This window comes from Centruroides sculpturatus, unplaced genomic scaffold (assembly GCF_000671375.1).
Source record: "Centruroides sculpturatus isolate CEXI.00-Female unplaced genomic scaffold, Cexi_2.0 scaffold227, whole genome shotgun sequence".
NCBI classification, from domain to species: domain Eukaryota; kingdom Metazoa; phylum Arthropoda; class Arachnida; order Scorpiones; family Buthidae; genus Centruroides; species Centruroides sculpturatus.
In genome coordinates, this window is record NW_019384481.1 from 470769 (window position 1) to 542857 (window position 72089).

General features: G+C 28.2%; 3 protein-coding genes and 2 non-coding genes across 6 annotated transcripts; 4 read left to right on the plus strand and 1 right to left on the minus strand.

The window, feature by feature from the left end:
- Positions 1-6422: 6422 nt before the first annotated feature.
- Positions 6423-9139, plus strand: LOC111621439 (protein kinase C iota type-like). 2 transcript variants are annotated; one of them, XM_023363584.1, is made up of 11 exons: positions 6423-6579; positions 6657-6711; positions 6855-7019; positions 7089-7292; positions 7530-7624; positions 7701-7837; positions 7917-8002; positions 8081-8156; positions 8228-8365; positions 8440-8519; positions 8918-9139. In XM_023363584.1, exons 3-11 carry the CDS (start codon positions 6993-6995, stop codon positions 9002-9004), a joined length of 930 nt encoding a protein of 309 aa, XP_023219352.1. In that variant the 5' UTR covers positions 6423-6579; positions 6657-6711; positions 6855-6992; the 3' UTR covers positions 9005-9139. The 2 variants fall into 2 exon arrangements, with proteins under 2 accessions (XP_023219352.1, XP_023219353.1); XM_023363585.1 differs by lacking the exon at positions 7089-7292.
- A 2153-nt stretch (positions 9140-11292) lies between these two features.
- Trnal-uag lies at positions 11293-11374 on the plus strand. Its single transcript has one exon. It is a non-coding gene; the product is annotated as a tRNA-Leu (tRNA).
- Positions 11375-11719: 345 nt separating this feature from the next.
- Trnal-aag lies at positions 11720-11801 on the minus strand. Its single transcript has one exon. It is a non-coding gene; the product is annotated as a tRNA-Leu (tRNA).
- Positions 11802-14584: 2783 nt separating this feature from the next.
- On the plus strand, positions 14585-43990 carry LOC111621447 (pentatricopeptide repeat-containing protein 2, mitochondrial-like). The gene is given in 8 exon segments (XM_023363599.1): positions 14585-14697; positions 18669-18761; positions 20870-21008; positions 28474-28591; positions 38092-38391; positions 39002-39076; positions 43268-43384; positions 43593-43990. Coding segments are annotated over 8 exon segments (960 nt in total). The 5' UTR covers positions 14585-14603; the 3' UTR covers positions 43617-43990.
- Positions 43991-49963: 5973 nt separating this feature from the next.
- LOC111621436 (pentatricopeptide repeat-containing protein 2, mitochondrial-like) lies at positions 49964-52910 on the plus strand (the record flags this gene model as incomplete). Its single annotated transcript, XM_023363580.1, has 3 exons — positions 49964-50155; positions 51368-51481; positions 52854-52910. Coding segments are annotated over 3 exons (363 nt in total), but the record flags the coding sequence as incomplete, so codon positions are not given.
- Between the last annotated feature and the right edge of the window lie 19179 nt (positions 52911-72089).

A 72089-nucleotide genomic window follows, 5' to 3' on the forward strand; every position in this document is an offset into this window, starting at 1 on the left:
GGAAAGTTCAGATGACAATATCATTCATCATCGTCATCACGAAGTGGGCCTATCGTTAAAGATTTGTTTAAAAAAAAAGAAAGAAAGAAAGAAAAAACAATAAAATTGAAAACAACGTAATTTTAATACAATATATAATAAAANATTTAAAAGTTATCGTGTGTATATATATATATATATGGAATCAGAACGACACAGAACTCACTAAGTTAACTAAATTTAATTATGCATCAGTAAAATACAATAAAAATAAGTAGTTGGCAAACGATTAACTAATTTCAAACACTTTTCCCAGAGTTGCTCCTTTCTCCTTCAACATTTCTTCTTTTGTCTTGCACTCAACTTTTTCTGCCATTTCCAGTCGTATATATAAATTTAATAAATTCCAGAAATAGCACTTTTAGATTTTTAGAATATATTAAATATACTAAATCTGCTTCCGATATGCCATTTATAGAATATTTATGAAACTTAAAATATACCGTATTTATGAAATATTTAATGTATTTATTACGTATTTTCAACACATGTCTAGAATAATTTCGTTAAAGGAAAGAAATAAAAATCTAAGTTTTTTAATTAGAATTTAAATCTTTTAACTTACATTTTCCATTTGTATTTATTAAATTTTATAAAAAATTACAAACAGAATTCAAATTCTGAAAATAAAATTTAAATATTTTTTAACTAAAATTGACATTTATTATTAGAATTTCTATTATGTCATATATGCTATTTTTAGAATTTCCGTTATATAATACAACAGAAACTCTAAAAATAATCGTAATATGATAAATTTTATCACTTTTTAAAACTTTTTCTAACCCGTGGGCGTTGAAAGCTTTTTAAGAAAGTTTATCAAAGGTTTGGTTAAACCCACACTGGGGTGGAAGGCCCGATATATCTAGATTGATCATCCACGAAATTTTTCTGGGCTTTTCGATTCATCGGGGTCGATCCTAGTATTCTCAATGTGGTAGGATGCCTCCCTAACCGCTCAGCCACCCGGTCATTATCAATTTTAGTTAATAAACAACAAAATTAAAATTTTAAAAAATTTCTATTCTCTTAGAATTTAAATATTTAGATTATGCGATTTACTATTAACTTTAAAATTATTATTAGACTGAATTGTACAGTTAATAGCTTAGGCTGATATTTCACAGTTATTTTTAACTTATTGGTTATTGTAATTATTAATGGACCACAGTCTTTTGTTGAAACGATAATGTGTATGTATATATATATACATATATATATATATAGCCTATATATATACAGTCGACCTATATATTTTCAAATTCTCATTGCAACTCTCCACTGACTATTATGTAGGCTATATATATACAAGGTGTTTCAGAAACTTTCGGAGAGTTATAAAAGTCACCAAAACAATCACTTTTTGTTAATAAACCTATATCCGCATTTGAGCTGTTTTGGTAAAAGAGCAAATTATTTGAATTTACATCAGGTGCTCAAAATGGCGACCATGTACTCTACTTCAATACAGAGACTGCATCCGTATTTCAAATATTCCGTAGGATCTGTGAATCCATGAATCTGTAGATTCATGGATTCACGGATCCTACGGAATATTCCTGGAATATGTTGCAAATGTGCGCAAACGGCCAAGACTCTTGCCAGATTATCTTCTTGACTGCTTCTCGGAATACCTCTCTTTGGACAAGCGTGCAGCTTCTCGTCTATTACAATTTATTTCACCATAAACAAGATACAACTCAGCCAGTTCTTCTAAAGAAAAATTATTGTCTATTTTGAAGAAGAAATTCTAATACGTATACGAAAAACAAACAAAACTAGGCCCACCAGTGGCCAAGCGTTTCCGTTCCCTGAACCCTAGGAGTTCGCGTCTCGCCTGGACGGGATGAACACATGAAGTTTTCCGGGTTTTTTCCACGTCTGTAACGACTGAATAGAGGCCAGTTACACTTAAAAGACCTCCCGGAAGGCATTATTCCACGCGTAACGACCATCATAAACGCATACAACTACTATTCCACGACAATTACGTCACACTTTACCACGGGGCGACATAGCCTAGAAGCTCATGCCCAACTAGCCGATACAAGACAAGACAAATGAAACTTGAAGGTACAGAGGTTACCAGTCGATAGTAAAAACTACTACCTTTTTGAAAATTTTCAATAAGATAAAGGTATTTTATAAATGTACTGTATATATCACAACATAATAACATATTTAAATATATATAACAGCACGGAATGTTAGACCTGTAAATATTAAAAACATAATATTTAATAACCTGTATCGATAAAAAAAAATTGTGATTATCAGGATCCTGTTTAACAAACTGTATCTCGTTTATTCAATTTCACTAATATAATTGTATAGGCCCCATATATAATATACAGTATAATAATATTTATGTTTAAAAATATTTTATTTGATTTAGACTACAATGTAAAAATGTAAAAATAAGATAAATGAAAAACATTTTATATGAACAACTATAATTAATAACTGAAAAAACAATTAAGCATATTGTAAAATAGGAAAAGATAAAATAAATGAAAACATGTGTCAATAATTAATTATTTTTATTTATTTATTTTTTTATTTATAAGAAATACTGTAATTCAAAAGCAGAAGTTAAATTAATACAAAAGACTATGCAATTAGCGAATTCACAAACGTTATGACTTATGGTCTACAGAGTAATTATATGAACTTCATAATTATTCTGTAGCACTTTAAATTGCTCTATAAGTACTCTATATACATTAGCGATTTCTAAATTATCAATGTTCATATTATTTTACATTATATTACAAATATACATGAAAATACATACATATAAACATATTCACACCGTTCTCTTCAACCTTTGCTATAACTATGAAAGAGAAACAATGAGGAAATACATCCCTGTATGAGGTATATATATATTTTATCATTTAATAAATCTTTCATTAATGTAGCGAAGGAATTCTAAGTTATTATACAACACTATTGCACAGATAATATTTAATATTTTTTTATTTTTACAAATTATTTAAAATAAACGGAGAAAACGGTTTGAATCGCGATTTATGAATGTAGAGGCACAATTAATAGAAATATCTAAATATTCAAGTTAATTGAAAAATTCTTGCATTAAAAATAGTTTATAAAAGTAATAAATTAAAGCCTAATTTAATTTTCATGCAATAATTGAGTAAGACATTAATATTTCAACTCTATTTATCTATACTAATATAATAAAGAGGTAATGTTTGTATGTTTGTATGTAAGTTTGGATGCAGCAGGTAATCTCCAAAACTACTCATCCGATTTCAAAAATTTTTTCACCAATATTTAGAATGGAACTTCAGGATGGACATAGGCTGTATATTATTCCGTTAAACATGGGGGATGGACAGTTCTTTACGGTAAGCCTTCTCCGTAAGGCTTACCGTAAAGAACTCTGCTTCTATTTATACTATTTTAAATGCGGTTTTTTGCGTTTTTGATTGCGTTTTAATAGAGTACGTCAACAGAATGTACACAAGAAGGGATTTTTCGATATTCCCCCCGGGGGGAGAGGGACAGGATTAAGGCTTACTGTGAAAAACTTGGCTTCTATTATACTATTTTAGATGCGGGTTTTTGCGCTTTTGATTGCGTTTTAATAGGGTACGTCAAGAGAATGTACACTAAGAAAAAATTTTTCGAAAAATTTTCCCCCACGGGGGAAGTGTTATACATTTATAATAGATACATTTTGAGCCACAACAAGGCGTGGCGGGGTCTGCTAGTTTATTAATAAAATCGTAAAATTGGAAGGTAAAAATCATGCTTATTCAAAAAAAAAAAAATTAAATGTTATTTATTTTTGTAAAAATTTGTTTTAATGTTTCATATGAAGCGCAATATGGAGCTTGTATTAATATCTCGATCTCTCCCAGTTCTATTTGAGTCTTTGATAATGAGTCTTTTACAACAAATTATAGCGTTAAAATGGTATTTATTTATTTACAAATAAACATTAAAAGTTCATAAAATAAAATTTAGTGAATAATCTTATAACAATTTTAGCATGTACCAACTAATTAAAATACATGAAACTTTTTTCATTTTAATTTACCGTTTAATTTCGTGATATTTTGATTTAAATATTTAGTTAATTAATTTTTATTTCGAATTTATCGTTTTTTTACTTACACTTTCAATTATAGCTCTACAAGTTTACAATGTAATTAGTATATAAGAATGTGTACAGTCCATTCCAAATATTCAAAAAAGATGCTCTATTTTCTCTGCAATTTTTAACCATATTTTTGTGTGATGAAAACTAAATGTATTGACGTCATAAAACGTCAGATTATTCACACGAATGACATCATAGAAAATACTGTGAAATTTAAAACAATGGAAATATACGTATGAAAACTGTCATTTCGCTACTGGATACATAGCTGTTGACTGAAAACTTCTTTAGTTATGAGAAACGGGCATATTCATGAATTTTAGATATTTTTAAAATATTTTAGAATATTTTTAAGCACAAAAACTTTATTGAAAGAGAGATTTAATGTGGTGCCATCTGTTAGACTGAAAGTTTAANTTATTTAATTTAAAATATATGCTCTCCATCTCAAATTAGTAGTGGCTTGCCCCTATATATCACACTTTTTCTTTAACAACAGAGTCGTACCGGTGATCTACAGGTATTAACTGCTTTCAGGGGAAAAGTTTTCAGTTGAAATATCATGACTTCCGATTTGTATCGGAAGTTCGTATATAGTAATCGGGCCTCCTGTCTCTAACGTTTCCATATCTGGTCTCGGATTTCATCTAACTCCGTTCTCCAGATTAAGGAAAGACAGGCGGACGGACGACAATGGGAATTTATAGGTCTACCATTTTTTCAGATTGCAACCCCGTGAGGTCACGAGTCGACGCGAACTAATGGATTGCAATGTTTAGAATGTCTATCGGAAAAACCCAGCTTTGACTCTGACTCTCGTAGACATGACAAAATGTGGAAATAAATGAAGCATTCCTTCGAAAGCAAAATCGTCGCGTTGTAAGTAATGAAGACATAAAGAAAAATTCTTAGCCGTCAGAAAAGAAAATATCATGGTGTGAGATACGAGCGAAAGTTTCAAAGTTCGATCAACACTTGCAGACGAAGTCGAACGGAGATGACAAATTTATTAACGAATCAAATTTAAAATTTAGGAAAGAAATCCTTTAAAAAAGCCAGAAATTCATGGACAAAGAATGGTCGCTTCTCCCTGGATCAATCTGTTTATCCTCTGTGTCGATTTCCCTGTTGTCTCGGACTTCATCTTCGTTCCGCCGAACTGTTTGACTTCCAGCCAGTCTGCCCGGGGCCATCGGATCGCCGTTGGATAACCAGTTTTGTTTCCGACCAAGAGAAGACGTTTTCTGGAATTATGTAAGCAATATTTCCCAAATAAACGGTTTGTTATGTAAAAGCGACCTGTCTCAGTGACGACAATCACACCCACAATACAAGAACAGGGATTAGTCTAACCTTCGCTTTTCTCTCCGTTGGCAATCTTACACAAAACAGTGTTGTGTGTGAGTAACGTTAAAGAGTACACTTTTGCTGTTACTATGACTGACATTTTCACATCCCACTTGCTTATCTGCAAGTGGGATGTGAAAATGACAACAGAGTTGTAATGATATTTGCATAACTATCACTAATACATGTTCCGACTTTTGCAAGAGAATAGATGTAAAGGGAAGAGGAAGAACAGTAGCGTGAAACTCTATATCATGTGAAATGGAGAATAGACTTTCTTCTTGTATATGACTTAAAGCCACTTACTCGATCAAATCCAAGAGAGTGGCAAATAATCTGTTTGCATTTAAGTATCGATATATATTTTAAAATTGATTAAGAGTAATTTTTTAAAACATAATCAACATTTACAATATTTCTATAAATTAAATTATTACAATAAAAATATTGTTTTTTTAATATTTCACGAATTTTTAAGTTATTATAAGTGCAAAGGAACTTTTTATTATCGCTCAATCGTGGCGATTAAAGTGATGAGATCGGCCCTCATCCTCTGTATCACTCACTCCCATTTCATTAACAACGGATGAATTCATTTCTTTACGACTATGATGCTTATTCGCGCTTCTTGGAGAGACAACCGCACTACTTCCGAAGATATCGGCTCCTATAGAGAACCTAAACCGATTTTTGAGTGCAGCCATCTGAGTGCAATATGTTTTAACAGAAGCTGAAGTCACAGAAAAATAAAAATTTCTAACTTTATTAATTCCGAGGAATTAAACTTTCCGTTTAATGGCAATGAAAGAGAAATGTACATTTAAAACAATGATAAGACTTTGTAAAGAATTCTCCAAAAGCTCATTTTAATACATAAATGAAATTTCATATATTTAATCACGTGATTTCACATTAAATGTACTTTCATAATAATGAATTACAACAATTTTTAATAATAAGCTGCATTTAACAATATTCTATTGTTACTATTGAGAAGCGAAAATGGTGCGCTGCCTAAAAAGGTTCTTTTTGCGAGTGTGGAGTAATAAGGAGAAGAAGAAAGGGTAAATTTTCTCATTAATTACATTTATAATTGCGATTTAATTAATATTAATTACGATATAATCGAATTTCCTTACAGGAGAGATGATGATGCTGAACCAAATGCTCAGCAAGTTACAGATTGTCCTACAAAGGTAAGATATTACTCTTTCTCTAGGAAAATCAGTGTTATTTATGACTAAGATTGAGTTACTATCTATTTTTCTAAAGAAGTTTTAAATACTTTTTTCCAATAATGTTGCAAGCGTAAATGACTTTTATTATTGATTTTTCTTAGTTGGACGAAAATTGTCTTGGAACAACGTGTCTCCATTCAAATAGAGAGGATTCGTAGTTCCCAGACAAGTATTCAAAGAGGAGAAAATTTATAGAATTCTGCAGGAATGCATTCTATAAATTCTGTTGTTGTTGTCGTATGTCGGGCGAGATTTCCGATTCACAGGTAAGTTCTCGTTCTTTATACAATCCTTTAATTAAAGAAGTTTATAATTAAAAGATTCTGCGATTTTAGAACTGCGAATTGGAAAATAATCTTGCGCATTCTCAAATTCGATTGGATTCATCAAAATATGATGAAAAAATTCGTAATGAAAATTACGAGATTAAAGAAATAGGAAAGGGAAATTTCGGTACAGTTTTTTTGGCTCGGTGTAAAAATTCAGACGAAAAAGTGGCTTTGAAAGCCGTCAAGATGAAGCGCTTTTGTCTCGCACAGGTACGCTTTAAGCTTTGTTTTTGATTGTAATACGGCGTCAAAAAACAGAACATGTTTATTAAATTATTCTTGACTTCAAAAATCATCAATTCACACATCATTTAATGTTATTACACGTTTATCAAAATTTATTTAATTATTGATGATGCACTAAGCCATGTTCTAAAAACATTAATTAGAAAAATCTACAGAGTATTCTTAGTTTAGTGTATATTAAGAAAATGTCTTTATTTATAGAGGCGCGAGATAAACAAAGAAAAAACTGCATGGACGTCCGCATCGAGCCATCCCCATATTGTGACGTTAATAAGTTATTTCAAAATGAATACAAGGTAAATTTTAACCTTTTTTCATTTGAGTTATTGGCAATACCTTACGCTTCTACGGACTAATAATTATTTTCTTCAGTTTCTGTTTCGTCTCCGACTACGTGGACGGACAGGACTTGACAACTTACTTACAGTACAGAGAATTCCTGGAGGAAGCCGAAGCCAAAATATTTGCTGCTCAAGTGGCTTCGGCCATCGTGTTTATTCATAACAAAGGTGATTTTCTAAATATATTTATTTATTCATTTCTTCACAAATGCAAATTGTATGACGAATTTGTTTCTGTCTTCGACAGGAATAATTCACAGGGACATTAGCTCCAGCAACATCATGTTAGATAAAACGAAAGGAGCACAGTTAATCGATTTCGGACTGTGCACAGTAAGTATTGTATACTGTAATATCCTAAGTTTCGTAGAGGTACATATTTCATACGACATTGTCGTTTCTTTCCGTCAGTATGAACGAAATCCCAAAGACTATTGCGGGAGTTTGTTCTATCTATGCCCAGAAATTCTTGAGAAGAAACCGTACGGTAAGGTGCTCTATTCGAATTTAATCGAATCATTTCGTTTAATTCTTGTAATTAATATGTATTACGTTTAGATGCTTACTGCGATTGGTGGGCGTTTGGAATCATATTACACCAAATGTTAATTGGACAGACTCCAATGGATATTTATCTGAAAAAAATTAACAATATTGGCAATATGGACTTGACATCTCTTATCGAGATAGCCAAAAGTAAGCCATCGTTATTTCTTAATTTGTTAACGATAAAGTGAAACGATGTGATTAATGTAAGCGTGTCTTTTCAGTGGCTCAAAATGTTCCGTTGCAGTATCCTATGCGACTGTCGATGAATGCCGTAGACATGATCGAGGATCTACTACAAAAGGTAAGATTATAATATTTACTGTATTTATATGACACATCCATTTGCATAATTGTATTTTGTTACATCTCGAAGTGTTAAATGTTAGTATTTATGTTGTTTTATACGAGAATCTCATATATTTTATGTAGTTAATAAGAAACGCGTTCATTTAATAACATAAATACATTTCAACACACTTTCTGAATAATTAGGTGAATATTTGAATAACTAATTCAGTTTGTTTAATCAACACTGTTGAATACTGAATTTCAATGTTTGTGATAATCAAATTTTAATGAGTAATCAGAAGCTGAATAACTTACTGTAATACGAGTTGACTTTGAAAGTTTACAGATAAAAATATAATTAAAACTGTATCAACTGTTGTAATTAATTTTTATGATTTCTTGTCTTTTCAGGATCCGAACAAACGTCTTCAAGAAGGAGACATCCAAATACACAGATTTTTTGATGATGTCCCTTGGCCTGAATCAGTTCGCACTTGACTGATTCAATATATAAATATTCAAAAAAATTATTTTCAAAATAATATTTATTATATGATTTTGTTAATTATAATTAATTAGACTTTAATTGTATTTTTAAATGATTTAACTAATCGTTCCGAATTAAACTTAATTGCGTTCAATCGTTTTTGGTAGTTTGTGTGTTGAATATTGTACGATAAGCATTCGTATTGTGTGGTGAATATTAAAAAGAATCGTATAGGATTTATACGGCGAATTGTCTGAACAACCGCGAGTAAAGACCAGAATAAAGAACACAAGAATAGTTAAATGCTGTACCAATAACGCATCTAATGCTAAAGATATATAAAAAATAAAATAAATACACATGTTATTCGGTCATTTATAAATTAAATAGTAGCAACTGTCGTCATATTGACAGAAATAGAAGAAATTGTCTTTAGAAAAGACTATTCATCACTCAAAATAGTCAGCTGCTGACAGACCTATTTACAATATTTACATATAAACACATTAAGAGTCTAGAAAGCTCAAATATCAAACTTAAGTCTTTCTGGTATGCTAATCAGAGCTTTTTATAACGAGTATACTACACGGCGTTCAGTAACATGATGATAATTTAAGATATGTTTGACATCAATTTATGTTTAGTGTTTTTCTGAAAAGATTCTTAAGCTTCTGGGCACGTAAAAATAAATTTAAAAAAGTGTTTGTTCTCTTATTGAAAAATTCTATTGGATGCTTTATTTGGACAAAAATCTTTTGTCTAATGCACCGTTGAAAGTATTGCTTGTATATGTTTTGGTCCTTTACGAATAATTAGAATAAATCCTAAGCCATACAGGTGATAGAGTGTCAACTTTGACTCTTAATATCTCAAAGAGCATCGAACCGATTTGGATGAAATTTAAAATGTTTAGTGTCCGAAATGAGTACTACAGACGACTTAAATTTTGAATAAATTCGTTGAATCATTTTGGATTTATGCTATTGGCATTTTGTCGCCCACGTTTACAACGAGAGATAACAGCAACACCGAGCTACCAAACAATGTAGGAGTCTGTATATGTTTAATGGTTTTTTTAAAACAGACCTCCTCCTAATGGCCCTTTTAATAATTTTGTTTAAAAATATCGATTAATTATAAAATAACAGCACATTTTTAAAATTTTAACATATTATTGGTCAATCGGGTATCACATGACATGATTTAATGTAGACTATCACCTGACTTCATTTTGCGATCATTTCAATCTATTACTTATTATCATGGTTACTAGATAAAGCAAAGCGGAATTTTCTGTCTATAGCCGCTTTTGCCCACAGTGCAAAGAGCTGCCCACTGATACAAAAGGTGAGGAATATGTTAATTGCTAAAACGGACTATGGCGAACAGTAACACATGAAGTTCTAAAGAGAATGTTAAGAACAGTTCAAATAAACGTTTAAAGATCTATTAGTGGTACTTTCGCACTGCGTAAAACACTACAGAAAGTAGACACAGAAAAATGCTAATTTAAATTAAACATTAAAATGCTAATAAGGAATGAAACAAGAAAGATGGTTGAACACTAATAAAGGACGATATACGTTCTTTCCTGCGGAGTATTGAAGAACGAATAAGAAATTTACTATGGCATTCAGTTGACTTTATAAGCAGCCAGTTATATACTGGACACTGCAACAGTAATGAGAACCTAAAAAGAATTGGCAGAAGACAGACTGAAGCTTGCGACTGCGGCGAAGAACAGAATTTAAATCACTTTGGCTGCCACAGATGACAGAGAAAGAACAGAACTTTTCTTACTATACCAGCAATTCTGTAATACACCCAACCCAGAATTATAAAACTTAATACGAAACAGAAATCTTACTCAGGAACTCAAGACCTTTCTGAAGAAAATTCTAACGTTAAGGCTTGATAGACAAGCAACCTTCCTTTGATAAATACCGATAGGTTGTCGGAATTGTAAAATATAAGGCAAAAATCTTGTATATATATGTTTAATTGTTTTCTATATTTTCAGTTATGTTTGTTAAAAAAGGAAATTTAATTTTCTGAAAGGTAAATAAAAGAAACGTTCTTCTTGTGGTGAGATAGCAGGACAAGGAAGACTCTGATTTTCGAATAGGAAAAATGATGACCATCTAATGAAAAACAAAAATGTCAGCTGAGGTTGTTGGCCTGTTTAGTCTCACGTTGGCTGTTGTCTGCTGCCGTAGGCAAGCACCGGGTTTTAAGAGAAAGGTCGAAACCTTCTTGCCTTCTTCTTAATTGATGCGGCATTTGTCGAACGCAATCGACTGGTAGGGTGGCCGAGAGGTCTAAGGCGCTGGTTTTAGGCACCAGTCTCTTCGGAGGCGCGGGTTCGAATCCCGCCCCTACCAACGAGATTTTTGCGCAATCTTGAAACGCAAAGCTTTCTTTTTACCCTCCACCTTATTTGTACTAGAACTTTTACTCTTTTTACGGTCATGTTTAACAAACGCTGATGCAAAGCGCGCAGAAACAGTTAGTCTGCAAACGATTCTGTTATTTCAGTTTTCCACCGTAATGTGCAAAACTCGCATTTGCTTCAGAAATCTCTTCGATAACCTTAAATTCTAAGCGCGAATCGATTACAATAAACGCATTGAGCAAACGTAGCAATGTCATTGTTTGTCCATTTTTGTACGAATCGACAAAAATCGACGATTTGATTTACATACATCGACGCAAAACAACGTATTAACTGGCAGGGGTGGGATTCGAACCCACGCCTCCGAAGAGACTGGTGCCTTAAACCAGCGCCTTAGACCGCTCGGCCACCCTACCAACTGCTTGCATCGTTATCAAAATTTTAACTGTGCATGCTGATTGACACTTCGAAAACACAACGGATAAAGTTCTCGTGTAGTAGCCAAGTCTTTGCCGCAGAGATTGACTACGAGTAATTAATTCCCTGCGACTATATGGCCTCGGCTTTGTTCCGTGCTACTCTTTAAACCAATACTTGTAATCGGAGGAGATGGATTGCGTTCGCAAACACCATCCGAAAAAGAGATAGGGTTTTCATCAGAAACGCGCCATCCATCGTTACATCTTCGTAAATCGTTATTTTTTAGATCTTCAATTTCGTAATTCGATTCTTGAACGGATGCCCAGCCAAAACGGTCTTGTATGATTTTGTGACCACATGTACCGTCTGGTATTGGATCGTAAACAACGCGCACAAAAGCAACCGAAACGCAGATTAGGAGTTGACAGAATGCGAAAGAAACTTTTAGTGGAAAGTTGCTTGAATTTTCGCGCGGATAGACGTTGTAGTCACGTATAAAATTTGGCGTGAAACCTTAGCAAGAAACGACGAAAGCTTTCATTGAAAACAAAACGATCGCACCCATGTGTAGTATATGGAATTTATCTCAAAGAAAGTCGCTATATTCAAAGTAGCGACAGACACATTGTAATTGAAGTCCAGAGAAAACGAACGATTAGTTGACTGCTCTAGTCGCTGCAAGCGAAAAGAAAAGTTGGACACAGACGAAAGATTATATCGGTGTACAGCAATAGGGTGGTCGAGTGGTCTAAGCCACTGGTTTCAGGTAGCAGTCTCCTCGGAGTTCTATGATGTATAAATGTTTTTAGCTGAAATCCTACTGAAGTCAGTACTTTACCTTACAAGTTGGTTATTGATAAGTCATGTGGTTTTCATAGCAGCACAAATTTTCATCGTTCTTCTGTATTTTATTTATTTATTTATTTTAAGTTAAAGTGTAACGACACTATGGCCATTGGCCTTTTCTAACTGTAAAAATACATATACAAAACACAAACAATCAACAAAAAAAGAACAAAAAAAAAACACAATTCAATTTTTAACAACTTTTTTAAATTGTTCCTAAGTTCTCATATCTTTGTAATATTTAACAACTGAAAATAAAGATGCAAATTTACACATACAGCAAGCAATTTTTACCATATCTTAAATTTATTTAATTTAAAATATATGCTCTCAATGTCAAATTAGTAATGTACTGCCTCGCCCCCGTACATCATACTTTTCCTGTTAGCAATAGATTCGGGCCTGTCCTCTATTTAACTCCTTTCAAGAAAATAGTTTTGAATTGAAATAAAGTGACTTCTGTCTTGCATTAGAAGTTCACGTAGAGTTAATCGGGACCTCCAGCCCCTAATTTTAATACTCTGGTGTCAAAATGGAAAAACGACTCGTAATTTAACGTCGACATCATCACTCAGTCGGGGATTTCTTGTAGGAGACAAAACATGTCATAACTTCTTTCGAAATTCCGTAAACTAAACAAAGCAATTGAATCATCGTTTAGTTAGTTAAACGTCGGCCTGTCATAAAACTGCTTGAACATAACGAGAAAGGAACATTAATGAGTTAAATAGGGCTGTTTTCCGAACGAAAATCGCCAAAGACGTGCTTTTTATTTCTCACTTTATTTCTTCTGTTTTATTACAAGATTGACTGTCATATACACAAATTTCGTGCGCCTTTTCTTTATTATATCATCTGTAGATTGAGTATCTCTAACCTCATGTTCTTTAGAATTTTCATCATTCAACGTCTTTTGTTTCTCCATATCGTTTAGTATTTTCTGTTCTTTTGTAACCATACCCCGTTCACTCTGGTAAGGGACGTACAGTTGAGGAAATAATCAGCGGAGTAGCGTGGGTGTCAGCCGCCCGGGGCGAAGAAAATTTTCGCTGTCCCGTTATTTAGGTATCTCAATTTAAAAGACTAAAATTCAGTTTCGTCACAGAATAAGCAATGAAAAATTCCGTGCTAGTGTAGCGACCTGTTTAAAATAGCTCTATTGGATATTGGAGGTGTATATTAATACGAATGAATCGTACAGGAAAAAAAAAGGTCAACAGGTCGCGCAGGATATCCCCAGATGTAATTACTAGTTCATCCGGACGGTGAGTCGATTTCCGGACTGTCCGGATGGTAGCACTATCGTAGGCGTGACGAAAATATAGAATAGAATAGTTCAAATTTTTACAAGATATTATTGTTATTTATATTTATTGTGAAATTTTGCCGCCCCCACTACGCTACGCCACTGGAAATAATTCACTTAGTTTCAAGGAAAGTTTCGACAATATTTTATTTTTTCAGTCTCTTTCTGCCTTTAAATTTAAAAACTGTGGTAAGAAAACTTGATCCTCTGCATTCGAGTTTTTGTTTTCTCTTAGTTGCTTGGATGGAATCAACAGTTTTTCATCCGCTGATTTATTTCATCCGCTAGGTAAAATTTTTTACGTCCAGTCTAGAATACAGTATTGCTTTTCCGTTAATTTCAATCGGAAAAAATATGAAAATAAGCATAAAATTCATAAAATTCATTATCATTTTCGTATGAATTGAGAAAATTCGCATTGAAATAGCTTCAATTTTAATTCATTTGTATATTTGTATATTGATGTAATTTTAATTCATTTATATATTTGTATATTGATGTAATTTTAATTCATTTTTATATTTATATTATCTATAATTTCGTTTTTATATACTGTATTATCAACTATAATAAATATTTTTCCATTTTATTATTATTTTTTTATGTGGCAACACTTGAAAATGCCAGCTACATTTGAAATGTTAAGATGGCGCTTACCATATATCGTCATGCCGTTGGTCCTATTTTCAGCTTTTCTCGAAAATGTCTGTTGAAACTTGAAAATCATCAAAGATGTTTTGGTTTGTAAAGAAGCATGGACTTTTCTTTTTTCATTATTAATGCAAGAACTTGAATTAAGAAAATACATTACTATTTCTTGATATATATATTATAGATTAAATTAAAGGAATAAATTCAGATTTCGTGCTAGATCCTTCATTAAAAAGTATACGACTAATCGGGTCAGTTAATATAATTGCAAATTGTAAGCTCTAACAAATTCCTGGATTGTTTCGTTTAACATGTAAATCACATTCAAATTACAGTTATTTCTAATTGGAATCATTAAGCTTGTGTTTCAAAGCACAGCTTAATCTGCTTACTGAGCATGATGAATATAATACTACATTCACACACAATCCATGACTCACTTTAATCTCAATTTAACCACAACTGTTGCCAGTCGAACGTCGAGCTGTTTGCACAGGCTTGAAAAGAACCCGGTTATTGCACACAATGATAAAACTGACAAAACTACGCGGTAAATCACGAAAATCAACAAACAAAATGGAAACTGGTAATAAAGTCATCTATTTTTTCTTGCCATATATCTAACAATAGCCAGATCTCATCATCTCTCCAAATGTCTTTTTTATTTTTTTGTTGATAGCCTGACACTTGTTTTGCAACCATCTTGTTTTTTCTTGCACACATGGGATTGTGGGAACTCTCTTATGACTGGATCTAGTTTCAAAAACTCGTGTTGATCGCGATTGAACCTTGTTTTAGACGAGATTTAAATGGTCGAGAGAGGTTGCATCATGGCACAGTCGCTGATCTTATCACAATCTAGATTGAAATGATCAGTGCAAACAGGGTATAACTCTACATCTCTGAACAAATAGTGAAATTAAATTTAAGGAATCAATAACACATTTAGGGAAATTTGTATAGAATCTGTTCAGAAATTTCAATTATTTGACAGCAGAATGACACTATTGGTATTTGGTAAGTCATTGACTGTGTTCAGCAGACTCAATGGTTCCGGATCTGTTGAGTATTTTTCTGCTGAACGCCCTCTACAGTAGCACTCTTTTGAAACATGTTTGGTGTTTTGATGTCACATTTGGTAGCGTCTCATTTACACTATCTATCACTACCTAAAACTGACCAATGAGGCTTTTTGTTCCGACGCAATGTCACTTGTTCAGCAGATCCAGGTTGCTATGTAACAGCTACCAATTTGCTCAGTTACAACTGTTGAGTCTGCTGAATGCAACCATTCTAACCCAGTCAAAGATTGATGAGTCTAGTAGCAACTGGTGAACTTTAGGTAACATTTTGATTGATGCTTGGTTACGGTAGGGAACTGGTAAATATTTCCAAACATACTTATGGTCATGGCATATCGTTCACCACTGCAAGTAATACAGTTTACCATTTAGTATTTAAAATGTCTACTCAGATTTATTTTATTAACAGGATTTATTATACCAGCATCTTTGTTTGGCAAAATTTAAGAAAGCCTATCAAATTTTGCTGAACAAAGACATTAGTATAATAAGTCCTGTTAATAAAATAAATGAGTAGACATTTTAAATACTAAACTATAAGATAAGGACACAGAGGCATATGATTTAATATGATTTATTGTTGACTTTCTGTAATGAATGGCCCAATACTTTTCTAATAAATTATTAATTCTGTCAAAATTGAAAACATATACCATTTAATTTACTTTTAATGTTTGTTTAAATTTCTAACAATCTGTAAAGTATTAAAAATAATGAAAAATATATGGATTGCAGATCAAAGTTGTTTTGGTACGGTATTGAATCTGTTTTGCCTGATTAACTAATGGCCATATGATAAATATTATTACATAGTTATTGATTAATCTGGTGAATTAATAAGCTAATAAGGCATAGGAACTGAAGAAGGCAAAACTTAGTGATTATTCTATGAAATTTTTTTTATGATTACATACCTCATTTATTCTGATATTAATTGAAAAAGTGTTTTAGTTTTTTGACTTAGGGTTAAAATTATGGTTCGGATATTTAAATTAAAGCTCTTATGCTGAAAATGATGCCAGTGAAAAAAGATTTGGGAAAGGTGCAATGGTTCACGTTTGGTGGAGTGGAAAAAATTCAATGCTAAGTCTATGGAAAGGCAAGCAACAAACATATTGGGAGCTTGCAAGCCATCTAGTGATTTAGTTTTTCTTAACAGTTTGAACAACCTGTTGCTCATTATTACTGTGATTTCTTGCTTTCTTTGCTAATTACACAATAATTTAAAAACATTTTACAAAATTTTTTCAATAAGTTAGTTTTGTCAATGTTTACCACACTGCCATCTACCAACTTATAGCATCAATCTCTGTTTGGGCTGCAATTTGAAAAAATTGTAGACCTATAAATTTCCACTGTTGTCCGTTTGTCTGTCTTTCCTTAATCTCGAGAACAGAGTTAGATGAAATCCGAGACAAGATAGGGAAACCTTAGGGGCAGGAGGGCCCCAATTAACTATACATGAACTTCTGATGCACACTGGAAATCACATTATTTCAATTCAAAACTTTTGTCCTGAAAGCGGTTAATAGATGATCAGCATGACTCAATTGTTAAAGGAAAGTATGATATACAGGGACACCACTACTAATAATTTGAGGTGGAGAGCATATATTTTAAATTAAATTAATTAAAAATATGATTAAAAGTTTATTCCACAAATAATTGTAAGTAAACAAAACAATTCACAATACTAAATTTGGTTTGATAATTAAAAGTTCACAATGAATAATTGCTAATTTTATTATACAATTACTTCACGATGAGGCCAAAACATGATTCTAACCATCCAATTCATTACTTAATGCCAATTGATGGCTTTCTTGACAAATCTACCAACTAAAAATTAAACTTGAATCTACGACTGTTGGTAGGTTAAGAATTTTATAACAGCCAATGAAATTGTCATGAGGTGGGTTGACACTTTCTTCACTGTTAATCCAAAACCCTACCAGTTGAAGTTGATCAGCATTAGGAATACTAAATTGCCATCCTGGGATCTGGATGCAAAATTGAAAGAAGTCATTGAGAGAAAGGACCAGTGGGAGAAGCCTCATGGTACCAGCGAACAAGTCAATGCAAATCACCTGCGAACAGCCCAGAGAACACTTGTACTGATGATTTTTGTGTAAAGTGCCAAATTTTAAATGAGTTCATTGTATTTTAATTGAATAAAACTATCAATTTCAATAGGTTTCTGCTAGTTTATTCTAATAAACAGTATATCTGCAGGTGAAAAAGTTATAGACAATTTGCTGTTTATTGTAATAAATACAGTATATAATTTTTTAATTTTTGATATATTTGTAATTGAAACAGAGAACTTTAATAAATATACAGTATTTAATCTGAAAGAAAATATATATTTATATATCTTACTATATTAATGTCACACAAACTGCCAGATTATTAATCAAGCTACAATAAAGCTAATTTAATGCTTAGATGTAAAGCAATATGGTTGTATATAGGTAGTTAGACCTACCTGTATGGTTATATCTAAATTAGTCAAGTATTTAATTATTATGGAAATGACGGACAATTTAAGCTATCATTGAAGTATTTTCAGCTTTCACAGTAACGAAATAATTCCCATTTCTAAGACTTAATCCTTTGTAATATGGTGTAACAAAGGATTATAAACATTGCTTGAAAAGTTTGATTATATAAATTTAAAGTAATTGTTTAGTAAATTTTGTTCAAGATGCATTAAATTTTCAAAACTTGAATTTCATAATTTCACTTCTAAAGTTATTTAACAATCTTAAGGCATTATAAGGTTTCTTGTGCACATTCTTTGTATACTCCTTATCTTTTGAATACATAAGGTATATGATGGAATTAAAATGTTTTTGGTGGATTTTTCGAAGATATAAATGATTGAAATATTTATATAAATGATATATCTTAAAGTTCTAGTTAATAATGTAGTAAGAACGTACATAAAAACTGACTAATGTTTTTTTTTGAATTTACAGGATTTCGCTATTTATATAGTGTTCAGTTTTTGGGTTTGGATAAATACAAAGAACAAAGGGAACGAATTGCAAATCAGTTTGGTCCAATGAAAGGTAAAAATATTTTTAGTATATTATTTTATACATTATAGTCTTTAATTGAATTGACTGTATATTATACTTTATTAAATCATTATTTACTTAAATTTTTAAAAACTTTATATTTTATTTGTCAATTAATGTTTTTGTTTACTTACAGTTTAGTAAAAACACCATATAAGCATTACATCTGTTTTAAGTTATTTACATTTTTTTATTTGTATAATACGTAATATGAATTTAGAAAGAAATTGTAACCACTGTTTTTGAATATTAAATTATCTTAATCTCAAAAAAGTAAAAATGAAAACTAAATGGCAAAATAAACTTTTCTTATTAGCAAATGTCTCATATGAGATAACCACACAGTCTAGATAGAGAGTGTTTATCTTGTTCTTTAATTGGAATATAAATATAATATACTAAAATCTCTACCTTACACAGCACAGTCAGTTTACACACTAAGTGATTTAATTATTGTACAATGAGAATAGATCAAGATCAGAAGGGATCACCAGGAACAAACATCTCATTTAACACACACAAACTTTGGAAATATGTAAATCAGTACGTCAAGCCTATCCATTAACTATAAAGACCACAACTTGCTACCAAGTGTTTGGAGGATGTGGTTTGAGATCAAAACCACACAATTTTCAAGAATGTTTTTATCATAGTTATTTCTTACATTTGTTTTTCATCACCCTTATTGATGACATTTATTATTTTTATCATGTTTATTTTTATTTATCCATTTTACGTATTTTTGGAATTTATGTTATTTTATTGTTTTTTATTTTTGTTTCAGTTTGAAATGAAACATTGGCATTCCCACAACTTATTAAATCTACAATGTTCAATAGAATTTTTGTAAACCTGAGAATGGTCTTTTAATAAGACTGAAAACATTAGTTATTAATTAAATAGATTTTTTGCTGCTTAAAAAGATTGTGAGTGTCTTAGTTACTATCTAGCAGTTATTGTTTTATTATTATACTAGCTGTTACCCGCGACTTTGCCCATGGTAGTTTTGCAAGAAAACCCCATTTATATTCAGTATTTCAACAACCATAGTAGTTGTTATATAACACCTACTGCTGAGAATGATGAGAATTGCTGAGAATCAAACAAACTATTTTCAATTTGATCAATTTTCTGGAATGTTTACAATCGTTCTATAATCAAACCAATATGCGATAACAAATTCGAATTTTAAACTGTTCAAACATTTGGTTAAAAATTCGAAAGATATAAAAATATTTATAACAATGTTATCAATTTAATACACCTAGGTACTCAATGAAGACTAAACATTGTTAAAAACAAAAAATCGCATCTAAAACAGTACAGTAGAAGCCGTTCTTCTGGTTAAGCCTTAATGCTTCCCCCCTTCCGCTAGGGAATTTTGAAAAATCCCTTCTTAGTGTGCATTTCCACGACTTACCCTAACTGTGTACCAAATTTCACCTTTTTAGGTGTGGCGGTTTGCTCTGGGTGATGATGAATCAGTGACTCAGTCAGTCAGGACAAGTAATTTTATATATTTAGATTGTTTTACTTCTATTGATATAAACTCTAGAATAATTACACTGTTGCAAGTATAAGAGAAATGAAGACACACTTAAGTGTTACAACAGTGATATTCAGATTATACTATCTGAAATCAATTTATATTTTGGACCAAAACACTCTAGCTAAATGTGTTACTGATGCTCTAAATTTGGTCCAGTAAAACAGTGTGAAATTAAGTCATGTATTTTTAAAAAATTGACTAAGTTTTTTATTCCCATCTGTGTGTTGAAACCATGCCCTCCTTTATTATATAGTTTTTTGAGATGCCATAAAGTGTTGACACTAGACACTGGACTTTTTCACGTCTACTTTATTCTCTTATGCACTTTACAGTCTTTAAACTAATTGTTCCAATTTTTTTCAATGTTACCAATAAATATTTTTTTTTTTTTTTTAGTTCCACCATCATAAAATTACATACATTTTATATATAAGTATTTGTTATTCAACTGTTAAAGTTTATTACTACTTTATGCTAAAAGCTATGTAATAGATAATTTTTTTATTTATTCAACTGTTTCTGAAATTTAATTAGAATTTTTGTTTTTCAGATAAATTTCGTGCTAGAATGTTACAATATCTTAGCAGTGAGGGAGATGCTATGGTATTTACTGAAGACTTAAAAAATATGGTATATTTAGCAGAAGATAATCCTGAAGATTTAGATATTTGTGTTAGAATGATGAAAAGGTAATTTTTATAATCAATTATTAAAATAATTGCTTTTTATGTTTCAGATGTAACTTTTTGTTATTTAACATTAACAATAATGATCTTTATTAAATATTTGGCATTTTATGAATAAGGAAATTTGAAAGTAAAAAGGTTGTTTGCATATTTGACTCTTTTCAATTTATATTTTAAAATTGATGTTTCTCTTAATTTAGTAATCCAATTCACATGAAGCAAATAATATCAATTACAGTAGAGCATCGATTATCCGACCCCTGATTAACCGTCACTTCGGTTAACCGACCGTTCTAGTCGGCAAATTTCAAATGTCCGCTAGTGATGTGGCACTACAATATTTGGCTATGTTTTGGCTATTTTAATATTATTTTTGTTAAATTTTTGCGTGTTTTAGCTGGCAAATGGTCGAGCCAGACCATTGAAGGGAGGCCAGTATTTAAACGAGACTTAATTTTCTAATTATGAATGGTTGTTTGTTTTGTGAGCAATAAAATAATTTAAAAATAATTTTTAACGATACAATAGCGACAATTATTATTTAAAACAAAATTTTGTTAGGCTTAACATCGATGAAAATTCAACGCAAAGTTGGTTAATAGCGATATACTAATATACTAATTACATGGGATATACTAATATACTATAGTAATAATGTATTTTTTTCATTCTTTTCGGTTATCCGACCAACCCGAGTCCCCAATTGAGTCGGATAATCGATGCTTTACTGTATTGGTCAAATTACGTCACATGTTAAGTATTTTTACACAAAATACTTAACATTACATTTCTGAAATTTTGAACTAAAATTTGAATTCAGATTTATTTCCTAATTCATTTATTTATAATTTAAAGTTATTAGATAAGCAAAAAAAAAAAAATATAACATTTATAAAAGTTATTTAAAGTAATTCTGGAAAAAGTTTTATTTACAATAATTAAAATAAATAGGAGCCATTTTATTACATTGGATTTTCCACATAAGGAGAAGATGAAATAAAGCATTGGAAAATTTGCAAGATGAACTATTAAACTTATAAAAGGTCTTAGACAATAAATTGAACAGAAACAAACAGCATTATCTTCAGTTATTCCAATATTTGAAGAAACAGTTGAATTTGCATGATTTCAATTATTTGGGGATTTACATTTTCTTCATAATTGTATAGTGTTTATAAATAAAAAAAGAAAATAGTTTGATTAACTTTAAATATGATTATGAGTTAGCCAGGGGTACAGATTTGAAGAATTTGGTACCACTTAATCGGCACAGATTAAGTGAAATCTGTTCTCTGGGTTTCGGATCGAGGGATCCGGTCTCTAGTCGAAGGATGGCCTTAAGGGCGTTTAAAATGGATCCAAATCTTGAGATTCAAATCCACCTCAGGATGATGACACCAGTTAATCAGATTTGTAATATGCAGATTAACACGTGTATGGAATAATTTAGGAGATGATAAGATGTTTTTGATTCAGATACTTGTGAGACCATATCTTTAACATAAAACAAATATTTAATAAACAAAAATAAAATTATACAAAATAGACCTTCGAATAAAGCTATTTATCACGGAGAGAGAGAGTTCGCAATTTCTGTAAAAACCATACTACTTCACTATATTTCTATATTCTTCTTCTTTATTTCAGATTCTGGTTCTGGAGGAGTGTTCTTATCTTGGTTAGTTCTTTAACGGCACATAAGTAAACATTTTTCTTCTATTATAAAAGACTCATTAACAACTTTATAAGAACTATGGGAGTTGAATATGGACGTTGGCCGTAGGGAGATGATGTGGAATACGTCCTCCTTCTATCGAATTTCTGGCATACTCCCCGAATGATACTAAAGAATCCCCTTTTTGGATGTTTTTCTCCAATGAGAAAATGGTATTATTCCCACATGTTTAGGAAAAGTGGGGGTTTACAGAGGCGTTGACTGTTTCCAGGGTGACTAAAATTTTATGAGATAAGGGAGAAAGAAAGAGGATGTTCAACTTCTGTAGAAGGAAGTGACTTTTACCAGTTTCCTTCGTTTTTGAAAATATAATTTTATCATCAAAATCGTAGAATATGTTCGTCTAAAATTTACTTTTTTGATTAACATTTTGAATAATTATGTGGTTGGTGTTTTGAATCTCACGTGATAGTTAAAGCATCAGTTTACCACTCTGAGGGACCGAGACTCAAATTCAGGACCAGGCAAGCAGACTTGGAAATTTTTATGGGCAGTTTGTTGTAGATATGTTAGGCCTTATTCAGCAACTCTGTTGTGGGCTTTGAGTTACAAAGAGTTAAAAATGAAGGAAAAAAACTATTTAATTATATATTTTTTTTAAGTTATTGTAGAATATCTTGAAATTAATTTATAATACTATTTGATATCTAAAACATTAAGTTATGAAAAATTACATAATGATTATTTTAATTTTGTTTGTTGTTTTTTCAATACAAAGAAAAATAACCTTAATAGTAAAAATACAAAAATCATTTAGATCTCCTTTAAATATGTTTAGAATTTCCATGCATAATGAATAAGATTTTTAATAATTCTGATTTTAATAATTTTCAAATATTGCAAATTCATATTTGAAAATTTTAGAAACATTTTAAAATAATCATATTTATATTTAATAATAATTGATTTTAAATAAAATTGAAATCTATTCATTTTCAAAACTATTCTTTAATATTATAAATTTCATTGAGTTTTTGAATTGTTTAATTTAATTGAGAATTTCATTGTGGTTAAATAGTTTTTGTCAACATTGAGTTGTTGACAAAAGTTATTTAACTACAACTCCTGACATTCTTAATTAAAATTAGTTTAACTAATTTTAATTAAGAATATTGTATTTCATAATTAATATAGTTTGGATAGACACAATTTAGATATCAATATAAGATAAAAGAAAACACTTATGGAATAGTTTTCTTTTTTATTATACAATATATGGATATTTAGACAATAGAATTTTTATAATTTAAAAATTAATTATTTATTTTATAATAAATTTAATAATTATAAATAGTTAATTTTTAATTCATACATTTCTAACATTTAATTTGGTATTGGTCATTAAATTTAATACATGATGGTAGCATAACTCCCTACCTCTAGTCAAATTAATTAATTTCTAATATTTAATTAGAGCCTTTACATAGTCCAAGAATTTGGCATATCGTTTGGCATGTTTATTATATAATGGGCTATGGTTGTTGATGTTTAAAAGTAATATGTGTGAACACAAGTTTGGAAAAATATGTGATTGCAAGTGACACTAAGATGCTAGTGGAAAAAGTGCTAAACACAGACTGATGGAGCATGCGCACAATTCGGGACTTTCCTTCTTTTTGTCACTTGTTATACAAAACATTGCTCGTTAAGCGAGGCATTTTTTTTACAATTTGTTTTGCTTATTATGCAAGGTTCCACTGTATTTAAATTTTATTTAATATAAAAAATCTTTTAAAAATTTAGTTTGAAATACAGTTTAACCTAATTATAACATCATCCATGGGACCAGCAATTTTTTGACATAACCGAGTGTCATTGTGTGCGGGGTCATAATTTTAGTCTCATAAAAAGTACCAAGTGTGTTTAAGAATCTATTATAAAATCCATTCTAATTTAACATCGTATGTATTACCATAAAATTATTTTATAATGGTAATACAGTATACTGTATCTATTATGGTAATAATAATTTATTATTGTATGTATAAAAGTGCAAACTAAATGTTTAAATCAACTTTATTTACATTATTATGTCTAAGTTTACGTTGATGTAATTAAAAATTTCAAAAATTACCTTTTATATTTTCTATTTGTCTTAAGTTTCGATAATGGTGGTACTTCCTGTTTTGAGAATAATGTCAAATCAAAAGGCAACAAAAGGTTAAATTAATGTATGCCAATTAAAAAGACACAATAACAATATTCACTTTAAAAAGTCAGTTATTTTAGATTGTAGATGTTTTTTACCTAAAAATTGTTTATCAATGTCATTTTCTAAATCAGTGTTTTTCAATCTTCTTGAATACGTGATCGCTTTGCAAGTTAAAAACTTCTGGCGACCCCTAGGGCCATATTAAAATTATATCAGTGATTTTAAAAACTATGTATTTAATTTTCTTTCTGTTGAGACCTAAATATTGATCAAAAAACCAATTATACTGTAAAATAAACAGGCATTTATTGTAGTGTAGGACCTACAAACACTTGTCTTTTTCGTTTACCCGCAACCCCCTGGGGGTCGCAACCCACAGGTTGAAAAACACTGTTCTAAATCATAGACTTTGATCATTATTTCCGATAAAGTTTTTTGAGACCTGTAAAAGATTTTCAATAATTTTATTGCATTGCATGCTTTCCTGGTTGACAGCACATCATTTTCTCTGTCTGATGTTTTATCTTCATCATCCTCATTTTTTTTGTCTGAAGATTTAATTTGCTCAACAATATCTGTATCTATATAAAATAACACGAGTAACTATGGAGACTAACCAATTGTCACATCGTTTAAAGATGTGACAAACCTCATCTCACGAAGTCAGGTAGTGAAAGTACCATCCACAGTCATTCTAGGAAGTAGACTCTGACCCTAGAAACTGAACACATAGTACATATACTGTATTTTCTTTGTAAAATAAAATTCATAATCTAATTTTGTAAATCTGGGAGTGATTTAAATATGACATTAAAACAGGGTTTTATGGCATTATGAGTGGGTTTTTTTAACATTTTCTAGTATAGTAAAATCATGGGACCTTTAAAAATTTGACGTTATATTAGGGTTGTTACATCTGATGATGTTATAATTGGGTTAAACTGTATTTACAAAATATTACAAATGAAGGTGAATACAAAATAATTTTAGTCTTATGAATCATTTACAACTACAGGAACACTATTAAAACAATTTATGAAAGTAATTTTTTATCATTTTGGGTGAAGAGTTTGCAATAAAAGGTTGACTTTTATTTTAATAGGTTGACTTTTTATTTAAGGTTGAATATTTTAATTACCATATTTTACAGTATATAAGATGTATCCTCATCTCACTACATAGTATTTTGGAAAAAGTATTTAGTGTAGTAAAGCCATTTTGCACCTTTGGTACTTCCCTAAATTTGTTTTTACTGTATTTCAATTGAAATGGGTAAAATTAGAATGCACACTTTTATCTATCAGGGAAAAAGAGAAGTTTAAAAGAAGTTATTTACAATTAAAATTTATCATTAAACTATTTAACTTGCATACAAAATTTGCTTAGCTGTAGTAGAAATAATAGTGAGGTTTCGGCCTAAGTTTTCATCTCTAAAACGTGAACGTCAAACGTCAAGCATCGCTTACAAGATAGCAATGTTTGACATTCACGTTTTAGAGATGAAAACTTCAGCCGAAACCTCTCTAATAATTACAATATGTTAAATTAAACAGTAACATTTTTATTTAAGATTTGGACTAGGTAGAGGCTACCCGTTGCCTATTGAATGCTGTTTGGGGAATTCTTTAGCTTATGGGATATTGAAACTTCACATATAACATGTAGGAAAATTTTTTTTAGCCTTTTTTGGATAAAAGTTTCACCTTACAGGTCATAAAATTTGGTATGTTTCTGTAGCTGTGAATAACCATATGTAACAAGAATACAATTATTATGTGCTTGTTTTCATTTGTAATATTTTGTAATACAGGTTGTATATTTCCTTAATTAATTGCAAAAGACTACAAATGATACCACTTTCTTACATATATGAGTTTGTTTTACATCATAAAGATTTGATATGGAAACCATGTGTAACTCAGCAAATATTCACATGGTAATTCAATTCTTTCCATATTTTTCCCAGCATATCCCATCATGTTATCATGATCATCAGTTCTTGAATCCCCTCTGTTTAAATTTTTCTACATCACTTGATAATGGTGATACACATGATTCTTTTTATAATCTCACAGAAAGAAGTCATATGGAGTTAAATCTTGTGATTTTAGTGGCTATCTTGTGAAATATTTATTCCTCTTTTTAGTATATCTGATTCAACACAGAGATAGCTTAGTGCTCAGTTATGCCCAAATATCATTACAAAGTTTTCCTATCTGGAAATGGAAATGCGGTGGCATCCCATTCTGTTAGAAAAGAGAGTCATTAGAATCTTCCTTTACTTCAGGCATCAACCATTGCTGCAACAAGTCCAGATAGGAATGCTCATTAGCTGTGCCCTCAGTGAAGAATGAGTTTTTAAATTTTTTCAAATGACAAAATATTACAAATTATTCTTTCTTTTGGTAACACCTTTGGTAAATTGTGCTTGTGCTGAATGACTTTGTGAGGTATCTGGATAACTTCAATTTAACTGTTGTTCCTGTTGGCTATCCTACTTGTGTGAAATGTCATTTAATTGCTGGAAAGTGATTTGTGAAATTATCTTTTTATGTCTCTTGTTACAGTTGGCAACAAAACTGGAAGTTGTCTTTTTTTTTTTTTTTTTTGAATGTAGTTGTAAGGAATCCACGCTCAACTAACAGACATTTATTTAATTAAAATATTCATTTTGGTTTATTTGTCTGTCTCTCTCTTCAAATCTTTATTTTATTGGATTTATCTTTAAAATCTTTTTAAGAGTGTAGATAAAATCAATAAAATAAGGGACTGAAGAGGGCCAGATAGTAAGCTTAAAATATACATCCTTAATTAAACAAATGTCTTTTGATTGAGTGTGCTTTCTCAACAGAAGGACCTTTAAATACATTTGAAAAAAGAGAAGTGAATGAGAAGAAAACTAAAACTGAAAGTGCTTTTCTTTGTCGTCTTTTAACATGAACGGCTTCTTAAGCATCTTATACAGAACTTTCCACACTGATTTCATTGGCATTTCTTTTGTAGGTCATGTGATCATCTAAGTGTTGATTTCTTCATACTCATTGTGAACATGTCTCTGATCCACTCTACCTTCTCTTCACTCATATCAGAATGACCACTCGTGTTTTGTGGACTGTTGACAGGCAACCTGTGGTTATTAATTTCTTACGTCAGTTGTAAATTAACTTCCTGCTTGGTGCCTGCACAGTCCAGAATATTTATTGAACATCTATAGTACACTTACGTTTATCAAACTCTAACATACAGAATATCTTTTCAGCACAAGAGGTGCATCTTTGCAGTTACTAACACCAACTAAGAGTGAATGATGAAACTGTCAGTTTCTCTTTCTAATATCACTTTTCTCTTTATGAATAGGAAAGTGATATTTACAGTCATTGTATAATAAATTAAGGAAGGTGTTACTTGCCTTCATGTACACCCTGTATAAAAATTATAAAAATCTTTCAAATTATAATTAATTATTTGTATTTTTACTATCTTATATTTTTATTAATGTTCATAGTTTTATTTTTACTCTTAAATTTATAAAAAAAAATTTATTTATTGTTTTTAATTTAATTTTTTGTTTTGCTCTTTAGATTCAATCAGCAAAATAAAGAACTTCGTTTTGGAACTTTTGTCTTTGGACCTGTAGCTATGAGATTGTTTTATCATTTGGGAAAACCAGATGTTGTATTAAACTGCCTACAAGATAAGGTAAAAATTTTCAAAATGTTTTTACATATAGTTTTGTCATGCATGCACTGCATGACGTTGTACACCCACATCACACTTTGATGTGGGTATACAATGTCATGCAGAGCATGCCTGAGTGTACACCCACATCAAAGTGTGATGGTGAACACATATTACTATTTAGCTGTTTATATAGGGCATCCCACGTACTGGGTAGGTCAAGTTTGGGTGTGTTACCTGGCTCCAAGGTTGTTGTAAGGAGAGATTCCGATATGACGTTTCAAATTCTTACATAATTGAACTTTGATCGTACACATAATGATTTAATTTTGATTTAAATGATGCTTATTTCATTTATGTTAGAATAATATGTTCTATAATTTAAATCTTGTTTGTGTGAAGATGATAGATATAAGTATGTTGAAAGTGCTAGTGCCACTCTCAGTATTGTTTTTACTTTCTTTTATATTATAGAATTATTTTTTAAGCCCTTATTTTGAAAGTTATGTATCCATATTGTGTTAGTGTTGGTTTTTCATTGGATGCTGAGTGCTTCATAAATTAAGATTTTATCAGTGGCGTGCCGTGACATTTGATGATAGGGAAGCTCTGTTTCTGTAAGAAGCCAACTTCCAGGGGCAATCAGTCAGCGATGGTCTAGGGTCCATTCGTAATTGTTTGTTCGATAAGCCAGTAAAAACCGTTGACTTCTCTAAATGTATTTTTAATTAATAGATTATCTAACACACTTAATAAATAACAAGTTCAATATAATTAACTCTGTTATATTAGATTTAATAGATTCTCTACGCCCTCTAAATGCCAATTCTTGCTTCGATAATATCTACTANAGGGAGGCCAGTATTTAAACGAGACTTAATTTTCTAATTATGAATGGTTGTTTGTTTTGTGAGCAATAAAATAATTTAAAAATAATTTTTAACGATACAATAGCGACAATTATTATTTAAAACAAAATTTTGTTAGGCTTAACATCGATGAAAATTCAACGCAAAGTTGGTTAATAGCGATATACTAATATACTAATTACATGGGATATACTAATATACTATAGTAATAATGTATTTTTTTCATTCTTTTCGGTTATCCGACCAACCCGAGTCCCCAATTGAGTCGGATAATCGATGCTTTACTGTATTGGTCAAATTACGTCACATGTTAAGTATTTTTACACAAAATACTTAACATTACATTTCTGAAATTTTGAACTAAAATTTGAATTCAGATTTATTTCCTAATTCATTTATTTATAATTTAAAGTTATTAGATAAGCAAAAAAAAAAAAATATAACATTTATAAAAGTTATTTAAAGTAATTCTGGAAAAAGTTTTATTTACAATAATTAAAATAAATAGGAGCCATTTTATTACATTGGATTTTCCACATAAGGAGAAGATGAAATAAAGCATTGGAAAATTTGCAAGATGAACTATTAAACTTATAAAAGGTCTTAGACAATAAATTGAACAGAAACAAACAGCATTATCTTCAGTTATTCCAATATTTGAAGAAACAGTTGAATTTGCATGATTTCAATTATTTGGGGATTTACATTTTCTTCATAATTGTATAGTGTTTATAAATAAAAAAAGAAAATAGTTTGATTAACTTTAAATATGATTATGAGTTAGCCAGGGGTACAGATTTGAAGAATTTGGTACCACTTAATCGGCACAGATTAAGTGAAATCTGTTCTCTGGGTTTCGGATCGAGGGATCCGGTCTCTAGTCGAAGGATGGCCTTAAGGGCGTTTAAAATGGATCCAAATCTTGAGATTCAAATCCACCTCAGGATGATGACACCAGTTAATCAGATTTGTAATATGCAGATTAACACGTGTATGGAATAATTTAGGAGATGATAAGATGTTTTTGATTCAGATACTTGTGAGACCATATCTTTAACATAAAACAAATATTTAATAAACAAAAATAAAATTATACAAAATAGACCTTCGAATAAAGCTATTTATCACGGAGAGAGAGAGTTCGCAATTTCTGTAAAAACCATACTACTTCACTATATTTCTATATTCTTCTTCTTTATTTCAGATTCTGGTTCTGGAGGAGTGTTCTTATCTTGGTTAGTTCTTTAACGGCACATAAGTAAACATTTTTCTTCTATTATAAAAGACTCATTAACAACTTTATAAGAACTATGGGAGTTGAATATGGACGTTGGCCGTAGGGAGATGATGTGGAATACGTCCTCCTTCTATCGAATTTCTGGCATACTCCCCGAATGATACTAAAGAATCCCCTTTTTGGATGTTTTTCTCCAATGAGAAAATGGTATTATTCCCACATGTTTAGGAAAAGTGGGGGTTTACAGAGGCGTTGACTGTTTCCAGGGTGACTAAAATTTTATGAGATAAGGGAGAAAGAAAGAGGATGTTCAACTTCTGTAGAAGGAAGTGACTTTTACCAGTTTCCTTCGTTTTTGAAAATATAATTTTATCATCAAAATCGTAGAATATGTTCGTCTAAAATTTACTTTTTTGATTAACATTTTGAATAATTATGTGGTTGGTGTTTTGAATCTCACGTGATAGTTAAAGCATCAGTTTACCACTCTGAGGGACCGAGACTCAAATTCAGGACCAGGCAAGCAGACTTGGAAATTTTTATGGGCAGTTTGTTGTAGATATGTTAGGCCTTATTCAGCAACTCTGTTGTGGGCTTTGAGTTACAAAGAGTTAAAAATGAAGGAAAAAAACTATTTAATTATATATTTTTTTTAAGTTATTGTAGAATATCTTGAAATTAATTTATAATACTATTTGATATCTAAAACATTAAGTTATGAAAAATTACATAATGATTATTTTAATTTTGTTTGTTGTTTTTTCAATACAAAGAAAAATAACCTTAATAGTAAAAATACAAAAATCATTTAGATCTCCTTTAAATATGTTTAGAATTTCCATGCATAATGAATAAGATTTTTAATAATTCTGATTTTAATAATTTTCAAATATTGCAAATTCATATTTGAAAATTTTAGAAACATTTTAAAATAATCATATTTATATTTAATAATAATTGATTTTAAATAAAATTGAAATCTATTCATTTTCAAAACTATTCTTTAATATTATAAATTTCATTGAGTTTTTGAATTGTTTAATTTAATTGAGAATTTCATTGTGGTTAAATAGTTTTTGTCAACATTGAGTTGTTGACAAAAGTTATTTAACTACAACTCCTGACATTCTTAATTAAAATTAGTTTAACTAATTTTAATTAAGAATATTGTATTTCATAATTAATATAGTTTGGATAGACACAATTTAGATATCAATATAAGATAAAAGAAAACACTTATGGAATAGTTTTCTTTTTTATTATACAATATATGGATATTTAGACAATAGAATTTTTATAATTTAAAAATTAATTATTTATTTTATAATAAATTTAATAATTATAAATAGTTAATTTTTAATTCATACATTTCTAACATTTAATTTGGTATTGGTCATTAAATTTAATACATGATGGTAGCATAACTCCCTACCTCTAGTCAAATTAATTAATTTCTAATATTTAATTAGAGCCTTTACATAGTCCAAGAATTTGGCATATCGTTTGGCATGTTTATTATATAATGGGCTATGGTTGTTGATGTTTAAAAGTAATATGTGTGAACACAAGTTTGGAAAAATATGTGATTGCAAGTGACACTAAGATGCTAGTGGAAAAAGTGCTAAACACAGACTGATGGAGCATGCGCACAATTCGGGACTTTCCTTCTTTTTGTCACTTGTTATACAAAACATTGCTCGTTAAGCGAGGCATTTTTTTTACAATTTGTTTTGCTTATTATGCAAGGTTCCACTGTATTTAAATTTTATTTAATATAAAAAATCTTTTAAAAATTTAGTTTGAAATACAGTTTAACCTAATTATAACATCATCCATGGGACCAGCAATTTTTTGACATAACCGAGTGTCATTGTGTGCGGGGTCATAATTTTAGTCTCATAAAAAGTACCAAGTGTGTTTAAGAATCTATTATAAAATCCATTCTAATTTAACATCGTATGTATTACCATAAAATTATTTTATAATGGTAATACAGTATACTGTATCTATTATGGTAATAATAATTTATTATTGTATGTATAAAAGTGCAAACTAAATGTTTAAATCAACTTTATTTACATTATTATGTCTAAGTTTACGTTGATGTAATTAAAAATTTCAAAAATTACCTTTTATATTTTCTATTTGTCTTAAGTTTCGATAATGGTGGTACTTCCTGTTTTGAGAATAATGTCAAATCAAAAGGCAACAAAAGGTTAAATTAATGTATGCCAATTAAAAAGACACAATAACAATATTCACTTTAAAAAGTCAGTTATTTTAGATTGTAGATGTTTTTTACCTAAAAATTGTTTATCAATGTCATTTTCTAAATCAGTGTTTTTCAATCTTCTTGAATACGTGATCGCTTTGCAAGTTAAAAACTTCTGGCGACCCCTAGGGCCATATTAAAATTATATCAGTGATTTTAAAAACTATGTATTTAATTTTCTTTCTGTTGAGACCTAAATATTGATCAAAAAACCAATTATACTGTAAAATAAACAGGCATTTATTGTAGTGTAGGACCTACAAACACTTGTCTTTTTCGTTTACCCGCAACCCCCTGGGGGTCGCAACCCACAGGTTGAAAAACACTGTTCTAAATCATAGACTTTGATCATTATTTCCGATAAAGTTTTTTGAGACCTGTAAAAGATTTTCAATAATTTTATTGCATTGCATGCTTTCCTGGTTGACAGCACATCATTTTCTCTGTCTGATGTTTTATCTTCATCATCCTCATTTTTTTTGTCTGAAGATTTAATTTGCTCAACAATATCTGTATCTATATAAAATAACACGAGTAACTATGGAGACTAACCAATTGTCACATCGTTTAAAGATGTGACAAACCTCATCTNAGCCATTCTTATTCCACACACTAATTTCATTTGAAAATAATAGGCAAGGCCAACAAAACAATTTTTGCATTTTTATGCATCCACAAAGCCATTTTATGTCTTCATACATTTTATCATGAAAATGTCAAACAAATTTTTTTTGTTGACATATTTATATTGGTCTTTCTCTCTTAATAATGTTTTCTTTTTCATTATATGGTCTTAGGCCAAAACTTTTTTGAAATAGATTTTCAATATCACAATTACATTCTAAATTGCTAGCCATAATATAAGGGCTAAAATTAAAAATAAAATTATAAAAACTTACTTGTTAAAATAAAATGTGTGATGGATATAGAATTATACGTACCTAGTACAAAATATTCAATTGTATGAATATACTTTTAAAGAAAATTATAATTAAATATAGTTTTATGAAGAAACGTACATAAAAATAACAAAATATTCTTTACTTTTTAAATATATAGCTAAATGGATTGTTTTAAATATTAAAACAATCCACTTAGTTAAAATTGCTCCCTACCAGTGGCTAATGAATGGAATCAGAGACGGTCCTTGTAGGTGTGCAGGCGTGCATGTGTGCCAAATTCTGAGGGTGCCGATAGTGGTTAATGTCAAATGCCTCTTTTGTCGCATCACTAGCATATCTCAAAGGACGCGATAGAGTTGTTGTAAATTTTAAACGTTTCTCACCATAGCTGTAAAAATCTACATGTGTTAAACTTAATTGTCATTTGTTTTCTAACTAATTTGTTTTAGGACCAGGTGTCCGTGGAAATTTCCAAAATTTACAACTTTTCGGTCACTCTCATTGAATTGGAAAAATTTCTGTCTTTATTACATCTAATATTATGAAGAAATCAGTCCCCACTGTACTCGGTTAGAGATTGGTTCGGTTAAGCCTTTGTTTAAATAAATTCCTACTTTTTCATCAGTTTTATTTATGTCCCCAATTCCCTAATCACTTAATTATTTAACTACTACTTAAGTAGAAATAAGTCAAAACCAGTTACTTTGTACTTGAATATTTTTAGTCTTGGGAAAAAGTGGAAAGACAGATTTTTATGACAACGGATACATAAATCGTAAATTTAAGGAAAATAAATTCTAGAGCTTTTTCTGTATCTGGTGCATCTCTTTCATTCATTAAATTTAGTTGTAAATGATGCTACCAAAGTAACGGTTAATTTTTTAACATTGTACAAGAATTGTACATGTTTTTTTCTACATCCCCTTATAGATGGGACATACGAAATCGTAATATCACTGGTTTAACATTGAAATCTGTAAGTAACATAAGATTGGAGAGCAGAATAAAAATATCAAATATTTTAATGGATTTTTTTTAAACTCCTGTCAACTATACAGAACTATCATAAAAACATATCAGTAAATACTTATCAGTTGGGTTAAGTTATAAATCTATTCATGATTCACATAATCAGGCGAGGGCGGCCAGATATCTAGCGGGCAGGCGGCTAACAGCCGAGAACTGGTCCTAGATAGAATCATTGGAAGCATTATACGTGTGTAGCTTCCACCAGATAAACTGGGTGAGGTTGGTGCTCTGTAAAGTGCATGTGTGAATGAGTATAATCTGGCTGTTTGGAAGCTGACGATATAGCGCTTCCATTCCGCCACTAATATTCGAATATACATAGCAATCTTATTGTTTTTTTCATGTGTAGTATAGAGATTTGTAATAAGATACATAATACGGTAATAGTAAAATATTAATTTTAATTATATGAAAATAATCGCACAACGTGTATTTATTTTTTAGAAAATACAAGGGAAGCGGTGCTTCCACTGCTTCCAATGATGGCACGCCACTGGATTTTATAAGACATGTATTACTATAAATCTCATACTGATAAACATTTACGAATTGTATTTACTTGAAACTGTCCTTTAGTATAAGAGAGATGAAATTAGAATTATTCTAATTTAAAATATTTATATTTAAAGTGTAATTGATATAGAGTTACCATATGACTTAATTTATGAGCACGCATCCTCATTTTAGAGTAAAAATTACTGTCTGCACACATTTTTATGAATTTTTTTATTTTCATATTTTCCAGAGAGTAGATGTTTTTTCTTCACTTTGATGGTACCTGGTGTAAAATGGGAGATTTTTTTTATTGGTAACAATTGAGTAGCTAACTCTTGAATCTTAAATTCAGGAGTTAGCTACTCAACCAATTACATCAGCAATTGAGTAGCATTTTCATTTCTGATATTATATTTTTATCATCAGTTTTTGCTTTGCATTTTTGTTTTTGGTTCTAATTTTGATTTTCATTAGCTTTGTATTTTGATTACATGTGGACTGCATGTAGTATTAGCATTTGCCATTTTATCTGTTTAGATTTATTGAAGCAATTGCTTACTTGATGCACAATAGTAAATGTTAAAACTATAAAATAAATAATGAATTGTTAAATATTCAGAAATCTTCATCACTTTTAGTAAATGAGAATTATGCAATAAAAAATAATTAATAAATAGTAATGCAATAATTTAATGGCTTCAATATTAATGAACTTTAAAATTTAAAATTTCAAAAATTAGATTACAAGTTAAATTTAAGTTTGATATCAATATTGGCAGTTAAACCATTTATAACTGATTTTTCTCATCCATTTAACATTTGGAAATTGAAATTATGATTTTAGCTATTGATTTGCTGACAAATTTCAACTATAAACAATTTTGAATTTAAACAAACAACTTGACACCTGTAAGTGTGAATTTCAGCATATAATGAACAAATAAATTGCCAGTTTTTTTTTTTTTTTTTAATTTTGAATTTGAATTCAAAAATTAATCTTTTCCAAAGTTTTAAATTTCTTGCTGTGATTGGTTAGAAAAAAATCAGTTGACTAACAGTGATTTTAAAAATAGTATAAATAGGCAGTCTTTGTTTGGTATCTTTACTTTTCATTGATGTTCTGCACTTTTTTATATAGTGTGTATGTATATAAATATCATATTGGCCTTAACATTACATAAGTAAGATAACTTTCACTTGTCAGTACATTTGCTTTTTCTGGGTTGGCAATTCTGTGTTCATTATAGCTGTCACATGGTAATATGAACATGTGGACATGGAACATGGGAATGTGAACATGGTAATATCTACTGTGAAAACTTGAAAATCTTTATGGTACAGTGTTTTCCTATGAAGAGTCACTGTAAAATGTGAACTGTAAAATCTACTATTTATTTTAATTTAAATTTTAATAGACTGATAAAAAAATAAGCAAATATTGGTTAAACCATTTAGATTTGCATATAAATACATCAAATTTGTTGAGCAGGAGCAAATAAAAGTCAGAACATCTATAATTGTCAGTAATGGGGAATTAACCTTTAGCTTGTGACAGTGTCAATAGTAATGAATGGGTTAGCCCTTAAGTCCTTAGCTAAAGACATCTTCAACTTTTTCCTTAATAATTTCAGACATTTCACTTCACATATATTTCAGCTTGTTGACTATTGTCACAGTGTCTACTAAATAACACAACTCCATTCTTGCTGATTCTAGAGGCTTCAAAGAAGTTTACAGCATTTCAAAAAATACTTTGTTGGGAAAATGTACATCTTGACCTAGATCTTGCATGATCAAATATGCCAATCTCTTATCCTGTGATGTTGAAAGATCTTTCAGTCAAGTTAGAGCATTGTTTCGACTTAATTGAAACAATTTTAAAATTGAAAATTTCAAACAAACTTTTGTAACATATTATTATGGAAACTACTGTGTATGTAATAATGATATTAATAATAAAATTTTAGATTTGTAAAATAAAAGTTTTAGATATTTTGGTAATTGTGATACATATTTTGGGAAAATTGAGTACCTATTACCATAATTTTTAATGTATATCTATCTGGATCACAGTTATGACATATATATGCAGTACATTTCAACAATTGTATAGAAATCATAATGCACAAAAGCATTATAGTATTTTCTTTATCTAAATAATTTCAGTTCTCAAACATAACTAGAGTTTTATTTCTACAATACAATAAACTAATTCAGTGTTTTCCAGAGTTTTGACATCCATATATTCCTTCTTAAATTTTATAAGTATTCCCTTATCAAAAAAAATCATTTACAAACTATCCAAATGCATCACTTATCACAAAGAGAATTCATATGAAATTTATGATTTATTGGGAAAAATATACATTTAAAATAATTTGTTTCTACAGTGCTACATAAAAACAAGCCAAATGATTGTTGTATTTAATCAGGCTACTTTCTTACTATGGAAATTATTTGGATTATTATTAAACATGAGTCTTTGATATGTTTATATATATGCTAAAAATATATATACTATGAAGACCTTTTGTCTCCCCCAAGGTATGGTATGAATACCACACATATACTTCAATAATTTATGCTTATTTTATATATAATTAATATGTATTGTGCTTTATAATATATGTAAGATTTGTTATTTTAATATCTACATCTTTTTTATTATCAAAACGATTTTAATTTCTAACGATTAATTTTTGTTTTTGAAAAATCAGGAATTGGAAGGATTTTTTGATCAAATATCTTCTTATCATATTGCCATGGATTTGTTGTTTGTTAATAAACGTTATCAAGATGTTTTGGATGTTTATGATGTATTGAGAAATAAACAATTGTATGGTACAAGATATCCTCGTGACTGTGTTGTTTTAGCATTAGCTTCATGCTATAAATTGGTGAGTTTAAATATATACATTTAAATAAAGTTTAAAATATTGATCATAAATACATAATCTAATTATTAATTTGTTATTTTTGAATTAATTTTGACATATTTAAATTTACAGTTTATACCTGTTTCTCCTGAAAAACAAAATTTTGAACTTTTGGCATTTTCTCAATTTTATTGTATTTTCTTCTTCATGAAACAAGAATCCTCTTTAATTCTAATCTAGAAGCATCAGTTTTAAATATTTAATACTTAATAAATTTTATTGATCCAACCAGTTAAAAACTTTTCTAGTTAAAATTAATGTTTTTATTTATTTTTTAGTAAACTAGTTAATATTTATTTAGTTTCTTTTTTCTTTCTGTTTCTCTCTCCAAACTAAAACATCATTTAACTGAATAGTACAGCTTTGGGGAAGTATTTAGTCTGAATATCAAATACTTACTTTTTGACCAAATATACCAAATATGAAATAGTGCCAAATATTTGGTCCAACAGTAATTATTATTAATGCTCATTGCTTTCGTTTATAAATCTTTTATATTATTGTATATAAATTTTAATAACATGTTTTATGGAAGTCTTGAAGAAGAAAAGTAAAGTATCTATAACATTTTAGAGAGTTCCAAATAGTCAATATGATGGTCAAATGGCAATGGTCAAGATGGCAGCCTACTACTCTGGGGGCCTGGGATCAAATCCAGATGGGTTGAAAAAATCNTTGAATATATTTTTAGAATGACCCAAAAATTGCAATGGAGATATTAGCATTAACTCCAACATTAAATTTTGTGACTGTTAAAAACTTAAGAGTAAGTAATGTTTTATTTATTTTATTTTTTTTGCTTTCAGAATCTTTTTACAAAATGTATGTTGCAATTTTATGAAGTAAGTATTATGAATTACTAAAAATGATTACATAATAATATTTATTGATACGTAAAAGTGAACAAAGATTATTTAAATGATTTACTATAATGTGGACTAAAAATCAACCTATTGAAGAACATATTCCTTTGCAAACTAGCAATTCCTATTATAATTTCTTTCTAGACAATACTATAGAATAGTGCACAAAATTTTTGTGAATATATTGATTTAATTGAATATATTACAGTGCATAAATAACAAACATCATTATTTGTGTAGTGCAGAGGTTGATAACCTTTTATGATTGCTGTGCCTAAGTAAAACAATGCATTGGCTTAGTGTTTCAGTTTTATTTTACAAAAAGCTCTTTATTTAATTTTCTAAAGTGCAAGAAAATACATTTGGATGTAGAATAACCTAATCTAACCTAACTTTTTTTAAATTAAAGAAAGAATTTCTATATTTTATTTTATGAATTATGAATATTGTTATTGGTACAAATAAACTTGCAGGAAATTACATAATTTTGAAGAAAAGAATACAGATTATATATTTCTGTCATTTAATCATAAGTGAATCTAATATGAAACAGTATTCATATTTCTGTTCAATCTGGTACAGGTTTTAGTTAATAACTGTTATGGATAGTAAAGAATTTTAAAAGAGTAATGATTTGGTCTTAGAACCAAACCAATGATTTGGTTTTTCAAATGTGATGTCCTTATAAATTACTCTTTTATTGTGTTTTACAAGTCATGTTACATATCATGAATATATGGATTTGCTCTGTGTGTAGCATTGATTGACAATCGTTGTTGTAGATCAGGCAATAGAGCAACCCTTTTTATGTTTTGGACCCTTTTAAGAAAATTTTTTCATCAACCCCTTATATACATATATTTACACTTATGTTTTTAAAATATTTTTTATACAGTAGAGCGTCGATTATCCGAATCAATTGGTGAATGGTGTTGTTCGGAAGATTGATATTTTGGATAACCGATTATGTACGAAAAAATATATTAACCTATCCCATGTTGAAATTTTTCTCCGTTGCGTGTCTCTTTGCGTTGAATTTTTGTCGATGTTAAGTCTAACGAAGACTATTGCATCGTTAAAAATTATTTTTTTATTTTGTACGAACNGTATTATTTAATTTATATTTAACACGTTTTGATATCTTTTAGAAATCTAACTTCTTTGTTGTAGCATTATATCTCACTGATGATAAATAAAAGTCTTGCTTTTAAATTTCAGTTCTTTCATAAATCTGATATAATATGAAGAATTGCTCTTTTAAAGAGCAACATATGGACCAGCATAGTTTTAAAATTTTCATTTTGTACTAGCATAGCAAAAAATCTTATCTGTTGTTGAAATATTTGATGATTGCTAAATCATACAATTTATCTGAATAAATCTAATAAATTGTATGATTTAGCAATCATCAAATATTTCAATATATATATATATAGGAAATTTTTCAGACATAAATACATTATTTCAAGTTTTAAAATTATTCAATGTTGATATTGTAGCATAATCCCTCCTAATTGTTTGTCTTAGTTCTATAACTATTTCGAAGTACACACATTATTTTTAGGTAACCACATAGTTAAAAGTCAAAAAAGTTTTTATCTTAAGCAATATTTAATTTTTAAAACTATTAAAATTTCATAGATGTTTATATATGAAATGCAAAAATTAACACATTCTTTAGCTAATATTTTAATATATATTAAATGTGATGAAAATGGATTAGAATATAAAAGTATATGTACAACTAAATGAGAGTCTGTATGACCCATATTTAATTTAATGTTTAATAAGACAGACTAAACAAATTATAGCCAATCTGCAACAAAGATTTGATTTGAGTAACACTTATGAAAAACTTATAATGCATTTAATATTCCAGAATTACCAGAAAGTCTTACCAACAACAAGAAAAACATTTTCTTTTTGAAGTTTTATTTTACAAATAATGCAGCTGTGATTTCATATATCCCAAAGAATAAAATTGCAACACTCATAAGTATAATATACTAGGATGCTACTGTAAGTGACAATAATCACCAAAAGCCTATTGTGAACTTGATTATAATAAAAACAAATGCACTGCTAATATTTTACACAAGCTTATTCCAATGTAGACTTATAGAAGACAAACAGCGCAATGGCTGATGACAATTTCCTTACTGTATTACTGATGTATCAACCAACGTATGTCTTTATTTTATGGTGTGAAATTAATCCAGAATGATTTAAGACAAAACTTATGATACAAAGAACATCAATTTGAAGAACTAGATCAATTCTTAGTTGAGCTGTTTATACAAGAAAGACTACATTTGCTTTGAAGTGAAAATGCTGAAAGAACTGTCAAGGCATTACAAGGGCAGGACTGCCCAGAGGGTGGCAGGAGCCTGGACAACATACATATGGAACTCTGTAGTCAATTAAATGTTTATTGAAGTAAATGAAAAACAAACATTGTATAGGGACCCCAGAAAGTTGGGGTCCAGGGCAATTTGTTTTTTATTTCCTCCTTCTGGGAATCCCTATGCAAGGGACAGCCAAGACAGAGAAAAAGGACACTAATAAAAAATAAAACATATGCAGATTCTGTCTATCTTCTAAAAATAACAAATGTTTATTTATGCTTCAAAAATTTGTATATAAGTCATGTCTTAGTATTATCAAACTGTAAAAAATAATTTTCTTATATAAAGATATTATCTAATATTAATATTCTTTATACATATATATATATAATTAATTCACTTAATTATTTTTAATTGTTCAAAATTACAAAAAGATATTTTACTGACTCAAATAGTCTATCATTTGACTTGATATCATTCACCATCATATCATGTGTCAGTATAATTGTGAAAATATCCAAATGTGGTAATTATTAAGATAAAAATAACTTTGTAGAAGTCAGTTATGAAAATTAGAATTTCCTGTATACATAGAACTAACACTTTTCCGTTATTAAAATAGATGTTATTCAGTAACTGTGAATAATTAAATCATACATATGATTCTTATTTATTAGGTGATTACATATTACAGTATTTGTAATATATAACAAACATAGTATCACATGGAATAGTATGATATTTTACATATTTACAATAACTTTTTCAATAGCAATAATGAAATAAACTGAAAAATAACTAGTATATTTAGAAAAATACTATATATTTATAATTTCAGAAAATAGGATTTAAATTTCTGTTTTTTATTCATAAACTGTAGAATATTTTTAATTTTTACAAATTAGAACTTTATTACATCTTAATTATTTAAATAAACATATTTGCAATAATTAAATATTGAACTTTAATAATACATGTCTTGCTAGAGAGAATGTTTTTGATTTATTTTGATTATTAATAAATTTTATTGTAAATATACTCAAGAAACTTTTATGTATGTTCAGAAGAACAAATGAAATGACTTATCCAAGGCATGTGGATAGAATACAGAACAAAATTAATTTATAATGTTCATATTTTTAATACAACTAGCCATTGTTTTGTAGATGGCAATACATGATTAATTCATGTATTGCCATCTACATGTATTCATGCCAAATAATCTGCTGAATTATAATAAAGCTAATTTAATAATTAGATATAAAGTAATATGACTAGATGCAGGCAGTTAGGTTGCCATCTCATAATGCCTACCTCTAGTCAAATTACTTTATATCTAATTATTAAATTAGCCTTATTACAGCTTGATAATTCAGCAGATCTTGGATTGTTGTTTAGGTTTTATAACAAATCTAAACAATAATCCACAAACCTAATTTTTAAGGATATTATAGTTGAGGATGTTTGATGATCATTAATTAAACTAATGTAAAAGGATATTTTGATCTTATTTATCAACATTTATTACAGAAAGTTATTGTAAAATAATAATAAACTGTGTTATCAAATTTCATAAATTAATAATACTTCATATCTAAAATTTCATTTTTAAAATTGAGTTATTATCTGATGTTGAGAGTAAAGTTTTGATATATATAAATTTCTAAAGTTATATTTAGATGTAAAAACATTTGATTGTATATAAAAACATTCAAGAGAATTTAATTCAATTTACATTCAATTGTATAGCTTATTGCCTTATCAGAATTAGGTCGTCTTGAGGATGTATTCGCTACATTACGATCAGTTGTTGATCAAGACATTCCAATGCAAATGAAGACAGAAGGAGCTATTACACAGGATACGGTGAGGATTAATTAATTCTGTTTTAATCTAGTTTTTGTTCTTAGTTTAGAAATTTCAATTTATAAATAGAATCAATTATATCATTTAAGTTTTATTAATATATTTTATTTATCTTAAGATTAAAATATACTTTTTAAAGAACTATTAAGTTTAAAGACATTTTTTAAAATGCATTTATGATTTTACTATGAATCATATTTTTTTTCAGAGAGCACTAAAAGGCCATAAATGAATCATGTTTCTAACACAGAGACACTTTTAGGTCTATCCAGCCTTTAGGAGTTATCTTCTAAACATATATCTATAGTACATTAATTTTCATATTGAGTCAAAGTGAGTCATTTTGTTTTTGGAAAGAAATCTTAAAACTCAAATAAGTCAAAAGAAATTTTTTAAAACTGTATAAGTGAAATGTAAATCATCACTAATGTTTCCAAAGCCTTTAACTTCATCTTCGGATGTAATAATCTCTTATAACTGGGAATAATGACTCCCTAATAATCATACAGTTATAACAGGAAACAGGCTCAAAATGTAGAAGTCCCTACTTTTCATTATCAGAAATTTTTAAAAATCATTCCAATAGAAAATCAGCTAATTTTAAAATAACAGAATAGGATAATAGTATTCATTATTGGATTCACTATTAATTGTATGTATTATTAAATAATTATAAATATAAGACTCTTGTTTATTTAGGCAACTACAGTATTGTATATATTATTTGTAATGTATATTACAGACCCGATGGTATGCAATAATATGATATTTTACACATATATATGTAATAATAAATTACACACATATATGTAGCAATGATGTACATATATGTAGTGGTTCCTTGTACTTCAAATTTAATTCATTCCAGGAGGCCATTCAAACTGAATTGTTCAAAATCCAAATCAATATTTTCCTATTAAAAATAATGGAAAGTCAATTATTAATCCATTTCCAGGCCCTAAACAATACCCATTTTGATAAACTTATAACAGCAAATGCACATAATTTAATGTAAAAATAACAGAATTAAATGCCTTAATAATAAATTAAAATAAGAAAACAATAAATAAATTATGTAAATACTGCATAATAAACTGAAAATTGCATTTACTGGTTGCATACAATTGACTTTGACAGTTAAGATCTGCCCCATATCTACCACTTTCATGCTTCACAATAAGTTAGTTCATTTTTTATCTCAATTGTCAATATTACATCCTTCCTCTTAGGCTTCATTGCTTCAGCACACTTCTCAGATTCCATGGTTAATTAAATAAATGTTATATTGAGTTGAATAAAAAGTTTGTGTATTTTTAGCAGCTCTCATTACTTAACATAGACATGTGGTTTAATTATAACAGTTGTTTAATACATTATTGTTNAACAAAATAAATATATTGAAAAATATAAAAACAATAAAAAATTATACTTCAGAAGTTAATTTAGTATCAAAAACGTTAAATAGTTGAGTAGCCCAAGACATAGCCAAAGATTGCAGCGCTACAGCACTGGCGAAAATGTAAATTTGCCGACTGGAATTCTTTCGGATGATTGACGTTTCGAATAATTGACTTTTGGATAATCGACGCTCTACTGTATTTGGAAAGTTTTTAACATGACAATGTTTGAAGTTAAATTTAAATTTATATTGTATTATCTGTGTTAACTAATAACTTTTTTTACCATAATTACAAGAGTATAAAATTGTACTCTTGTACAATTTTATACTCTTGTAACAAATTTTAATAGTTCTTTTAATGCAAACATCATGTACAATCAAAGCCCAGATTTTAAGGTGCAGCACCTCACTTCCAATAGTTTAGTGGAGAAATCAGAAATACTTTATTTGTATTTATTTCATGTTTATATAACAAGTACCATCATTTTTTGCACCTTTTTCATCATGTTTTCCTTCTTTAATGATTTAACATTATTTCTCTCTTTTTCCTAGATTTTTATTATCTTAATTCATAATCACTGTTTTTTTACAGAAAAACAGTTTAAATGTATTTATTTTACATTTATTACTTTAATTAAATTATTACTTTATATTTATAAAGTAATAATTTAATTAAAGTATAATTCTTAAGTTTAATTAAAGTATAAATTCTTTACATAATGATACAAGTGTCAAGATCTAAACTGTACAGATTGGCAAAATCCTTTAAAGATGAAGGTATTGAAACTGATGGAAGTATACATCAATGAAATGCACGTGATTCAGTTTTGTTAGTATATAACAAGCATTTGTCATTTTGGGTGATTTGTGGTGAAATTGAAATATAAATGTAAGGAGATACACTTTATGTAAAGAACTTATAGGAAATTCACTAAATAATGCTGCCAGTCAATCAGGAAATGAACAGGTGTGCTGCTGAATAAGATAAACCACTCATCACTGAAGAATTTTCTGAAAAATATACAGACAGACTGATGCCTAAAGAAAGTACTGTGCATTATGAAAATCACATATACAGCCAGTCTACAAGCATGTCCTTGAAAAAATAATTTTTATTGTTGGTGATAATCTTGTTTATTTTGTTATAAATGAAGCAATGGATAAGAAAAAAACAATTTGTTTTAAACATACTTGTGGCACCATTGACAGGTGATCCAGTTATTCCAATGCTCATCAAAATGTATGAACTGCCAAAACAAATGCCTCATCCATAAGCAAAGCTTCAATGATCTGGCTAGATGGAATAAAGTATGACCTTTGTGAGAAGTAGTAACAGATCAAGCTTTGTATATGATTTCAACATTTTCAAACTTAAAAATGATGTACCCTAAACTTAAACAAGTTACTCACATCACGCATGCCATACACAGATTTTGTGAATCCATTTGTGTTGAACACAGCAAAGCCTAACTTCATATCAGTGATGAAAATAATCTTTTTAAAATGTCCATTTTGTGTTCAGCTTTACAATGAAGTGATGAATTTAAAGTTTTCTCTTGAACCTATAATTATTTATAGAAAACACCTGCTGCTAACCAAGTTCCCTTGGTTAGCAGCAGGTGTTTTCTATTGTGAAAACTTGACCAAAATAACTGATTTCATCAACAAATTGGTTTCATCTAGCTCAGCAGCAGTTTCAAAAATAAAGAAACTAATTCTTGATAAAGATTTGGATGATGAGTTGTTAGCTGTGCACAAATACAAATTTTTATGTACAGTCGACCCCCTATAACACTGTTGATAATTCCGTTTTATATGAATTCCATGTTGTACGAGTCACTTAGATTTTACAAATACGTGTGCCAGGCTGTGAACGGCTCACATATTTGTAAAATCTAAGTGACTTGTACAACATGGAATTCATATAAAATGGAATTATCAACAGTGTTATAGGGGGTTGACTGTACTCAAATAACTCATTTGGAAGAATGAAATTTATCAATACAGAAATAGTGGAAAATCTCCTATGAAGCTCAAGAAAAATTAGAAGGGTTTGCAAAAGATAAATTAGAAGCAAGTATTTCCAACAATTCTGACATTGATGTGCTGACCTTGAATTTCAAGTAAAAATATGCACCACTGTCTTTAGTGGATGTAGAAAGATCATTTTCAGTCTACAAAAACTTCCTTCAACCTAACAGAGAAAGCCTTACCTTTAGCAACATTGAACATATGCTTGTGATGGACTACAATAATTTTGTATTCAGTTGAAAAATTAATCTGTGTACCTTAATAAATTATTTTGAAATTCTCTGCATTTAGTACTGTTTAATTTTTATTAACTATAACATATTTTCTGTTTAAAAAATGTGCATTTTTTGCCCATATTATGCACCTTTTTCTTCAGTTTTTACAGTTTTCTTGCACCTTAAAATCCAAGACCTATTTATGATTCTAATTTTTCTTTACTCTAATTTCATGCTGATACTTGATAAGGTATCATTAGTTAATAAGTTGAATAATAATTAAAATAAATAATTAACATTTTTAAATTTTTGTGATTTGAGGGTAGTTAAACTATGATAAAAATGTAATTTTAAAATAGTTTTTCAAAATTAATTAAATTTAAAACTTTATACAGTTTTTGATATATTCTAAAGAAGCTATACAAATAAAACTCAATTTCTAGATTTTTAATTTAGAAATTTTATTGATGAATATTTTCATTAGGTATGTTGACAATTCAAATTTTTAAGGTTATGAAATATTTAATGCTATTTCACTATTATCAAGATCTTAAAAGCATTAACCAGTAATTTGAAAGCTTAAGATAATTTCTATTGCTCAAACTAGTAGCAAAATTAATTATTTTATCTTATAATAGCAGGTGAGAGTATCTATCAAAAAACTTCAGAAAACAACCATTTAAGGTCTCTTTTTTGTTTTAGAATGTATGAATTAGTGATGATGTAAATAAACAAATTAATTACTGTATTTTATGCATATTACCATAGGTTATCTGTCTTTAAAAGACAAGTAAAAAGGAGGTGTGGGTTATGTGATAGGGTGGATTATATTCCAATTTTAAATTACAATTATGAAATATGCACTTAAGGAGTGGACATTGCTACAAAGTACTATATGTATGGGAAAAGAATTTATTTTCATTCCATCAATTTTTTACAGGTTATATGCCGCCATGGGATATATACACAAAAATATGGTACTTTAAACATTTTTATTTTTAATCATTTTATAGCAGGAATATATCTGATCTGAGATTAAATCTTATTCACATATATAATTTAAAATGATACTGAATTCTGGATATTATTATAGAATTTTCTTGTTGAAAATAACTTAAATTGCATGGAATAAAAATTTCATATACATTTTTTCCATATATATAAACAAACATCAGCTAACCCGATAAANTTTTTTTTTAATTTTGAATTTGAATTCAAAAATTAATCTTTTCCAAAGTTTTAAATTTCTTGCTGTGATTGGTTAGAAAAAAATCAGTTGACTAACAGTGATTTTAAAAATAGTATAAATAGGCAGTCTTTGTTTGGTATCTTTACTTTTCATTGATGTTCTGCACTTTTTTATATAGTGTGTATGTATATAAATATCATATTGGCCTTAACATTACATAAGTAAGATAACTTTCACTTGTCAGTACATTTGCTTTTTCTGGGTTGGCAATTCTGTGTTCATTATAGCTGTCACATGGTAATATGAACATGTGGACATGGAACATGGGAATGTGAACATGGTAATATCTACTGTGAAAACTTGAAAATCTTTATGGTACAGTGTTTTCCTATGAAGAGTCACTGTAAAATGTGAACTGTAAAATCTACTATTTATTTTAATTTAAATTTTAATAGACTGATAAAAAAATAAGCAAATATTGGTTAAACCATTTAGATTTGCATATAAATACATCAAATTTGTTGAGCAGGAGCAAATAAAAGTCAGAACATCTATAATTGTCAGTAATGGGGAATTAACCTTTAGCTTGTGACAGTGTCAATAGTAATGAATGGGTTAGCCCTTAAGTCCTTAGCTAAAGACATCTTCAACTTTTTCCTTAATAATTTCAGACATTTCACTTCACATATATTTCAGCTTGTTGACTATTGTCACAGTGTCTACTAAATAACACAACTCCATTCTTGCTGATTCTAGAGGCTTCAAAGAAGTTTACAGCATTTCAAAAAATACTTTGTTGGGAAAATGTACATCTTGACCTAGATCTTGCATGATCAAATATGCCAATCTCTTATCCTGTGATGTTGAAAGATCTTTCAGTCAAGTTAGAGCATTGTTTCGACTTAATTGAAACAATTTTAAAATTGAAAATTTCAAACAAACTTTTGTAACATATTATTATGGAAACTACTGTGTATGTAATAATGATATTAATAATAAAATTTTAGATTTGTAAAATAAAAGTTTTAGATATTTTGGTAATTGTGATACATATTTTGGGAAAATTGAGTACCTATTACCATAATTTTTAATGTATATCTATCTGGATCACAGTTATGACATATATATGCAGTACATTTCAACAATTGTATAGAAATCATAATGCACAAAAGCATTATAGTATTTTCTTTATCTAAATAATTTCAGTTCTCAAACATAACTAGAGTTTTATTTCTACAATACAATAAACTAATTCAGTGTTTTCCAGAGTTTTGACATCCATATATTCCTTCTTAAATTTTATAAGTATTCCCTTATCAAAAAAAATCATTTACAAACTATCCAAATGCATCACTTATCACAAAGAGAATTCATATGAAATTTATGATTTATTGGGAAAAATATACATTTAAAATAATTTGTTTCTACAGTGCTACATAAAAACAAGCCAAATGATTGTTGTATTTAATCAGGCTACTTTCTTACTATGGAAATTATTTGGATTATTATTAAACATGAGTCTTTGATATGTTTATATATATGCTAAAAATATATATACTATGAAGACCTTTTGTCTCCCCCAAGGTATGGTATGAATACCACACATATACTTCAATAATTTATGCTTATTTTATATATAATTAATATGTATTGTGCTTTATAATATATGTAAGATTTGTTATTTTAATATCTACATCTTTTTTATTATCAAAACGATTTTAATTTCTAACGATTAATTTTTGTTTTTGAAAAATCAGGAATTGGAAGGATTTTTTGATCAAATATCTTCTTATCATATTGCCATGGATTTGTTGTTTGTTAATAAACGTTATCAAGATGTTTTGGATGTTTATGATGTATTGAGAAATAAACAATTGTATGGTACAAGATATCCTCGTGACTGTGTTGTTTTAGCATTAGCTTCATGCTATAAATTGGTGAGTTTAAATATATACATTTAAATAAAGTTTAAAATATTGATCATAAATACATAATCTAATTATTAATTTGTTATTTTTGAATTAATTTTGACATATTTAAATTTACAGTTTATACCTGTTTCTCCTGAAAAACAAAATTTTGAACTTTTGGCATTTTCTCAATTTTATTGTATTTTCTTCTTCATGAAACAAGAATCCTCTTTAATTCTAATCTAGAAGCATCAGTTTTAAATATTTAATACTTAATAAATTTTATTGATCCAACCAGTTAAAAACTTTTCTAGTTAAAATTAATGTTTTTATTTATTTTTTAGTAAACTAGTTAATATTTATTTAGTTTCTTTTTTCTTTCTGTTTCTCTCTCCAAACTAAAACATCATTTAACTGAATAGTACAGCTTTGGGGAAGTATTTAGTCTGAATATCAAATACTTACTTTTTGACCAAATATACCAAATATGAAATAGTGCCAAATATTTGGTCCAACAGTAATTATTATTAATGCTCATTGCTTTCGTTTATAAATCTTTTATATTATTGTATATAAATTTTAATAACATGTTTTATGGAAGTCTTGAAGAAGAAAAGTAAAGTATCTATAACATTTTAGAGAGTTCCAAATAGTCAATATGATGGTCAAATGGCAATGGTCAAGATGGCAGCCTACTACTCTGGGGGCCTGGGATCAAATCCAGATGGGTTGAAAAAATCTTCAGGAATTTTTCGGGGATGATTCGATTTGATATGTCTGTCCCATTCCTCACCACTCAGCCACCCCATTGTGGACCTGGCCGATTCCATAATGGGCTCACTAAAAGAGGCCTCTTAGTGTCCATACAATGGAAAGAGAGGGGGGGAAATGGTCAATGGAGAAATGTATTAATATGAGAAAATAAGAAGGAAAAACTTAAATTGGAGATGGAGCAATAAAATTGATTTATACATTACAAAGCTGTAACTTTGATTCTGATGATGATAAGAAAAAAATTTTCTAGCAAAAAGAAACTCTAGTTTTTAATTAATTTTTTTTTAATAATATGTTTTTTCATATGATTGTTGAATATAATTTCTCTTTAAAAACATAGACTTAATTTTTATAAATAAAATTAAGTAATATATTATTTTTAATTAAAATTTTAAAAAATCAGAATTATTGTTAAAAATAAAGTTTGTTTTGTATATAAAATTATTTCTTTATCTTAATTTTCAGAATACTCCTGAATCATATAATTACAGTATTAATTTGTTAAAGTTAGCTAGAGAAGTTGGAGCTAACATACTTAGAAAAGGGATAACTTTTGCATCTGCTTTAGCACTTGCTCAGGTAAATTTTTATAAACTTTGTAATATAAAGCTATTCATAATGTGTTTAACATTATGAATTTAACATTTAACTTAGTTTATTGTTATGTAATTTTTATTGAACTTATAATAATTTGCTATCTAAATAGATATAAATAGACTGTAGAAATGGTTTTTAATATGTTATAAAAGATATAATTTCATTAAAAGTAAAGATTGATAATTTCTGTATAAAGATAAAATATACATAGTGGACTTTTAGATTATGGTAATAATTCTTTCTCTCATATGAAGATAAAGCCATTGAAACTTGAATTTACATTAATCAATATTAATATTACAAATTATTGGTATTTGATATAATGACAAAAAGTTTCTGTTTTTCTTTTGTAGATTGGTTTATGTAAATATTCTAGTATTAAAAACGTAAACACTTCATTTCAAATAAATTTCATGTTTACTATAAACAAAGTTGAGTTGAGTGGTTTGATATCATTTTACAAAAGTTTGATATCATTGGTTCTTCTTAACTAGTAATACTATTTTAAGTTGAAAAAATTGAAGAAAGTAGGATAAAAATTGTCATTATGGCCATTTATCCAACTGAAAAACTTGTTTTTGAAAAAAATTACACCAAAATATGTTAATTTTAAAGAAGTGATCTAAAAATTATTTGAATATTATTTGTCGCAGTAACAATAATAATAAGTTCTTTGTTGGTTTTGATATTAGCAATTCAAAATTTATTGTAATTTAAAATATTTCAAATAAAATGAAATTAGCTTTATTTAACAATTTTCATGATGACTCAGGATAATTTTTTCTTCAATTTTGAGGTTAAGACTATTAACAAAAATATACATTTTCGAGTCTATCCTTTAATTCTTTTAACACAACTACAGAAGTAACAGTTACAATGGTTGGAAGAATAAACTTCATTAAATAAAGACATTAATACGTAAAAAATTCACAAAGTTAAAAATGATCAAACATCAGCCTTTTCAACGAGGATCTGATGCTTTTACATTAAAAACAAAAAGTAAATCTTCTCACCATACTATAATGCCAGGGTGGCCAAGCTCCTTGATAGTCCAAGCCATTTTTCAAAATTTGAAATTTTTCGCAAGCCGCAATTAAATACGTATTAAAAAGGTATGCAAAAAATTCCAGATTACAAATTATATCCGTAGCAAGAGTGATACAAATTGTTTCCTCCAGAGCACAATGTCAACTGTCCACTGCAATGACAGTTTACAAATTCAAAATCGGTCTGGAGTCGGTCGATAACGNCCTTTGCAAACTAGCAATTCCTATTATAATTTCTTTCTAGACAATACTATAGAATAGTGCACAAAATTTTTGTGAATATATTGATTTAATTGAATATATTACAGTGCATAAATAACAAACATCATTATTTGCGTAGTGCAGAGGTTGATAACCTTTTATGATTGCTGTGCCTAAGTAAAACAATGCATTGGCTTAGTGTTTCAGTTTTATTTTACAAAAAGCTCTTTATTTAATTTTCTAAAGTGCAAGAAAATACATTTGGATGTAGAATAACCTAATCTAACCTAACTTTTTTTAAATTAAAGAAAGAATTTCTATATTTTATTTTATGAATTATGAATATTGTTATTGGTACAAATAAACTTGCAGGAAATTACATAATTTTGAAGAAAAGAATACAGATTATATATTTCTGTCATTTAATCATAAGTGAATCTAATATGAAACAGTATTCATATTTCTGTTCAATCTGGTACAGGTTTTAGTTAATAACTGTTATGGATAGTAAAGAATTTTAAAAGAGTAATGATTTGGTCTTAGAACCAAACCAATGATTTGGTTTTTCAAATGTGATGTCCTTATAAATTACTCTTTTATTGTGTTTTACAAGTCATGTTACATATCATGAATATATGGATTTGCTCTGTGTGTAGCATTGATTGACAATCGTTGTTGTAGATCAGGCAATAGAGCAACCCTTTTTATGTTTTGGACCCTTTTAAGAAAATTTTTTCATCAACCCCTTATATACATATATTTACACTTATGTTTTTAAAATATTTTTTATACAGTAGAGCGTCGATTATCCGAATCAATTGGTGAATGGTGTTGTTCGGAAGATTGATATTTTGGATAACCGATTATGTACGAAAAAATATATTAACCTATCCCATGTTGAAATTTTTCTCCGTTGCGTGTCTCTTTGCGTTGAATTTTTGTCGATGTTAAGTCTAACGAAGACTATTGCATCGTTAAAAATTATTTTTTTATTTTGTATGAACAAAATAAATATATTGAAAAATATAAAAACAATAAAAAATTATACTTCAGAAGTTAATTTAGTATCAAAAACGTTAAATAGTTGAGTAGCCCAAGACATAGCCAAAGATTGCAGCGCTACAGCACTGGCGAAAATGTAAATTTGCCAACTGGAATTCTTTCGGATGATTGACGTTTCGAATAATTGACTTTTGGATAATCGACGCTCTACTGTATTTGGAAAGTTTTTAACATGACAATGTTTGAAGTTAAATTTAAATTTATATTGTATTATCTGTGTTAACTAATAACTTTTTTTACCATAATTACAAGAGTATAAAATTGTACTCTTGTACAATTTTATACTCTTGTAACAAATTTTAATAGTTCTTTTAATGCAAACATCATGTACAATCAAAGCCCAGATTTTAAGGTGCAGCACCTCACTTCCAATAGTTTAGTGGAGAAATCAGAAATACTTTATTTGTATTTATTTCATGTTTATATAACAAGTACCATCATTTTTTGCACCTTTTTCATCATGTTTTCCTTCTTTAATGATTTAACATTATTTCTCTCTTTTTCCTAGATTTTTATTATCTTAATTCATAATCACTGTTTTTTTACAGAAAAACAGTTTAAATGTATTTATTTTACATTTATTACTTTAATTAAATTATTACTTTATATTTATAAAGTAATAATTTAATTAAAGTATAATTCTTAAGTTTAATTAAAGTATAAATTCTTTACATAATGATACAAGTGTCAAGATCTAAACTGTACAGATTGGCAAAATCCTTTAAAGATGAAGGTATTGAAACTGATGGAAGTATACATCAATGAAATGCACGTGATTCAGTTTTGTTAGTATATAACAAGCATTTGTCATTTTGGGTGATTTGTGGTGAAATTGAAATATAAATGTAAGGAGATACACTTTATGTAAAGAACTTATAGGAAATTCACTAAATAATGCTGCCAGTCAATCAGGAAATGAACAGGTGTGCTGCTGAATAAGATAAACCACTCATCACTGAAGAATTTTCTGAAAAATATACAGACAGACTGATGCCTAAAGAAAGTACTGTGCATTATGAAAATCACATATACAGCCAGTCTACAAGCATGTCCTTGAAAAAATAATTTTTATTGTTGGTGATAATCTTGTTTATTTTGTTATAAATGAAGCAATGGATAAGAAAAAAACAATTTGTTTTAAACATACTTGTGGCACCATTGACAGGTGATCCAGTTATTCCAATGCTCATCAAAATGTATGAACTGCCAAAACAAATGCCTCATCCATAAGCAAAGCTTCAATGATCTGGCTAGATGGAATAAAGTATGACCTTTGTGAGAAGTAGTAACAGATCAAGCTTTGTATATGATTTCAACATTTTCAAACTTAAAAATGATGTACCCTAAACTTAAACAAGTTACTCACATCACGCATGCCATACACAGATTTTGTGAATCCATTTGTGTTGAACACAGCAAAGCCTAACTTCATATCAGTGATGAAAATAATCTTTTTAAAATGTCCATTTTGTGTTCAGCTTTACAATGAAGTGATGAATTTAAAGTTTTCTCTTGAACCTATAATTATTTATAGAAAACACCTGCTGCTAACCAAGTTCCCTTGGTTAGCAGCAGGTGTTTTCTATTGTGAAAACTTGACCAAAATAACTGATTTCATCAACAAATTGGTTTCATCTAGCTCAGCAGCAGTTTCAAAAATAAAGAAACTAATTCTTGATAAAGATTTGGATGATGAGTTGTTAGCTGTGCACAAATACAAATTTTTATGTACAGTCGACCCCCTATAACACTGTTGATAATTCCGTTTTATATGAATTCCATGTTGTACGAGTCACTTAGATTTTACAAATACGTGTGCCAGGCTGTGAACGGCTCACATATTTGTAAAATCTAAGTGACTTGTACAACATGGAATTCATATAAAATGGAATTATCAACAGTGTTATAGGGGGTTGACTGTACTCAAATAACTCATTTGGAAGAATGAAATTTATCAATACAGAAATAGTGGAAAATCTCCTATGAAGCTCAAGAAAAATTAGAAGGGTTTGCAAAAGATAAATTAGAAGCAAGTATTTCCAACAATTCTGACATTGATGTGCTGACCTTGAATTTCAAGTAAAAATATGCACCACTGTCTTTAGTGGATGTAGAAAGATCATTTTCAGTCTACAAAAACTTCCTTCAACCTAACAGAGAAAGCCTTACCTTTAGCAACATTGAACATATGCTTGTGATGGACTACAATAATTTTGTATTCAGTTGAAAAATTAATCTGTGTACCTTAATAAATTATTTTGAAATTCTCTGCATTTAGTACTGTTTAATTTTTATTAACTATAACATATTTTCTGTTTAAAAAATGTGCATTTTTTGCCCATATTATGCACCTTTTTCTTCAGTTTTTACAGTTTTCTTGCACCTTAAAATCCAAGACCTATTTATGATTCTAATTTTTCTTTACTCTAATTTCATGCTGATACTTGATAAGGTATCATTAGTTAATAAGTTGAATAATAATTAAAATAAATAATTAACATTTTTAAATTTTTGTGATTTGAGGGTAGTTAAACTATGATAAAAATGTAATTTTAAAATAGTTTTTCAAAATTAATTAAATTTAAAACTTTATACAGTTTTTGATATATTCTAAAGAAGCTATACAAATAAAACTCAATTTCTAGATTTTTAATTTAGAAATTTTATTGATGAATATTTTCATTAGGTATGTTGACAATTCAAATTTTTAAGGTTATGAAATATTTAATGCTATTTCACTATTATCAAGATCTTAAAAGCATTAACCAGTAATTTGAAAGCTTAAGATAATTTCTATTGCTCAAACTAGTAGCAAAATTAATTATTTTATCTTATAATAGCAGGTGAGAGTATCTATCAAAAAACTTCAGAAAACAACCATTTAAGGTCTCTTTTTTGTTTTAGAATGTATGAATTAGTGATGATGTAAATAAACAAATTAATTACTGTATTTTATGCATATTACCATAGGTTATCTGTCTTTAAAAGACAAGTAAAAAGGAGGTGTGGGTTATGTGATAGGGTGGATTATATTCCAATTTTAAATTACAATTATGAAATATGCACTTAAGGAGTGGACATTGCTACAAAGTACTATATGTATGGGAAAAGAATTTATTTTCATTCCATCAATTTTTTACAGGTTATATGCCGCCATGGGATATATACACAAAAATATGGTACTTTAAACATTTTTATTTTTAATCATTTTATAGCAGGAATATATCTGATCTGAGATTAAATCTTATTCACATATATAATTTAAAATGATACTGAATTCTGGATATTATTATAGAATTTTCTTGTTGAAAATAACTTAAATTTCATGGAATAAAAATTTCATATACATTTTTTCCATATATATAAACAAACATCAGCTAACCCGATAAACATTAAAGCAACCAAAAACGAATTAATGGGCTAGAAGCAACTATAATAATATTGTAGCCACTTCTAGCCTGTTAATTCGGCTTTGGTTGCTTTAAATTTTTTCCTTTTTGAATTAAAGAATTGATATAAGAAATGTGATTAAATTTTTTTAATCAATTTTTATATAATTCTATTTAAATAAAGAATATTATACTAAATTATTTTTTAGATAATATAAATAATAATAAATTTCTAGAGGTGGTAATTAGATTTTCTAATTAAAATTCAGATAAATTCAAAATTACTTAATGAAAATGATAAAGTATAATACTTGATGAAATAATTGATTAGATTTTAATAATAAAAGAATCATTATGAGTCTTTTATTATTATTTCAAATCAGACAACTAAATATATAACAATAAAATCTGTAAAAAGCAATAATGAAAATGTTGATGCCATTATAGTTTTTAAGAAAATATTAAAAAAAAAATAAATTTAATAAATAGTTTGTAGGTAGGAATTGTTGTTATGAGAAAATGCTTTTCAAATGGAATTTATCTATGAATAAAATCAAAAGTGTATGTACTAGTGAAATAATTTTTTTGATATTAAATCAATTAAAATCATCGATATAATGGTTTTAAGCAAATCACTAACAAATTAACAATCAGATAGGCACTTAAATGGTTAAATTCCTGTTGTTTTCCTTGAATATGCAAATAAAAAAAGAACGTGTAGTAGAAGTTAATATTTAGTAACTGTAATTTTTAGGATATAAATCCCTCATTTGATTGATGTGTGTAATAAATCTACTAACTGTTTCTTCACTTGCATTCTTAAAAAAAAAAAAATGATGATCAGCCAAAATGTGAACAACTGATAAATCCTGCTTAATTCTTTAGTTTAAAAAAAAAAAGAGAGAGAGAAATGTAGTACATACATCACTTTATTACTTCAAATGACTAAATTCTTTCGTTTAAACAATATAAAATACGTAAAACGAGTTACTAAATTTCCAAGGGTAAAAAATAAATTTAAAATTGGCAGACCGCGATGTATCGAAACTTTTTTGTCCTTCAATATAAATTGGGATGTTTCGAGACAATAACAATGGATGACAAAAAGTAGTAATATGCAGAATCATAGCAGGGGGGTCTCCTATTGCGCACAGACTTCCGGCCTAATGCTGACTAAATCACGCTAGCCGCTGCCAAAGAATTGTGTAAGAGTTTCCATAGCTAAAGGGACAGGTCCAAGGTNTAGCAAGAGTGATACAAATTGTTTCCTCCAGAGCACAATGTCAACTGTCCACTGCAATGACAGTTTACAAATTCAAAATCGGTCTGGAGTCGGACGATTACGCCACTGTTTATGTTCGTTCGCGCAGTTTTCGATGAGTCATATCATTCTTAACTTGGACGATAATGAAATTTGTTACAACGTTGCACTTAGTCTTTCATATTTGTTGTTAGTAATTTAAAAGACATTTTGAAACACATACGGAACGATAATAATTTTTTAAAATATAATAACACAAAAATGAAAAGGGAACTCGGGTACATTTATCGAGAGCCACAAATAATCCTTCAAAGAGCCGCATGCGGCTTGCGAGCCGCAGGTTGGCCACCCCTGCTATAATGTATTATTGTCTTTATTTAATGAAGTTTATTCTTCAAACCATTGTAACTGTTACTTCTGTGGTTGTGTTAAAAGAATTAAAGGATAGACTCGAAAATGTATATTTTTGTTAATAGTCTTAACTTCAAAATTGAAGTTAGCATTATTTATTTAATACAGTTTTTGTAAAAACATAATAAATGTTTTTTTTCTTACCACACATTATAAAATATTTTATTGTATTTTTTTTAAACTGTTAAATTTATTTTATTGATTGTAATTTANTTGTTTGTACAAAATAAAAAAATAATTTTTAACGATACAATAGTCTTAGTTAGGCTTAACATCGACGAAAATTCAACATGAAGCGACACGCAACGGAGAAAAATTTCAACACAGGATAAATTAATATATTTTTTCGTACATAATTGGTTATCCGAAAAATAAGTTATCCGAACAACCCCAGTCCCCAATTGATTCGGATAAACGACGCTCTACTGTAATGTCATACAAGCAATAAAAAAAAATTTATAATGTGTATGGGGAAGATGCTCCTAAACTTTGAACATGTCAAATTTGGTTTTGATAAGGCAATAAGTTCCATTCATGAAATTTTAAACAAAGGGATAGAAAATGTAAGGGACATTCAAAAGCTGTCAATGAAGAAAAATTGCAAGAAGAAATTGTTAAAAATCAACAAATAACACACAATATATATAACCAAACATGTCAAAAGCACTAAAAATATATAAATATAACACAAGAGCGAGAGAGAACTTGCACTCAGAACAGATTGCATTTATGCTTCGAGTGCATTTTTCACTGCTTACACAGTTCAAACTTTGAAGCATTAAGTACCATTTACATTACAATAAAATATTTCATACATGCCATTGTAATATAATTTTAATAAATTGAATTTAAGGTGTTACCAAAAAAGCTTAAACGTAATTTAGTAGAATTGTAAGTTGTTATTCTTTCTGTTATTTTAAAACTATCTGATTATGAATCAGGATGATTTAAAAATGTTTCTGATAGTAAAATGTCTACACTGCTATATTTGAGTCTGTTTCTCAATACAATTTAATTTTCAATTGTATGATTAAAAGTGTAAGTTTTAGAATTCTCAAAAGATTAAAAACTTTAAAGTTTTTTTTTATTTCACTTATGTAATTAAGGAATAAAAATATGTCAGACTATCCTACAAAAAATATGTATTCATATTCAGCAATATTGATATAAAATGAATACCTACTTTAATGTGGAATATTTTGATTTCATACATTTTAAGAAATATATCATAACAAAATGAAATTTTAAGTATTATTATAATTTGCTATATTAGCTTCATTACTTTCGACATTACAGTTTTCTTCCAATAAACCCTTAAATCAGGTTTGTACTGTACATTACACTGAAGAAAATAAGACAGGAAGAAGAGTGTTTAATAATGTTAAAAGACAAGTATGAATGATGATAATATGCTCATTTATTTTTCAACATTTTTCATAACTTGAACATGGGATAATGTCTCAAAACATTTTACATGAACAAGTTTTCTCATTGAAATAAGAACAATGATGATCTAAAGTAAGATATGGAATCAGGAATCATTATTTTATATTGTTGAAAATTTTTATTGTGTTTTTTTTTCTATATACACTATTTGTTATTGTTGACTTTGCTCTATTTTATACACTTACAATGGTATTTTAATGATACATTTCAAAATTCATGAACAATAATAATATTCTATCTCTAGTAATTTTTTATTTAGAGAAATATTTTTGAGTTAGTGCCTTGAATTTGGCAGTAATTCCTTGATCGTGGATTGAAGCACTAGATTATTCTAAAAGATATTACATACATAGATAATCACAATATTGATGCTATTAAAATTTTTCAGACTAATAAATTTGAAAAAGTTATAAGATTTTAAATTTTATATCAAATATTATTGACTTATTCCAAAACCATGTCTTCTTTAATTTATTATTCTATACTTCACAACTGGGTGCATGGGAAGATGCTCAGTGTCTACCTATACACCCAGTTGTGAAGTATAGAAAAATGTCAAAAGTTCTGCAAGAGTATCCTTTACTTTAAGTTGAATAGTTCATGATTGTGAAGCTGAATGCAAATTAATGAAACTTAACTTTATTTTTTATTGCACATTTGTTATTACAGTATATATTTATTACTTGTCAAAAGAAAAATTGGTATAATATAATGTTTCATTTATGTATAATTTATTGCATATATTCAATAATTCCAAAAAAAATGTTTAAAAATGTAAAAAATCCTATTTAGAAATATTTTTTAAGAAAATTTTCTACATTAAAGCTTTAATATAGCTTTTATTGTAAACTTTTAGAGGTTCAGAAAAAAGACCTATGCCATTAATATAAGACTCTTGTTTATTTAGGCAACTACAGTATTGTATATATTATTTGTAATGTATATTACAGACCCGATGGTATGCAATAATATGATATTTTACACATATATATGTAATAATAAATTACACACATATATGTAGCAATGATGTACATATATGTAGTGGTTCCTTGTACTTCAAATTTAATTCATTCCAGGAGGCCATTCAAACTGAATTGTTCAAAATCCAAATCAATATTTTCCTATTAAAAATAATGGAAAGTCAATTATTAATCCATTTCCAGGCCCTAAACAATACCCATTTTGATAAACTTATAACAGCAAATGCACATAATTTAATGTAAAAATAACAGAATTAAATGCCTTAATAATAAATTAAAATATGAAAACAATAAATAAATTATGTAAATACTGCATAATAAACTGAAAATTGCATTTACTGGTTGCATACAATTGACTTTGACAGTTAAGATCTGCCCCATATCTACCACTTTCATGCTTCACAATAAGTTAGTTCATTTTTTATCTCAATTGTCAATATTACATCCTTCCTCTTAGGCTTCATTGCTTCAGCACACTTCTCAGATTCCATGGTTAATTAAATAAATGTTATATTGAGTTGAATAAAAAGTTTGTGTATTTTTAGCAGCTCTCATTACTTAACATAGACATGTGGTTTAATTATAACAGTTGTTTAATACATTATTGTTAATCTGAGATTGTATTCTTTGTTTAGAAGTTTATTTTAAACTTTTTATTTCACAGTTTGTTTGAATAAAATCAAGTCAAAATGTCTTCAGATAAAAAGCACATCAGGAATATGTTTTATGAGTTTCAGAAAGGATATACAGTAGAGCGTCGTTTATCCAAAGGAATTCCAGTCGACAAATTTAAATTTTTGCCAGTGCTGTGCCGCTGTAATCTTTAGCTATGTCTTCGGCTACTCAAATATTTTACGTTTTTGATACTAAATTAACTTCTGAAATATAATTTTTTATTGTTTTTATATTTTTCAATATATTTATTTTGTTTGTACAAAATAAAAAAATAATNACATTTTTTCATACTTACTTATTAATAATTTAGATATTACAGAATATTATTTTTTTTTCCATAACAGAAAATGTGCACTATAGTGGAAGGGATATAAGGAATAAAATTTAGTTGTAGTCAAGATATAGATTTTGATATATAAATTTACTATTTTCTCTTAATGACTGTTATTAAGAACTAAAATAATTCAATTGCAGAAACTGAAGTATAACAAACATCGCAAAGCCCAATAAGTATATAGAAACTTCACCAAATAATCGCCTTAATAATTATTTAAAATCAGCAGAATTATAGCCCGATCATTTGATGTTTCTAGAAACTGAAGTTATGTCAACATTTTACTGTAATCCACCTCAACTCACGCGAACCCGGAGTTCACGATTTTCAAATCTCATGGATTTGTCTTTTGTTTGAGCGCCACGAAACTCTTGATTACTCACTCCCCCACACTATTGTTAGGCTTACATGTTCGGACGTGTCGCGCGGAATCGACGCATAGCTACAATTTATTTTGTGTCATTTATTTCTGTTTGTTATATCTACGGAGACTTGAGAGACTCTACGTGGTGATTTCTTGTAACCGTGAACGAATCAAAAGACAAGATAAGATTAACGAGAACATTTATTAGCTTACATACATCCGACTTGGATTTACACAAATTGCAAAATTATACTCCGACTTACGCGAATTCAACTTACGCGGTTATCGCTCGGTCCCACCTATTGCGTAAGTTTGGGGTATTACTGTATTTTATTTTCTGTACAATGAAAAGCTTATTATATCCATTACATTATAAATAATGTGATAACAAAATCAGATTTTGTAAGTAAATGTTTGAAACTATATTAAAAAAAGGAAATTTAAGAAATAGCTAACTTATATAAAAAATTAATATATTGTAATTAAACATCAACATAAATTACAATCAATATGTACAAATAATTTATTTATATGCATTATGCAAGTATTTCACATTATATTATGCATGAAGAAAAGAAGTTTTAACAACTTGCTTTTGAATTTTAAAACACATGCATGAATAAATAAATTAAAAAATAACAATTNTTTTATATTTAAAAAAATGGAATAACCGGATATGGACATTGAACCCGAGTGTTTGCCTAAGTGGGACAACACTATCATCGAGATAATCCGGTAGTTTTCGAGGTACGAATAGCCAATGTGGGATTCCGAATTCCACATCCTGTATTTAGTTCCTATCCGAAAATGAGTGCGGATTTAAACCGGGATTAAATTTAATCTTCAATGAGGATAGCCACGGGATTAAAACTTGTTCAAAACTGCAATTATTGTGAAGATTATCGGTGTAATTCTTTGAAATGCATCTAAGTAAATGCTGTGTTTGGTTCGATTAGATTTGGAATTTTGAAGAAACTGAATCGAGACGAAGTTTAAAAGTTCGTGGAAATAATGCAAATGGTACATTTCCCCAAAAATTGCATGCTTATGGAGCACGTTGAAACGTAATCCGATGACGTATCGAGATGCGTTTTGAAAATTCAAATTATAGTTTTTGTACGATTTCGGAGAAATTAGATATTTAATTAAACCGATCGCTGCCAATTAGTAAAATTCTGATAGGTTTTTACGTCTTTCATTATTTTGGGGAATATTTCTTATTAAATACCGTGAAATCATTGCGTCATATCTGACGTCTTCGGAAATGAATAAGTTACAAAACAACAAAATGACGTCATCGATGACGAAATGTTCGCATTCTTCGGCCATTCATTTGCCAGTCTGCTGTGACATAATTTGACTGTGCTTTGAAGTCTTTGTTAAACTGTTCTACACAGATACATTCACAATACAAACAGTTTCTGATAGTTCAATAACCAAAATGTTATAAAAATTTAATCTTTATATTTGAAAGTTTATCTAAATAATGCACAATATTTAAAAAAAAATTTTTATTTTAATTAATACGCTAGGAATTGTAATACAGACAAAAGATTTCCCCCCTCAATAACAATATAAAAACCAAAACAATACATTATGTTTTGGGTTTTATATTATTTGAAAAGTTTTTAATTTGAAAATTAGGAAATAATATAAGCGCTGTATTTTAAGAAATAATGTACTGGTACATAAAAACATCTAAATAATCATTTTTTTTCCCTCTCTTCTAACACGTTCTAATTTTCAACTCCAAATGTAAATCCTTAATCAAGTGAATATGGAAAAACACCAAGATTCAATATGAATTTTTTACTTGAATACTTTGAGAAAAACCAATCAAAATAATTTAATATTATTAATGGACACCATAATTTTTTGCATATTAATATTGTGTTATGTTTATATTAAATTAATACAGAAGAAATTCAACATCATTAGTGAATTTTTCAAAAAATAAATTATTTAAAATATTTCAGAAAACTCTAAGAGTATAAAAATTTGTTTATAAAGGAAGTATGTAATTTTAAGATTATTTAAATAATTTATTGATTTGAATTTTGTGTGTATAAACAAAGACTTAATGGGTATAAAAAAGTGAAAAATTCTGAATAATTTGATTAAAGTTGTTAAAATTCTTATTTATTATTATAATTATTTGTTAAATACTGCTAGATAATCTGATTTTTCACATGTTGTAATGCCAACATAATTAATGTAATTTTGTGCTTAATTGTGTATTTGAAATACATCAATTGATTATCTGTTCAGTTCAGATTAGTTCTATGAACAGCTGGGATTAGAATTAATCCCAAATGTTTACAATGCTGTATTGATTAAATGTAGGGAAAGATGACTTTGTCGTGGTTTTCCTTACAGAAATTTAATTTAGTCAGTTTTGCAGAACTTTTTAAAATCTCAAATTATTGTAACAATAACAATTAAACATAGAATACAAATGAAAGAAAAATATTTTCTTGGATAATTTATATCAGTTTAATATATTTGTACTTGTATATAAATTTATTGTTTATTATATAAATGAGATGAGATAGAATATTATACTTTATAACTTATTAAAAACACATACAAATATATATACACATCAATATAAACTTATAATTATTATATTTTTCAGTTTTAACAATTTCATATTTATCCACAGAAATAAAACCTTATCAATATCATAACTGTAATTGTAGATTTTAAGGAAGCTGTAGTTTTTTCAAAATCTATAATTACATTCATCAGAATATACAGGCATACTTTGCTTTGTTTTTTAACTCCTTGCTAAAACTTTCTAATTATATTTGGGAATTTTTTATTTATTAGTTTCATTTTTATATTTTTTTACACCTACTGCTACTGCACACTTAACATATGATGATGTAAAAATGTTTACAAGCACTAGCAAGTGAAGGAAAAGATTATTTATTTTAGGGTACTATTCCTTTTAGAGAGGTGGTCTGCAACTTAACTTGCTGTATTAGTGAGGTAACTCTATTTACATCAATATATGTACCATAGCTGTTACTTTAATTAGTTTGTTAAAATGGAATTAAAATTTTTAACTTTGCAAATTTTTGTTAATTATTTATTACATAACAAATAAAACAGTTTGTTGATAGTATTGAAAATTTAAATAAGGTATCATGTTTAAATAAGATAAATTATTAGCTAAAAAAACAGGAAATAATTTCACAATTTATTTTTTTAAATGAACAGTGGGAGTTTTATAATTTGTACTATTTATAAGACTTATTTTCTAGCCATAAAATCAATCGTTTTAAACCTAAATTTAATATGTTTAATCTGTATTAACTTATGTACAATAACTAAGAAATTTGTGAATTATTCATTTTTTTAACAATTTAAAGTATGTGAGTAGCAATGATTATTTTCTTTGTTCACAACTGCTATTGTTATTATTATTTACACTATTTAATATTTAACAGTTGTTTAAAAGAGAGATGACTAATATATCAATAGTAACCAGTTAATGTAATTATAAGTTTAATTCTTTATAAATTTAATGTTACATATTTACTGTATGTATTTTAAAAACATGAATAAGAGATAAACATATCATAATGGGAATATGCCAGATAATTGAGAGGCCAAATTAGCAAGAGTATACCGTATTTAAAATTATGAGTTATAATTGGACACAATCAACTACAAGAATTTAAAAATAACTGCCATTACTTTTCCAAGTATATTCAATAATATTTCAGTATTAATTTGTTTATTTTTAATAATGAATCAAAAATTTAATTTTAGTTTTAATCTAATAAAAAAAACTGTTTGGTGAACAAATTGATTTAAGCAAAGACCCAAATAATTATAAATGGATCTGATTATTTTAATTCTTTATTTTATACAGAAGATGCAGTGAAATCTGTATAAAATTTATAAATAATCTACAGTATATATCATTTATCTATTTTTTTTGGTAGCAACTTTGATTCTAATATCAAAAGACATGATAAAAAGATTATTGATAGCAATTCTGCTATCATTTTCTATATCCAAATAGATAAATAAGATAAATATTATGTATATTATCAGTAGATAAGGTACATAATCACACTTCTCTACTGCCTGTCTTGATTTATGCTTGACTTATTTAAACTCTAGACTTAAGCAAAAAGTATCTACATAGTAGTTTTATAGATAAACTTAGTTACACTTCCATTATTATGTCTTGACCTATTAAAACTATTTGATTAATTCTTTAAAATTTAGATTAAAAAATTTTACATTCATACTACTTGCCTTAAATATTTCTAAAATATTATTAGCAAAGTTGTAGGAAAATGCTGCTTTATTTTAAAAATTGTTATATTATTTGAAGGATTCTTATGTTCTTAATATTATTTATCTTTAAAATTTGTTGATATTTCAGTCTTCTGAGTTTTAAAGAAGTTAATTTCTTTGGAATTCAGAAGACTGAATATCATTAAAATACTTTATCAGCCATCACTCTGTAGTCAGGTTTAATTTACTTCCATATTCAAGAAAATTTCAATGTTGGAATATTCATGGTTCATTCAGATTATCTCTCGTAAAATAAAATGTAGAGCCTGAACATAACTCTTAAAATTTATTTTAATAGATAAATATGATTTTATGAATTAGAAAAGTAGTACTGTATATACTGTGAATTTTCAGTGCAGATGGTATTGATTTATTTATTTTTTTTTAAAGTTGTTGTTGATCTACAAAATTTGAGTTCGATCGGATATTCTTGCCATCATTATCGATCCATTGCATGCGACTGATTGACGCATTCCCATTTTTTTTAATAAGAAAAGTGCAACGAGAATTATCGATTCTTACCTACATTTTCGCATTTTTTTCGTAAAGTTAGTTAACTGCCAGATATACAGGCATTTTCTTTATGACTATGTCTTCATATTATAATGAAATTAGGAAATGTTATAGTTAAAAACTAATATTTAATCGATTTTTTTTAAAATTGATTATCACATTAACATTTTTCATGCGAATTTCTGGATTACATATTTTATTTTTCTAGGATTGATATGTTAATTCCTGACTTTCAGTGAAAAAAAAAATTACATCATATTTTGTTTGCGTGTCCAACGAAACTCATCAAAGATATAATAAAATTCTTCAAACTGCACGATATCTTTTCCTTCATCAAATAACAATACGCGTAGTTAATTAGCATTGTTAATTAGTTTCTGAGTACTAAATTCTATGTGAGGTGAATTAAATTTGAGCAGTTTAAGCAATAGTTTCGGACAGTAAACAAATTAATGAATTTTTATGAAACTAATATGAGTGATGTGATTAACAAATACGAAGCAAAATTTACGTTGAGCTTTATTTATTTTTACTTCTTACACTTGAAATAATTTGAACAAAAATTATTAGTCGTATATTTAGTTTTTTTAGGTAAACTATAAAATGTTATATGAGAAATTAACCTATTGTAGACATATTGCTGCTTAATAAAATGTTTATTATATATATATAACACGTTTCAAATAATTTTATAATAGAATTTATCTTATTTCACATAAAATCAATTAAATTTGGACGAGTTTTTAGAAAATCAAACTTTTAATTAAATCATAGATAAAAATTTCAATAAAATTATAAATTAACTTTAAAAAAACTTACTTTTTTTCAATAAATAAATAAAAAAAACTGTCGTTTGAAAGTACAGTAACTCTCTGTCCATTTTACTCTTCCTTTTGACAGTCTGCTGTGACATAATTTGACTGTGCTTTGAAGTCTTTGTTAAACTGTTCTACACAGATACATTCACAATACAAACAGTTTCTGATAGTTCAATAACCAAAATGTTATAAAAATTTAATCTTTATATTTGAAAGTTTATCTAAATAATGCACAATATTTAAAAAAAAATTTTTATTTTAATTAATACGCTAGGAATTGTAATACAGACAAAAGATTTCCCCCCTCAATAACAATATAAAAACCAAAACAATACATTATGTTTTGGGTTTTATATTATTTGAAAAGTTTTTAATTTGAAAATTAGGAAATAATATAAGCGCTGTATTTTAAGAAATAATGTACTGGTACATAAAAACATCTAAATAATCATTTTTTTCCCCTCTCTTCTAACACGTTCTAATTTTCAACTCCAAATGTAAATCCTTAATCAAGTGAATATGGAAAAACACCAAGATTCAATATGAATTTTTTACTTGAATACTTTGAGAAAAACCAATCAAAATAATTTAATATTATTAATGGACACCATAATTTTTTGCATATTAATATTGTGTTATGTTTATATTAAATTAATACAGAAGAAATTCAACATCATTAGTGAATTTTTCAAAAAATAAATTATTTAAAATATTTTTTATTTTTTAACTTTTTAAAATTAATTAATTTCGTCTAACGTTCTAATCTGTACCGTTTGTACCAAGCTTATCACGTACAGTACTTTAAGATTTTGAAAAAACCTCATACTTTCAAAGCTTTGTTGTAGGCTGTAAAAACTTTCCAATTAGTAGATTTGTACTGTTGAAAAATCGCTTTAAACAGTACGAGTCTACTTTAATTAATAAATAAAATAATTGAAAAAATATCATATTAAAATTAACAACATATTTTAATCAATCAAATTAAATTTTTTTTTAAAATTATTTTTTGGCAACGGAATTTATTATTGCATTTTAAACGATGGATTAATTTTTGATCACTTGGAATTTAGCAGAGTGAGAAATAATCAAATTAGTAATTAGTCTAAGTTATTTTAAGAGCCGTTATTTTATTATATCTTAATCGTATCTTATTGTATTAATAATCTATTATCACACTGACTCAATAATATGTATATAATTCCATACATAATTATATTTAGAACGAAAATAAAGTAGACTTCGAGATGTACTATGTATACTGTACTTAGCGCGCGATAACATATAATTATTAGCGATATCGATTGAAATAAATCAATTAAATTGTTTAATTTTGTTTTTAAAATCAATTAAACTTTCCTTATTTCTATAGTATATAATTTTTTCAATATTTTAGATAAATTATTTATTTATTTATTTTTTTTTTTTCATTTAGAATCGATCCCGTGCGAGATTTTTATTCGATTATTTTAATTTTATGTTGACAATATATTAGATTTATTTATTTATTTTTATATTGTAAGAGTTGAGATAATATCCTAGAAATTTATCCTTCAAAATTACGTTCTGATTTAGTTGTTTGAGTGTCCTAGAAGCAAGGTTATTGATCCTGTTAACGTAATATCTTTCGCCAATTATAAATTATAATTATTTTCGATTTTTAATTTGATTTATAATCTTTTTCGTCTACAAAATTACTTATTAAAAAAAATATATATATACACATAAAAATCTATAAATTAACCCATTACGTATAAATTAAAAATATATATATATCTAAATTACTTATATACTTTCCCTGGATAGACAATATATAGATTAAATTAGCCAAAAAAAAATTGGCCAGGGTTAAAATTTGATAAATTTTATATTTAAAAAAATGGAATAACCGGATATGGACATTGAACCCGAGTGTTTGCCTAAGTGGGACAACACTATCATCGAGATAATCCGGTAGTTTTCGAGGTACGAATAGCCAATGTGGGATTCCGAATTCCACATCCTGTATTTAGTTCCTATCCGAAAATGAGTGCGGATTTAAACCGGGATTAAATTTAATCTTCAATGAGGATAGCCACGGGATTAAAACTTGTTCAAAACTGCAATTATTGTGAAGATTATCGGTGTAATTCTTTGAAATGCATCTAAGTAAATGCTGTGTTTGGTTCGATTAGATTTGGAATTTTGAAGAAACTGAATCGAGACGAAGTTTAAAAGTTCGTGGAAATAATGCAAATGGTACATTTCCCCAAAAATTGCATGCTTATGGAGCACGTTGAAACGTAATCCGATGACGTATCGAGATGCGTTTTGAAAATTCAAATTATAGTTTTTGTACGATTTCGGAGAAATTAGATATTTAATTAAACCGATCGCTGCCAATTAGTAAAATTCTGATAGGTTTTTACGTCTTTCATTATTTTGGGGAATATTTCTTATTAAATACCGTGAAATCATTGCGTCATATCTGACGTCTTCGGAAATGAATAAGTTACAAAACAACAAAATGACGTCATCGATGACGAAATGTTCGCATTCTTCGGCCATTCATTTTCGACGTAAGAGAATATATTATCTACTTACATCTAAATACGAAAACCCAATTTTTTTTTAATATAAAATATTATTTATGTAAATAATTACCGTGAGAAAGCTAAATATAAAAATGGAGAGGAAAATGTAGTTAAATTTTCGATAATCATGTGGTGCCATCTATCGACTTTATTAAGAAACAGTATAATTCTTTTTATCTAAGAAGTAAATTTACAGAACTGTTTAGATTATTTTTTGAATTTTGTTCTAGCCAAAAAAATTAAAAGTTTTCGATTTACGTTATAATGATGATTTTTGAAAGAGGAAAAAAAACAGTTAACATCAAATAAAATTCAAATGATTTTCTTATGAAATCATTTATTTAACATTATGTTAAATACAAAGGATGATAAAATATGATTTTACTGATTAAGAAGAAATATTTGGATGAAATAATTTGGTGGCATTTTGTTTTTTTTTTTTAATAGGAACAACTTCTGTAACTTGAAAATTGAACTTCATATCAGTCGCCATTTACATGCGAAAAATGTACATTCAAATTCTAGATTTGCATTGTTCTTTGTATTCAAAAATTTATCAATGCAGAAAGTAAAATGAATAAAAAAATATATATATTAACGCCAATGTAGTTATGAGCGCCATTTTTTTTTCCTAAGAGCTAAACATAGAATATTTAATCTAATTATCCAGCGAGACAATGTCGAATGGCCCGAGAAACAGCGGTGAATTTTACTGCACTTTATATTTGTATTTCGTTAAGCACAGTATATTTGTAATTCGGTGATTATTTGAATAAAGCATTCGATTTTCAGTACATTTAACCCTACTTATTCTATCGATATTTCAAGCAACACGTTTCTTTATCCTAGAGCATTACAATTGATTGAGCAGTAAGGCGTTAATGGGTCGTTTATAGATTGTCGATTTTTAAACCGATCTTCTTATAAATAGTGTTTTCTGGACAATCAACTTTAGCTTTAGTCTACAATCCTTTCAATATATTAAATCGAATTGAATATAAATTTATTAAGCTTTTAAAACGTATCGTGTTGATTTACTAAATTTGATTACTTGTAGAGTTTTGGTGTTTGTTCAATTTCTCTTGCGACTCTACTTCTGCAAATGATAATAAGAATTAACTAGGCTTATATTAGAATGAAAAACAGATTTTTATGATTTATATTAGCCAAACGCTAATCACTGGGACTGGTTTGATTGCCACATGT

Coding starts and splice junctions, on each gene's coding strand:
- LOC111621439 (XM_023363584.1), top strand. CDS start 6,993: ATGTCGGGCGAGATTTCCGATTCACAG. Junction 7,838..7,916: donor CGTGTTTATTCATAACAAAG/GTGATTTTCTAA, acceptor TGTCTTCGACAG/GAATAATTCACAGGGACATT. Junction 8,520..8,917: donor TCGAGGATCTACTACAAAAG/GTAAGATTATAA, acceptor TTGTCTTTTCAG/GATCCGAACAAACGTCTTCA.